Here is a 72089-nt window from a genome sequence, read left to right as displayed (position 1 = left end):
CAGACTGTTGCCCCTGCAACTACTGAAAAGGCTGCTGCCCCTCTTCAGGAACCACACGTTAGTCTGGCCTCTCAACAGATACCCCTCCGTTGTGGTTGCACCTACGGTACGGCCATCTGTATCGCTGAGACACGCAAGCCTCCCCACCAACGGCAAGGTCCATGGTTCATGGGGGGTACAGTTTATTGTTGTATATGAATTTCCTGAGTCTGTTCCCAGCCTCACTTTGATGTTAAGGTTTTTCTCAACTATGTGTTTCAGTAGCATCAGGTGAAAAGGAGTTTTTTAAAACTCAGACTGATTAAGAATCATATGAAGTCTACTATAAGTCTAGCAAGACTCTCTACTTTGTCAGTTTTTCCAGTCAAAAATAGTGTAGCTAAAGGTATTGATTTTGATGATGCTATTTCAAAATTTGCTGCAGATAAAGTTAGAAAGAAGAGATTGAACCTATCACTAAGAAGATCTTTGGTTGTTGGTTCTGCTTCATTAATAATCAGTTCAACTATGTTACTCATAAAAATAAGCTGTACTTGCTTATTTCAGTTCATTAAACTGTTACAAAATAGTTAACATTATATTTTGCCAGCTCAAAACAACTTGTGTAATAAAGTTACTCCTTCTTCCCCAAAAAAATCATTTGATATTTTTGTGGGGTTGGTGGGAGTGAGGATTGAGAAGTTCAAATACTCTACTGGCTGCCAAATTACCGAGCTATGCCAATGATGGAACATAAGATATGAAACTTTAAAGGCAACAGGCAAAATGTAAGATTTTCGTTGTTCAGTTCAAGATTTTCTCAACTGTTCTGTGTGAAGACACTGCAAAAAGAAGGAAACTTAAAAAGATGGGACCTGGATAAACTGAAAGAACCAGAGGTTGTAGAGTGTTTCAGAGAGAGCATTAGGAACGGTTGACAAGAATGGGGGAAAGAAATACAGTAGAAGAAGAATGGGTAGCTTGAGAGGTGAAATAGTGGAGGTAGCAGAGGATCAAGTAGGTAAAAAGACGAGGGCTAGTAGAAATCCTTGGGTAACATAAGAGATATTGAATTTAATTGATGAGAGGGGAAAATATAAAAGTACAGTAAATGAAGCAGGCAAAAAGGAAAGTAGTAGTTGTTATTGTGGTCTTCAGTCCTGAGACTGGTTTGATGCAGCTTTCCATGCTACTCTGTCCGGTGCAAGCTTCTTTATCTCCGAGTACCTTCTGCAACCTACATCCTTCTGAATCTGCTTGGTGTATTCATCTCTTGGTCTCCCTCTACGATTTTTACCCTCCACGCTGCCATCCAATACTAAATTGGTGATCCCTTGATGCCTCAGAAAATGTTCTACCAACCGATCCTCCCTTCTAGTCAAGTTTTGCCACAAACTTCTCTTCTCCCCAATCCTACTCAATACCTCCTCATTAGTTATGTGATCTACCCATCGAATCTTCAACATTCTTCTGTGGCACCACATTTCGAAAGTCTCTATTCTCTTCTTGTCTAAACTATTTATCGTCCAAGTTTCACTTCCATACATGGCTACACTCCATACAGAAACGACTTCCTGACACTCAAATCTATACTCGATGATAAAGAATTTCTCTTCTTCAGAAACGCTTTCCTTGCCATTGCCAGTCTGCATTTTATATCCTCTCTACTTCGACCATCAGTTATTTTGCTCCTCAAATAGCAAAACTCCTTTAAACTTGAAGTGTCTCATTTCCTAATCTAATTCTCTCACCCCCACCCGACTTAATTTGACTACATTCCATTATCGTCGTTTTGCTTTTGTTGATGTTCAACTTATATCCTCCTTTCAAGACACTATCCATTCCGTTCAACTGCTCTTCCAAGTCCTTTGCTGTCTCTGTCAAAATTGCAATGTCATCGGTGAACCTCTAAGTTTTTATTTATTCTCCGTGTATTTTAATACCTACTCCGAATTTTTCTTTTGTTTCCTTTACTGCTTGCTCAATATACAGATTGAATAACATCGGGGACAGGCTACAACCATGTCTCACTCCCTTCCCAACAACTGATTCCCTTTCATGCCCCCCCCCCCCCCAACTCTTACATCTGCCTACTGGTTCCTGCACAAATTGTAAATAACCTTTCACTCCCTGTATTTTACCCCTGCCACCTTCAGAATTTGAAAGAGAGTATTCCAGTCAACATTGTCAAAAGCTTTCTCTAAGTCTACAAATGCTAGGAACGTGGGTTTGCCTTTAGTTACTCTAGCTTCTAAAAACGGAATACAAACGTCTAAAAAATGAGAGAGACAGGAAGTGCAAAATGACTACGCAAGGATGGCTGGAGGATAAATGTGAGGATGTAGAGGAATATATCACTAGGGTTAAGATAGATACTGCCTACAAAAAAATTAAAGAGACCTTTGGAGAAAAGAGAACCACCTTTATGAATATGAAGAGCTCAGATAGAAAACAGTACTAAGCAAAGAAGGGAAAGCAGAAAAGTGGGAGGAGTATATAGAGGGCCTATACAAGGACGATGTACTTGAGGGCAATATCATGGAGAAAGAAGAGGAAGTAGACGAAGATGAAATGGGAGATATGATACTGCATGAAGAGTTTGACAGAGCACTGAAAGGCCTCAGTCGAAACAAGGCTTCAGGAGTAGACCACATTCCACTAGAACTACTGATAGCCTTGGCAGAGCCAGCCATGACAAAACCCTACCATCTGGTGAGCAAGACGTATGAGACAGACGAAATACCCTCAGACTTCAAGAAGAATGTAATAATCCAGTCCCAAGAAAGCAGGTGTTGACAGATGTGAAAATTACCGAACTATTAATTTAATAAGTCATGGCTCCAAAATACTAACATGAATTCTTTACATACAAATGGAAAAACTGGTAGAAGCCGACCTTGGGGAAAATCAGCTTGGATTCCACAGAAATGTTGGAACACGTGAGGCAATATTAACCATACAACTTATTTTAGAAGATATATTAAGGAAAGGCAAACCTACGTTTCTAGTATTTGTAGATGAAGAGAAACCTTTTGACAAGGTTGACTGGAATACTCTCTTTCAAATTCTGAAGGTGGCAGGGGTAAAATACAGGGAGCACAAAGCTATTTACAATTTTTACAGAAACCAGATGGCAGTTATAAGAGTCGAGGGCCATGAAAGGGAAGCTGTGGTTGGGAAGGGAGTGAGACAGGGTTGTAACCTGTCCCCGATGTTATTCAATCCGTATATTGTGCAAGCAGTAAGGGAAACAAAAGAAAAATTCGGGGTAGGTATTAAAATCCACGGAGAAGAAATAAGAACTTAGAGGTTCGCCGATGACATTGTAATTCTGTCAGAGACAGCAAAGGACCTGGAAGAGCAGTTGAATTGAATGGATAGTGTCTTGAAAGGAGGATGAGATGAATGTCAACAAAAGCAAAACGAGGATAATGGAATGTAGTCGGATTAAATCAGGTGATACTGAGGGAATTAGGTTAGGAAATGAGACACTTAAAACTAGTAGATGAGTTTTGCTATTTGGCAAGGAAAATAACTGCATGTAACACAGCTGGTGGCGTTGCTTCCCTTTCTGGAGAAATAGCGACCTACTGTTTTAGAAGTTCTTATTGGAGCCAGTTATTTGTTGTAACCTCTTGCTTCACAGTGTTGTATGCAAATGTCACGATGGGCAACACTGTATCCCAATCTCTCTGTTTGACAGCCATGTACATCACGACTATGGCTACTAGCGCCTTATTAAAGCGTTCTGAGAGACAACTCGTGTCTGGGTAATGTCGCAACCTAAAATTACCTCTGATACTATTCTCTACCAGAAAACATTACCACAGAGATAAATATTCTCTGTTCTTCAAAATGATGTCTTCTGTAAGCAACCTTGCATTTTACAGAGGTTTGGCAGTCGGCACAACATTGGTGGCAGCATAACGAGTGAGGTAGTTAGTGCAGAATCCATGTATCCCATTTGTCGACTTTGCAAATCTCCACAAGAGGTGGACTGCCACTGCTGCAGGAAGAATTAGTACCATATGGCCCAGAAGTAAATGCGACACTTGCTTCTCTCTCTGGCATTCCTTGTAGCGGCTCCAGCAAAGTTCAACGGCTCGACAGATACCTGATCAGCGATACCTCCGTCTTATTCTGTTTGGTGTCTTCACAATTGTGGAGCGTCATGAGGATATCTGAGCCGTAAATGAGCTGGTATGAAGAGCAACTATTCCCACTCCATCGTATCATGGTTCTGCATATACAATTTTACGTTTATTAATTGCAGTTCTCCTTTGGTTGTGTCTTCTCCTTCAGAGCTTTATGGTTTTCTGCAATTCCAGATATTCTCTCTTTCCAGTAGCAAGGTCGTTTCACGCAGCGATGATTCAGATTTCATCCATGCTGCTGTGTTCCTTCACAGGACTACTTTAAAGGCAGCTGGTGTACTTGCGTTTATGTCTCGTTTTGTGTACCACTGTGGCGTTGTGTTCCTGAATCGGCAGTGCCCATCTCACTAGTTGTCATCCAACATAGAGAATGGTGGTCCTTCAGCACAACGAATGATTTGTTAAATAAATATGGCTGGAGTAGTAGTTGGCCCAAAAAACTGCAAGGCACTCCTTCATGGTTGTAGAGTAGTTCCTCTCGGAGTTGAGGAAAAGGAAGGAAGGAAGGAAGGAAGGAAGGAAGGAAGGAAGAAAGAAAGAAAGAAAGAAAGAAAGAAAGAAAGAAAGAAAGAAAGAAAGAAAGGGGTAAAGGTGTGAGAGGAGGACAAGGAGGAGGTGGAGGGGGGAAGAGGAAGGGGAGAGACTCAGTACTCCCAATCGTCATCGTCCCAGTACACACATGAACCAATTGGTGGAAACTGGTTTGCCACGTACTCCCAATCGTCGTCGTCCCAGTACACACATGAACCAATTGGTGGAAACTGGTTTGCCACTTAACGAAAATTCAACATGCTCACAACCAACTCTCTGTATGAATTGTGAGAGCAATGACCCTTTCTGATTCTTGAAGTGTGCCACCCTAATCAAGGAATGCAAGATCCAGGAACTGAAGGTCACAGATCGCTTCTCATATTTTCAAGTTTGGAAAAAAATATGATCTTTTGTATCCAGTCTCAGTGATATATATTTTTGCCCCTACTATGGCCAGGTCATTAGTAGAATATGGCGTATCCTCTCCCTCGACATTGACTTTTGGCAGTTATGCAAATAAACGTGAGTATGGGGGCTACAGGCCCTCTCTTGTCGTGGCACTATCTTTGAGAATTACTCCCCACACCTGGCTGGAGAAACAGCATCCTCCACTGGCTTCTACCAGTCACAGGGCTGCCATGGGAATCCACATATCAGAAACTAGATACTAGTCAGTGATTGAAGATGCCACGGACTACGGTATCTGAGGCTATCTATTCTCTGTCGTTTCTAGACCCACACCAGATAAGCCCTCACAAAATTCTGGATCGCCAAAAGCTGTGGAAGAGAAAAGGAAGAAATTTTAGGAGAAAGCTACCTCAGCGACCCTACAGCTGCTAGATCGTTCCATGCTGTCGTACTGTAAACCAATGTTCTCTGCGTCCCCCCCTCCTCTCTCCCCTCCTTCCATTCGAACTGCAATGGATGTCAGTCATCTGGCAGAACTAAAACTATCTTCCTCTTATTCTGTAATTTGTGTTGTTCTCCAAGAAATACCTTTTCCTGATGACGAATCCCCAAATCTTCAAGGTTGCCGTACTGGCCACGACATAGAAGCTAGAGGGATCTGTACATTGGTTGGAATAGATATCATCGAATGGATTCCTCTCCATAGCCTGTTGGAAACTGTGAGTGAAAATGAGCTCATCAGTCACCATTTGTAGCGATTATTTATCTCCAGCCAGAGACTTAGAGATGACGACCTTAATCTAAAAACTAGCGAAGTTCCCCTCCTCCTTTTCTCCACTTGGGTGTTTCAAAATGTGGTGGTAATTTGGAAATGTATGGTAAGTTCCTATGGGACCAAACAGGCTTACACACTTCTTAATCTAACTTTAACTTACGCTAAGGACAACACACACACACATGCCCAAGAGAGGACTCGAACCTCCAATGCGGGGAGCCCTGTGAACCATAGCTAGGCACCTTAGACTGCGTGGATACGTCGTGTGGCGTTTCAGAATGTACCACACCCTGTGAGGGAGAACTGCTTCGTCTCATAGAAGCCATCTGATTGATCACCTTTTTTAAATCTTGATTTGTGTCTTGTCAATCTGTTCATGGCACCTAAATAGCTATCAATCTTACGATTTCTTCCCCCAGTTTCATGGCTTCGCCACAGAGTTCACTGTACGGCGATTTTTGAACAGTTATCACTTTAAGGTGACACTGTCACTTCCTTTTCACCGCCTTACAAACCAGTAGCAAAGTTGGGATCTCCAGAGAGCTAACTGGCAATTGCATACCTCTGCTCTCACCTTTGTCCACTCTGACATATTGCATCTACAAGATTGTGTGAGACGTCTCCGACGCGACCATTCATGCTGTTGGATCCGCTGTTGCTCTTTCTGCATGTCCACTCTGCTACTGGTTGGGGCATAGTGGACCAAAAACATTGCAACAGTTATTCAGGCTATCATCGAAAGGCCCTGAAACGTCTCAGTTGTGGGTCCTTTGCAGACCACCATCTTTCTTCACTTTTAAGCATCTTTGCTCTAAGACATGCTATCAAGTTAAATGCAGTAAGAAGGAATGCTGGGAGCACTGTCTCTTCCTTGGGAACACACGCATTTTCATCTCAGGTGTGGGCAAATCTCCATAGTCTACTTGGCCAGAAAATATCAGCAACTGATACAGGTCTCTTCCTTCAGGGTGGTTTTGTACTGATGCATCAGTTCTTGCTGAAAACTTTTCAGTGACTTTTACGACCTCATCTTATCTGACTAACCCCCCCCCCCCCCCGCCTCATATCGCGCTGAAGTATGTCAAACGAATGATTATTTCATTGACTGGGAGATACTTAAGGCTGTCGATATGCTACACAATGTCTTCAGGCCCTGATGCAAGTCATAATCAGACGAACCACCGTCTATCCGTTATTCAGATTCTATCTGCTCAAGGTATTCAACTGTATTGGGCTAGCAGGTGTTTTCCCTTCGCAATGGGAAGATAATACCATCGTTCAAATCCTTAAACTAGGCAAAAACTAAATATCCATGTACTGCTAATGACTAATTAGCCTCACCAACAAACATTGCCAACTTCTTGAAAGGATGGTAGCTTGATGATTATGCTGGGTTCTTGAAATGCGGGGGCCTTTTGCCTCCCTACCAGCTGGCTTCTTCTAAATACCAACACCTCACTGCTGTCTTTTTTACATACCACAGGCATACAACACTGCTTGGAGCCATAAAATTTTACTTACCTGCCATGAGTGGGACTTTCAAGGATACTTACCCATTTTTATTCGTCAGTTTTTACCCTATCCATTGTGTCAGTTCTTCGCTCAGTTCCCCACAGGTCCAGGAGTATGACGTCCTACAGGGCTCCATACCGAGTGTTACTCTCTTCCTCATCAATATCAATGGGCTAGTTACCTCCATCAGACCACTGGTAACCCCCACACTATACTTAGACAACTTTTGCATTTGGTATAGCTCCCAATATGTAGCGCTGGCTGAACGACAGCTCCAAGGTGCCATTCAAAGGGCTTTGGCTTCGACCCCTTCCCATAACTTCCAATTCTCAAATGCAAAAACGCGGATCATGCATTTATGTCGTCATACCACGGTCCCTCATGGCTGAGAATTGTGCTTGAGTACCCAGTGCTACGATATTGTCGCACAGTCCCGATTTTTTGGGATTCTCTTTGATAAAAATCTGACATAACTGTGCCATACCCATGAACTAAAGATTAGCTGTTTATTAACTAAAGATTATCTGTTTATTGTATGATGAAAACATTTATTATGAACAACATTTTCGGAGAAATGTGCACAATCACAAATTCATAAAATCCTGTATCTCCAGATCTAGCTCCCTGATCGATTTCATTGCATTATTTAGTGTGTGATGAATGTCAATTATAATTCCTTTGAACACTCGAAGAGGACAGTCAGCAATCATATGGTGGCACAACCGACACAATTTGTAAAGTTACACCATCTTTACTTGTGCATTAGATAACCACATCTCCTTGTCCTCCACTGACGTCTGGGGAGATTGAATCCTTGTATCTGCATGGAAGGGTTATCGGCTAGATATTTTTTGACTACAGATGACTGCTCCCACCGAATTTTTAATGAATGGTTGACACTGGAAAAAGAACCAACGAGGTTGTTTGCTTTGCTCTGTGATGGTATACTTGATTTCAAGTGTTGGTATTCTGCTTGTGCAATATCTCGATGAATGCGTAGCTGAGGATTCTTCTGAATGTTGTTCCAGACCTTCAGGACAGCTTCTGGTCTTCTTAGAGCTGGAGGTAGGATCTATCTGAGACAGGATACGTTGTTTGCATTGGCTGACTGGGATGCACATCTATCTTCTTAGCGAGAGGACTATTGAGCCAAGTCGAACAGCAGTATGTAGCCACAAAGTATGATAGGTTTAAGGCTATGTATCTTAAAACATGTGCATTAGCTCTCCATGAGGTACCAGCAAGGTGTTGAAACATTTTGTCTCTCGTTTTGACATTAGCACCTATATTTGAAATGCGCTGCTTGTAAGTTAGTTCTATTTAGCGTTATTCCTAGATATTTTAGTGCACTGCAGTATGGAAAGACTTGCCTCTGACCCTAGCTTCTACATTTGTACTTTGCCTGTCCGTTGTGTAGATGAAATGCAGATGTAACTTTTCTGAGGATTTGGGTGGATACACTGGCTTTCGAAGAATACGTTCAATACTAACATATCATTGGATAAACTGGTTTCGAGCGTCAGAAAAGGTGGAGCTCTGGGTCACCAAACAAACGTGATCAGCATAAATGAATTTTCTTGAAGATATTTCCTGTAAGTCATGTGTGCCAATTGAAAAGGAGAGGAACCAGAATCGATCCTTGAGGTCAGCCATTTAATTTATACTCTTCTTCTGTCATTGTCAGGATAGCCAGAGAGTATCTATTGATTAGCATGTTGTTAAGTAGGTCTGAAAATTTACAGCATGAGACAACATTCATAAATTTCAAAAGAAATCTCATCGCCAAAGAGTGTCATATGCAGCTGAGAGATCCAAAAAGGCAACTACACTTGCTGATTTCTTCTCATGCTCATTTTTTATGGAAGCAGGAAGAGAGGGTACCTGATGGTTACAGCTTCTTCCTGGTCTGAGTCCTGCTCGCTCAGTAGGGGTGTCTTTGCCAATTCCTTCAAAAATTCTATTGTAGATCAGACTCTCACAGAGTTTGTATGTTATATTAAGAAATGCTACTGTGTAAGTTTTCCTCTTTTGTGGGATCTTTATTTGGTTTCAGTGTGGTTAATACTTCTGTTTCCTTCATTTGAGCCATCTAATATTGGAGTCTGTTTGCTCTGCAAATTCAGTCCAGTTGTTTTTCCTGAGGTTCCATCCCAGTTTAGGACGTGGTCATATAACATTATAGACATCCCCACTTCTATCATAATACATTTGTGTTGACTATTGGGGGGGCGAATCATATCTAACTGAGCGAACACTAAGACTGAATTGTGAAATGTAGATCTGAGATGTATCCTCCACGCCATTAGCTGAGTCAAAAGCAGATAGACCTTTAGGATTATAAATTAATTTCACATGTTCAGTTTCTCAGTTTCTATTTAATTATCAAGTGCTTGACCATTAATGTCGTTCTTTTTGTAGCTTGAGAGATGATGATGATGACTGTTGAAGTCACTAAGAACTAAAGCTGGGTGTTTGAGGTGGTAGGGGACTCTTAGGTCAGTTAGTCTCTGGGGGCTGGTACACGTTCACTACAGAGAAATTTTCAGTTGTTACTCTTGTAGTAAACGTGTCATTTTCAGAGTTTACTGGCAATAGCTGGTAAATTCTGAAAAGTCTTGACGTATCTTGCAAGGCTGTACTTAGAATGTTAATTAGGAGCTGTTAATTTAAAGCCTGAAATTTTCCCTCTGCTCTGTAATTATTCTTTTCATGTTTCTTGGAGCACAATGGCATTGACTGCATACTTCTATGAGAGCCTGGAAAAATATTTACACTTCGCTCGATGTATGCCTTCGATATTAAGTTGAAAAATAAAAAAAAGATGGTCCAATTCTATGAACATGTGGCTCCAGAAAGGAATTTTCGAGTTCTTTTATGTCCTTTGACAGAGAGGTCTTTCCTAACAGTTCGGTCTCATTTTATAATTTATTTTGTAGCACCGCCCATGGATCACATATAGGGTAATTAAAAGCTGTACCTAATGTGTGTTGCTTCACATCCGTAGACTACCAGTTGGAATGCCCCTAGAAGCCCTCTGCTGGGACCACCACCTAACCTCCTTAGAACGTACTCCTCGAATTTTCTCACGACCTCTCTCCCCCCTTCCCTAGTTAGAATTACAACCATAATCTTTCAAGGAACTAAAGTTTCAGTCACTCCTATGGCTTTTTGGCATCTGTTCCTCCCAGTTGTACATTTACACTGATGGCTCTAAGACCATAGATGGAACACGATATGTTTTTACATCTCCTGTTAGTCAGGAACAGCATTTGTTACCAGCAACGTGTAGTGTTTTTATGGAAGAACTGCGAGTCAAGAACAGAGCCCTTTCTTTTATTAATCAGATCTCCCTCGACGGCATTTTTATTTGTAGTGTCTCAATGATGAGTTTCCAAGACTATTAATCGATGTTACTCTTGCCACCCTGAGATATCTGCTATTCATGCCTTTCTTCTGACCTTAATCGTACTGCCTTGTCAGCTGTTTTTCTGTGGGAACTCAAGTACTCATGGGAATGAAAAGTGCGACCGTTTGGCTAGAGAAACGATAACTCATCAAAATTACACTGTGACGATCCCAGGTGCGAATCTGTGGATGCAAATAAGACCTCTCCCCAGTCGAACATGGATAAAAAATTGGTGGGCTACTGCCTCCTCTAAGTCTGCACTATCAAGAGCCTAATGCTGCATGGCACTCCCTCTTTTGTTTGTCCCAGAAGGATTCCACCATCCTATGTCGCCTCTGCATCGATCAGATTAACCCATAGTTTTATGTATATGGGGCAATTAAATGAAACCTAGTCACCAGTGTAAAGTTACGGTACCGATTTTATTAAATAAAAATGTAATTATAAACATTACATATATACAAAAATGTTCGCCAAAACTGTTGGCAAATTTATCCCATTGTGACAACCCGGTCGGTTCCATCGTTGAAGAAGGTAGTAGGCTTGTGTCAGATCCAGACCTGGACCCAGTCACACACTCCGTCGTCCTTTGCGAATCTATGTCCGCGAATAGCTTGTTTTAGAGGTTCATGCACATGAAAGTCACACGGTGAAAGGGTGGGACTGTACAGTGGAGTCCCAGCGTTTACATCGAAACTGGTCAGTTTGAGAAAATAGATGAACAGGAGTCAGATTTTAGCATACAGTCTCCATTTAAACAATGTTTAACAGAAAGTAATCAGAAATTGCCAGTTCATCTTCATCAAAGCAGTTATAATCCCATTAGTATGCAGAATCAGTTATCTTTATTACATCAGAATATTCCGGGACTCAAAAATAAAGTTGATGAACTACTCATTTGTATCGATGAAATGAATTCATCGAACGAAATTGACATAATCTGCCTCTCCGAACATCAAGTGACCACTGGTATAGATATGTTAGACATTTCAGGATTTAAGCTAGCTTCCTACTTCTGCAGAGTAGATATGGATGGAGGAGTTGCCACATTTATTAAAAACTGCCATAAATTCAAGAACATTGACATTAATAAATTCTGTTTAGAGCAGCATCTAGAAGCATGTGCAACAGAAGTAGAGTTCCATAACAGATCCTAAAATAACAGTAACTATTTACCGAGCACCTGCAGGAAATTATAATCTATTCATAAATCTAGAAGCTCTTTTGGGTATTTAACAGTAAGAAACAAAGAAATTTTGATTGCTGGTGACTTTAATACAGATTTTCTAATTGAATCTTCCAGTAAACATTTACTGCAGTTAGTAATGTTGTCTTTCAATCTAACTCACACTGTAAACTTTCCAACTAGGATCACTAAATCCTTAAGGACAGCCATTGATAACATTTTTATAGACATATCAAAGGAACAAAATCATATCATAAAACCTGTAATAAATGGACTATCAGATCATGACATGCAGCTCCTTGTTTTACATGTTAATTCTAAGCAGATTATCAAGACTGCTAAATCTGAGTACAGGAGCATATTCAATCAACCAAAAATTGAGTGTTTTAGAAAACTGCTCAAAGATATGAACTGGAAAGATGTTTATAGTGCTCATGACATGAATGAAAAATATAACACATTCATGAACAATGTCAGTACCATGTTTGAAAACTGTTTTCCTCTAAAAGTTACTCAAATTAAACAGAAGTCTATAATAAAACCATGGATCACACAAGGAATAAAGATTTCCTGTAAGACAAAGGAAAATGTATCTGTCGACCAAGAATAGCTCCAATGCTGATGATTTAGCTAAATACAAGGAATACTATTAAATATTAAAAACGTAATTCAAACATCTAAACAAATACACTACGAGAAGAAGATAGCAATGTCAGGGAACAAAATAAAAACAATATGGGATATAGTGAAAGAGGAGACTGGTAGAACCAGAAAGGAACAGGAGCAAATAGCACTAAGGGTAGATGACACATTAGTAACCGATGGGTATAGTGTGGCAAATCTATTTAACAAGTACTTTATATCTGTTACTGATAGAATGGGATTGTCAGGATCAGTAAATAATGCCCTTGAATATCTGAAAATAGCTTCAGGTACATGAATATGTCACTCACTTCACCAAAAGAAATAACTTCCATAATAAAATCTTTAAAAACAAAGCATTCTAGTGGTTATGATGAAATATCAACAAAGTTAATTAAGGGATGTTCTTGTGAGTTTACTACAATTCTAAGTTACTTGTGAACCAGTCAATTATAATTGGGACATTTCCTGACTGGCTGAAATATGCAAACGTTAAGCCTCTATTCAAGAAAGGGGATAAAGAGATGCCATCAAACTACAGACCGATTTCACTTTTGCCAGCATTCTCAAAAATTTTAGAAAAAGTAATCTACAGGCAGCTTCTCAACCATCTGACCACAAATAACATATTATCAAGAACACAGTTTGGATTTCTTAAGGGTTCTGATATAGAAAAGGCTATTTACACCTACAGTGAAAATGCACTTAATTCATTAAATAACAAGTTACAAGCAGCAGGTATTTTCTGTGATTTGTCAAAGGCATTCGATTGTGTAAACCACAACATCCTTTTACATAAATTAGAATTCTATGGTGTCACGGGCAGTGCTGCAAAATGGTTCAAGTCATACCTTGCTAACAGGAAACAAAGGGTGTCAGTGCAAGGGACTAGTGAATTAAGTCATCGGTCATCATCAGAATGGGATGAAATTACACGTGGTGTCCCACAAGGATCCATCTTAGGGCCATTGCTTTTTCTTGTGTATATTAATGATCTCTCATCAGTTACACTGCCAGAAGCAGAGTTCGTTTTGTTTGCAGATGACACAAGTATTGCAATAAATAGTATGTCGAGTGTAGTTCTAGAAAGATCTGCTAATGATATTTTCATGGATATTAATAAATGGTTTAAAGCCAACTCACTGACATTAAACTTCGAAAAGACTCACTATATGCAATTCAGAACCTGTAAGAGGTTTCCACCCAGTATATGCATAAAGTACAAAGAAGAGCAGATAGAAGAGGTTGACAGTCTTAAATTCCTGGGATTACAAATTGATAATAAATTCAGTTGGGAGGAGCACACCACAGAACTGCAGAAACGCCTTAACAAATCTGTATTTGCAATTCGAGTGTTAGCAGACATAGGCGACATAAAAGTGAAAAAGCTTGCATACTTTGCCTACTTTCATTCTATAAAGTCATATGGTATAATGCTTTTGGGGTAACTCTTCAAGTCAAAAGTTTTCAGAGTCCAAAAGCGTGTAATACGTATTATTTGTGGAGTAAACTCACGGACGTCCTGTAGAAACCTCTTCAAAGAACTGGGTATACTGACTACTGCCTCTCAGTATATTTACTCCTTAATGAAATTTGTCCTAAATTATATATTTCTTTTTCCAACAAACAATACCAGGAACAAAAATGATCTGCACAAGGACTTAAAAGCACTTACTTTAGTTCAACACTGATCTTCAATAATTTGCCAGCAAACATAAATTTAGTTACAAATAGAGATCAGTTTAAAAGGAGCCTGAAATACTTACTAGTGGCCAACTGCTTCTACTCCATTGACGAATTTTTCAATAGAAACAAATGAGGTGTTGCATATATTTATACTATTAGTATTGTTATTTCAGCTTAAAAAAAAGAAAAAAAAGAAAAAAAAGAAAGGTTACTTGTTCCACATCCACGAGGATCTCCTCAACACGGATCTATGGAACGAAAAACTAATCTAATCTAATGCCGCCTTCACCGCATTGATTTTCCGGGAGTTTAAGTCTTGATGCATTATTGTGTGGGCGATGCCCACGCTAATACCCAGCAACCGATGGATGTAGTCCACGGTGATTCTGTGGTTGTCCAAGACTAAGGCATTCACTTGCGCAACCATTTCCAGTGTGACGATATGAAGAGCCTGTCCAGGACGAGCTTCGTCTTCCAGTGACTCACACCCCTCAATGAATCGTTTGCGCCATTCCACAGCACTTTAACGACTCACACTGTACCCGCCGTACATGGCCTTCATCCATTGATACATTTCACGGCCTCCAACTCCGTCCACCACCAAAAATCGAATGACTCCTCGTTGTTCCTGCTTACTCGCCTGCATTTTCGGTAGTGGGAGATAACTTCTGTGACCACCTTCTCTTCGGCGTGAAACCACACTGGCGGTATGCAACATCAAATGGTGCACACCCGTCAGTCTCTCTACCAATAGATGACACTACCATACCCATAGTTACATGGTGCCACCTTATGTGTAAGGCAAAGGCAGACATACTGACGAGGTTTCAAAAATGTTCAAATGTCTGTGAAATCTTATGGGACTTAACTGCTAAGGTCATCAGTCCCTAAGCTTACACACTACTTAACCTAAATTATCCTAAGGACAAACACACACACCCATGCCCAAGGGAGGACTTGAACCTCTGCCAGGACCAGCTGCACAGTCCATGACTGCAGCGCCTTAGACCGGTCAGCTAAACCTGCGTGGCTGACCAGGTTTCATTTGAATGAACCTCATAACAAGTCACTCCCACGTTCTAGTTGCAGAGCCTGATAGATAGTAGCTCACATCCTTTTGGAATGCCCTCTCCTTCTTGCTGTCCATATTAAGTATGGTATTCTGCATTCGTTACCTCTGATATAGGTGGACAACTGATAGAGGCTTAAACTGGTTCTACGTTTTCTCTGTAAAAGTGACTTTTTATTCTCAGATATAATGGTTTAAACTACTTTCATCGTGAGGCCAGGCTGACTGAGGGTGTGGACCCTTGAACCTAGCAGGTATCTTGCACAGGTTCTGGGACAGCATCCATTGTTATATTGCTGATGACATAAGTGATGATGTCATACGCTGTTGCCAGGTTTCCCATCCCCTTCCTCCCACCTCCTCTAACATAGGCCAACGAAATGACAGGAAATTCGAGATTTGGTGGGATATCCAAAAAAAATGGTGGGAAATTCAAAGTAGCCCAGGGTTTTGCTCCACTCCTATGACATCACTGTGGGAGTGGGTTTGTACTAAGTATAAACTGGTGGGAAATCAAAGATACTGGTGGAGATAGGTCACCTAAGCTAAGTGTGGAAGCAAGAGGGTCACTGAGGTTTCCCAGCCTGATGTCACACGCGCTGATTCTCCTAAGTTAAAGTCGAATTCCCCTAAGTTTAGATTTGTCCACTTTTTCTATACTGGGGAAGGACAGGGATGTTTGTCTTTGTTTAAACAAACACCTCACTGGAAAAGGGCCCTCTGTAGCCTGCACCAACCTTGCATGATGTGCTGCTGTCGCCAGCACACCACCACCACTAAAGTTTGCAGTAGCAGAGTATGTGCACATCACTGCCAGAGAGCGGGAGGGGCCGCCTCTGGGCAGCAGGATACTGTAGCACTGGCCACAACTGCTGCTGCTGGCACATATGCAGAGATCAGTGTACTCATCTGGATGACTTCGAAGTGTAGGTGTTCGTATTTAAATACTTTTAAGGAAGTGTAAATGCACCTGTTCTTATAGAAATGACATGTGTAATGAAGATATACCTGCCTGCTGTTAAAAATTAAAGTGTAAATGCACCTAGTCTCATATAAGACATTGGGCTCTTCACCTTTATTAAAAGAAGAATTATTTGTTATAAATTTTCTCCAAATTCCTGTAATATGTATTCCTCAAGTTGGGCCATTTCATAGAAGTTCAATTTCAGGTAATATGATATATTGGGCTGGAGAGGACTGTTGACGTCTCACAAAGTTCACAAGAGTCCCACAGACAGACATGAACCCCACAACCAATACATGTTGAAAAAATGTACTCTAGTATATTATTTCCCACCTTTCAGAAAATTCAATTTAAGTTCCACGAGATCCTGAATGCAGTAGGTACCATGTTCTTAATCTTGTGATCAGTTTACGATAAAATTACACGGAATCACCACATAAACAGAATACAAAATAGCATGCCAGATTTACGACTACATTGAAGAGGTCCTAGAAAACCTCTGTTGTAAACTTGAGATGTGATTAAGGTCTGTGCCTTATGATTTCATTATTGGCGAAGAGAACTGCTTCGTTGGAAAAGTATGGTAGATGACTCTGTAACGTAACACATCGTGTTATGAACCCTCCCAAGAGTACCAAATGCAATGATGAGCACATGGGCGGTTCCACAAGGCCAGAAACGAAGGATGGGTGGAGAGTTACAAATGAATATGAAATCAGGTGACAGATCCAGGACTTTTTGACGAGGAACAAACCGCTGCTGTATCCACAGTTTGCATATCAGTTTTATTTTGAAGTATCTAAGGATTCAACTGCGAATTAAAGCACCCAAATAATTGCAGAAACGAAACAAATCCTGTAATAATAATTCCGCAGGTACATAGGAACCAAGATCTGTAAACAGATCTCGGCGGCCATTATTTTGAGAGGAAATGGCGGCGGCCGTTAAAAGGATTCAAGTTTAAATGGAGCCTCTTCTTTGTCTTGAGGTGTGCATGAACACAGAAGCTCCTGCTGTCCCAATGGCTGAGGCTGTGCCATGTTAGGAAACTTTTGGGGCAAAAAGGAAGTTGCCAGGTCTACGGCCCAGCAGGCCGCAGCTAGCCACTTGACCACACGGCAAGTTAGCACCAGAGCTACTTTTTTCAGCTGTAGACACACTGATGTGGGGTGGCGACCAGTGAACAAAAGCCCTGAGCTTCGAAGCACCAGGGGATTCTGGAACGTCTTGTTGGAATGTCCACTAGCTGCTGTCTCGCCTACGACCACCAATTGTCCCTACATACACTGCACCATGTGACGATAAAGCTTAACGCTTCGTGACTTTGGGCACAGTCTAATAATGATGCTAGGATTCTATCGCCGTTCCTATAGTTTGACGATAGCGAGTATTTCGCGATATTACAGGAGAGCAGCAGTGCCAGCCTTGCAGTAAATTCTGCCAACCCCCATCGCCCCCTTTTGTTGTCGAAACCTATTTATCACGGTTCAGTATTCTCTCTCAGAAGTGTTCTCTGCTAAATTTGTGTACCGGTAACTACAGAGTAATGCAATTTCTATATGTCGTTCTATGAATGTCACTGGAGGCCGCCCTCGATTAAGAGTGTGTTGTTCTGTGCTAATTTTAGAATATAGTGCTAATTTCTAAATCTTATTTTTGTTACCACTTTTACTACCTCCCCAGTATCCAATCTAACTAGTGGCTCCCTGCATGTGGGGTCATAGTCCATGTGTCCCCACAGTCTGATACTGGATAGAACAACAACATGAGATACTGATGGCCTATCAATTTTTATCTCGCTCACTAACTGGGCCAAGCTCTTTTCACTGAGGCCGACTGGGATTATAAATATGAGGCAGTCTGTTTGGATGTAGTGTCCCATCTTGTTTGTTATGCTAATGCTTCCTAGTGCAATATGGAGGTTCTGTGACCTTAGTCAGCAGTGTTTGAAGAACATTTCGGCATCCTCTCGTTGTTTACAGTATTGTAAAGGGGATTGGAAGAATGTTTGGGGAACGTATGGCTTGAAAGAAGATTACGGATATTGAAGTAAAAGATACATGCAGTGGAACCAAATGAAAAAGCTATTCCTTATGTTTCTGGTGTAGACTGCCATAAAAATGGGAAGGAACTGTTAATCAGAACACAGGGAGAAGTTTTAGTCTAATTCACAATTGATTTATTGATCTTAAACAAGGCAAGACAACAAAATTATTAAAGAATCATCACACAAAAAATTAATGTAACAAAAGCCTTACTAAAATGGCATCTATGGTGGACAAAGTGATCTGCTGGCGATCGACACACGACACTAACCAGAACACTAGTCGCTCTATCTCACTTTATACACGTGAATACAGGTTATGGCATCAAACTATGCCACCTCCAAGCATGTTTATTCTACCGTACAAAAAAAAAAGGAGAAATATGGTTCGAAAGCACAGGGTGCTGAGAAATAGATATTATAGACCTACTTCGCAGCAGTGAATACTTTACCATCCTACTGGTCAAGGCACCACACTACGATGGTTTCGGCGACTGAAGTCATGGACGGTGGCAATCTGTTATTAAATGCGCGTTCCCGAAAAATGCAAGTAAGCGGTCTCACGTTCTGTTAATTCAGAATGCAGGTACTTCCCTAAGAGCCACTGAAACCCCGACGGATTCCAGTGTGCAGGTGGACCAGTTTGCTGGTCTGCCAAACCAGTTTGACTCCATGCCATGACTGTGCGTGTCAGAATATGTCAAATGTTTAGGCGGCCGAATCAAGACAAATAAGTACACCCCCACGTCACTCGTTGTGACTGTGTTGATATAAGCAGTACCTCTGATGGTTCAGAAGGTGACTGGAACAGGCTCTAAGTCGCACCCTAGTAAAGGACACAAGTCTCACTGATTAAGTAGATACCTGCATCTCTTTACTAGTGAAGTGCCAGTACAAGAGACTTGTACCAGAGTGTCGATCTCCCTTTCTCTGTTTCCTCGTCAACTCGGTTCCAAAAGCACATTTATCTTTTTGACTTCCCCCCCAATTTCGCATAAGCCAATCACGAGCTGGAGCCCGGAATTCTAAGCTCGGTGAATGCTCTTTGCACTGCAAACCGATTTGACCAATCAGAGACTTAAAGTTAATTGCCAGAAAACGGGAAAAATTCAGCTTCGCGGCCTCTTTCCCACATGTTTGACGTGTTTTGCTAACACAATACAGGGTGGAAGCACAGCCCTCTATAAACAGCTTGTTATCTCCCCTGTTGCGTCCATTTCAAAGTTTGCAAAGAATGGCCATAAACTTGCATTGACAAAAGATGTTTTGATACAGAGTCTGCACGTCTGGACACCAGTTTTCCTGTCCCACGGACATTTGCAGAACGTTTGCATTTCTTTTGCCGGCTTGCTCGCTAACAAGGCATACAATACGCTGTCAGCGACTTTTCGGCGCTAGGCCGTATACCTGGATGTCTGGCGCCAGAGCTAATGTGTTTTGCACAATGCGACCGCGGCACGGGGCCGTCTGGAAATGTCCCTTCATCGTTCTCCAGAAAAACGCGCTTTGGCAACCCACCAACGCCGTGCTTTTACTGCAGTCATTTAAGTCGGCACCCTGTTCATTTGAACGCAGGTAAAGCTTACCGTATTTCGTTCCCTAGAGCATGCAAACAAGACCACAAACTTCTGCCTACCATTTCATCACAATGTATGAAGTCAAATGGTCTTAGATCGTATTCCCTACACCAAATCAGAAGTGAGAGTGCCCTGCAATCTCTCACGCTTTCTGTTTTATCATTGTCTGTGAGGTCTGCATTGTTCCAAAAGTATGGTAGATAGCTCCTAATGAGACGTTACACTATGATCTGTTATTTGTCTTCTTGTTAGGAATGCTTTGTCTAAAAAGTTTTGGGAGTATAGTGGTAATGATAATAAAATTTATGATTGTGCTGGAGAGGTCCTAGAAACATTCTGTTCTCCTTATATAAGCCACAGTCTCCGGGGGCAGTTCCTTCAGTGCTAACATTGTTTTCCACAATAAAGCGTTCTATGAGCACTGATGGTGAAGCTGCCACTGGTAGTAAGCTGAGTCACTTGCGTACTGCTGACGTATATCAGGGATGTAGATGACTTTGATACAGAAGATGTGTGCATACAGTCAGTGTAGTGTGAGTATTGAGTTTATTTGACACCAGAGGTGTTAATGATTATTGTATATTTATTTATCTGTGCAGTAGCTGATAATCATGAAATTATTGATGAATTTTTATGAGTTATGTTTTCTTTATCTCCGTAGCTGCCACTAGTTTATTTGACAGTGGGGTAGCAACTGATGTATCATCAGATAACTGGCAATCAGTTATTGGTGCATCTGTAAATGATGTCATTGAGGATGATGTCACTGTACGACCACCACCACCTCAATCTGAAATTTTTTTTTAGTAAGCCGTGTGTATATGCTATACTTAGCACAACTGATGTACTATGAGGTACAAGGCAATGCGCCATCTTGGATTTCCCACCAATTTATATGTAGGGTAACAGCCCTACTTCCATAGTGGTGTCATGAGAATGGGGTGAAATCTCTGTAGCACAACTGGGTTTTTTTGAATTTCCATTCCTTTTTTGAATTTCCTCTTGCAGTGGACAATTCGCCTTTGTCAGAAGGGAAGGTGGAGGAATCTGGCAACAATTCATGACTTCATCAATGACACCATGGAAATCTGGCAACAATGCACTCTGCCCCAGAGCCATCACAGTATAGCTACTGGGAAAGTATGGCTTACCTCCTCACTGCTCACATCCTGCATGGTTCAATTGTACATAATATAAATTTTGAGCAACTGCACTGCACAAACATTTTGTCTTTTAATGATAATGAACTGCTATGTCCAACAACAGCTGAAAGTGCTTGCTCTGCTAAGATTCTCTAATATAGTAATAACAGCTGAAAATGTATGAACTGTTGAGCCTCTCTGTGACGTTGCATCAGTTGAACTGTTCAGTTTCATCTCGTGTAAAATGTACTATATCCTGTCAACACACAACAACTTTGACAGTAAGGTCCCTCTCGCCTTTACACCTTTTATGCAGGTTGTCGGTTTTGCGATTTCTCTACATAAAACTTTGTATATTGAGAGGCGTTTTGTAACAATTTCTGACGTAAGATAGAGTATTTAACTTTACTGTAACGTAGTGTATTCTTTGCAACAACTGTTAAGTCTCTGTCACTCGGCGACAGCTCTACTATTAAGTTTCATAGTGTGTAAAAATGTCCTAAGTCTCTTCGATATAGGAATAACTGGACTGTGAAGTCATGATCCCTCACACCAGGAACTGTTCTACTAGATATGTGCGTATCCTCTATAGGGACAGCTATTCGTTTAAACTTGAGCTACTGTCCTCCTACATGTTTCTGTCCAAAGGTGATTGTTATCGGTTTCTCCTTAAGATATTTGTCGACTTCCTCTTTATCCAGATTACTGAACATGTAAATCAGGCCCCCAGCTCTCTGCAGACGACCAACTGCACAGCGACAAGGTAAGGGTTTATCTTTTCCTGTGTTTTCCTCGTAGTACATTTCTTGAATTTCGTGCTTGTTTCTCTGTTTAAGATGTTTAAGCTCGCATTTTGTGTAGTCTGTAGTTTTCATTTCGTCTGAAAGCCAGCTACATAGCTCATTAAGGCATCAGCGTCCATTGGAGGCACATCAGGAGGGCAGAAAGTTTCATATCTAGGATCCTGTCTGTTGTTATAGTTTAGTTCAGTTAGTTTTGCTAGAATGGCGTGCTGTGTGCAGACGTAGGAGGAGCTGGCAGCAGTTTGCAAACAGCTGAATGCACTTTTGGCTACAATCAGTTACCTTGGGGCTGTTGCCTTGGGGTGAAGAAGTGGCCGAGAATCTCGGGTGTCGCTTGTTTTTGCCATGGGCACACCTCAGTGTACCCGACACAGTAGATCCACCATCACAGCAGCACGAGTGGCAGGTGTTGATGGGTTCGCGTCGGTCAAGACAGAGGGCCAGTATGGACACTGACCGTCTGGCCTCGCCCATTGACCCTGTGAGAGGACACATGGTCGCTGTTTCAGCAGGGTCCGGGCAGGAACACGGGGAAGGGGTTTATTTGTTATTAGGAGCTCCAACATCAGGCATATTATGGAGTCCCAAGGGCAGGTAGCTCCAGGGCTGGAAAGAAAGCGAATGTGCACTCAGCATGTTTGCTGGTGGGCCTCATCTGAGATGTGGAGACAGCATTGCCTGCAGTTATCGAGCATGCAGAGTGAAGTCGTGTGCAAGTTGTGGCTCACATTGGCACCACTGACACCTGTGGCATGGGTTCTGAGGCATCCTCAGTTCCTACAGGTAACTGGAGGAGATGGTGAAGGCTGGCAGTTTGCAGCATTGTTCCCAGAATTGATCAGGGTCCTTTCGTTTGGAGCCGAGTGGAGGGTCTTGGCCAAACGCTGACCAGTGTTATCGGTTGCAGACTTGTAGGACTCCCCTTGATAGGTCAGGGATGCACTACACAAAAGGAGCAGCTACTGAGATAGAGTAATTGTGGAGTGCATATAAGGACTTTTAGAATAGGCAGTAGTTTCAGGTACTCTGATGAACACTCGCCAGTCGATACGCAGCAAGGGTAATTAGACCGCGTTCAGAGTAAAGACACTTCGGCTGCAAAACTTTATCAGTAAAGTGCCCAAGTATCTGTAACAAAGTTACCAAATTTACTCGAGGAAAATCTCGCGCTCGTACTATCCTTGAGACCGAGAGCTGGCTGAAACCCGAGATGGAAAGCTCTGAGATATTTAGCGAGTCATTCCATGTACAGTCTTAGACATAAAAACTGACCGCCGGCCGGCCGCCACAGTCCGAGTCGTTCACTGAAGGTGGCCAATAAAACTGACCGCCCCTGACAACTCAAAGTCCGGCAATCTGCACAATCTGGCAACACTGTAAGATGCGGAAGTGTTAGGAGGAAGTGTTCTCTACTTCCGAGCTGATATGGGTGGAGTGAGCCCGTGGTCTTGCGGTAATCGTCGTGCATTCTAAACTTAGTCACACGTTCGCGTCCAGCTGTGTTTTTTACCGCGTTTCGGGCGAAAGTTATGAGTCTTATTGAACATCTAAGACAATTCGCTTAACATTCTACCCACCCGCCATAACAAGTATTCCAGAAACAATTCCGCAATACAGCTCGTGGCTGCGTCGCGATCATAACAGCTTACGCTCGAGCGTTTCCTCGCGCTGCAGCGGCTACCGGCCACCGGCCAGACGCCACCCGCCGCCTGAAATCCCGTGCCGCCCATGTGAAGGCGGCGCCACGCTGTCAGTGTATGTATCAATGCATTTTAGAATTTGAAGTTCTAGTTATCATGTTGCAGTTAAGCATTGGATTTTGCATACTTGAAAATCATGAACTACAGTTAAGCATTGTAAAATTGAGTCGCAAGTGGGAAAAGGTGTAACATCTGCAACACAACGTTTACATTTGGAATAACAGAGAGGTGAATGTAGAGGAGGCAGCTAGAAATATTTGAACAGTGTGTGGAGCGAGTGCTTTTGGGAAAAATACGCCAGAAAAAGATATTCTTGTTTCAACAAAGATCGTTCTGGCATGAATGATTTTCCACATAAAGGAAGTCTCGACTACTGATATATGTGACAGATTACCGTTTTACCATCATGTGACACTTGCATTCAACAGGCGAAGCTCAGAAGTCTGGTGTAGGAGTACTGCATGCTCTAATCCGAAACAACAAAAATCAACGGAGTGACTATTATTGATCATCATCAGGTGGCTCATTGAGCATTCCTATGCAGTACTGTTACTGGTGACGTGTTATGATGCCTTCATCGTTAACTTCCTAAGAAGAAATGAAAAGCTGAGCCCCACCAAATGACGTAGACTAGAGCAAAGATTAGTGTGAACATAAAAAATGAAATCAATGCCTCTATGCCTTCGAGAAATCTTAAGTAATGATCTTGGATGGGTTGGTTACTAAAAGTATACTCGTCCACAAAACCCATGTGGACAATTATCTGATAGTCGGTCAAGCTTCGCTTTGTCGCAGGTCTTTAGATACAAGTCCATTTACTTTCAGCCTCCTCCATATAATTCCTGCAGTGCAAGGTAATTGAAAAATCTCATCCACTCGACGCCAACTGAGGAATTGACTGGTGCATATGTTGTTATTTAAACACACAGTAGTTGTCACCCTCACTGTAATCAATGTGTGTGTGTGTGTGTGTGTGTGTGTGTGTGTGTGTGTGTGTGTTAACAACCAACAATAAATATTTCATCAGATATGACTGTAGAGTATGCGATGGGAAGTTACAAACTGAATTTTTTCCCAACCCACGACCTGCATATTACGGTAAGTAAGATGTATTAACTCCATAGTATCGTTACCAGAGACAGTGCGCTCTTGTTGTCGAGGCTCGCGACGAGTGCAGCGATTAGCAGTGCCCAATGCCGCCGCGATTTGTTTATGTTGGCTGAGCGTGGACACTGCAGCAGACACTTTGCCATAAACAGAAAGAAATCGCCTTGGCTCTGACTGCAGTGAGCGGATATCACTTGTTGCGTGCTCTTATAGTAACCAACGTGAGACTCTACTCACAGGTGTCATGGAGTAATTGCAAAGGGTATCATGTCATTAGTCATCGGAATATTAACCAGTGATGAAATGTCCACTCTATTTGAATCCCAAGAAAATAGGAACCTTCTCACAAAGGAATATGAGGTGCTATCAAACTTTATCCAACATACAAATATTAACTGCAGAGTTTTCATGTATGCAGTAGTAGCACACAAGGAAATATTACGTCTTGGAAACGTATATTTCATTTCCTCTTCTCGTATTAACGCCCTTGTTTTAGTATGAAGTGAGACCTGAGAAGCATATCAGTCATTTCCTCTTCTCATATCATAACATTTTCTGTTTAGTATGAAGTATAAAAATAAACAGTTTAAGGTTGTGAAGCATAATATGACACCTGATTCTTATCGTAGGCGCTATCGGAAACGCAAAAAGCAGGGAGATGTCCATTATTTTGTCCAACAGTCTGTCTCCTTCCATGCATTACTACCGCTAGGAGATTTTTATTTAAGGACTTGTGGATATCAAGTTCTTCAGCAGAACAAGCCTTAAGGTATTGTGCTAATTACGGTATGTAAAAAATGCAACAAAGCTGTGTTGCACACGCCCCTTGGGGCAGAATTCATAGTCCAAAACACACTTTTTGGAGCTATCAAATTAAAATATTATGTTCACACTACTCTTTGCTCTAGTCTACGTGCCGGTCGCGGTGGTCTCGCGGTTCTAGGCGCGCAGTCCGGAACCATTCGACTGCTGCGATCGCAGGTTCGAATCCTGCCTCGGGCATGGATGTGTGTGATGTCCTTAGGTTAGTTAGGTTTAAGTAGTTCTAAGTTATAGGGGACTGATGACCACAGCAGTTGAGTCCCATACTGCTCAGAGCCATTTGAACCATTTTTTCTAGTCTACGTCTTTTGGTGGGGCTCAGCTTTTCATTTCTTCTTAGGAAGTTAACGACGAAGGCATCATAACACGTCACCAGTAACAGTACTGCATAGGAATGCTCAATGAGCCACCTGATGATGTTCAATAATAGTCCCTACATTGATTTTTGTTGTTTCGAATTAGAGCATGCAGTACTCCTACACCAGACTTCTGAGCTTCGCCTGTTGAATGCAAGTGTCACATGATGGTAAAACGGTAATCTGTCACATATATCAGTAGTCGAGACTTCCTTTATGTGGAAAATCATTCATGCCAGAACGATCTTTGTTGAAACAAGAATATCTTTTTCTGGCGTATTTTTCCCAAAAGCACTCGCTCCACACACTGTTCAAATATTTCTAGCTGCCTCCTCTACATTCACCTCTCTGTTATTCCAAATGTAAACGTTGTGTTGCAGATGTTACACCTTTTCCCACTTGCGACTCAATTTTACAATGCTTAACTGTAGTTCATGATTTTCAAGTATGCAAAATCCAATGCTTAACTGCAACATGATAACTAGAACTTCAAATTCTAAAATGCATTGATACATACACTGACAGCGTGGCGCCGCCTTCACATGGGCGGCGCCGGATTTCAGGCTGCGGGTAGCGTCTGGCCGGTTGCCGGTAGCCGCTGCAGCGCGAGGAAACGCTCGAGCGTAAGCTGTTATGATCGCGACGCAGCCACGAGCTGTATTGCGGAATTGTTTTTGGAATACTTGTTATTGCGGGTGGGTAGAATGTTAAGCGAATTGTCTTAGATGTTCAATCAGACTCAAAACTTTGGCCCGAAACGCGGTAAAAAAAAAAACACAGCTGGACGCGAACATGTGACTAAGTTTAGAATGCACGACGATTACCGCAAGACCACGGGCTCACTCCACCCATATCAGCTCGGAAGTAGAGAACACTTCCTCCTAACACTTCCGCATCTTACAGTGTTGCCATGGGCTTTCAGTTTTATTGGCCACCTTCAGTGAACGTCTCGGACTTGGTCTCTGTGGCGGCCGGCCGGTGGTCAGTTTTTATGTCTAAGACTGTATATCGAAAAGACAGATTATACGTCTTAGGATGGGGAGCGCTCATTGCATTTGTTAAAAATATTGTCTGTATTAATGTCAAAATGCAGTGTGACAGTGAAATTACCAGGTCGCGTGCAACACGTCTAGGTGAAACCAAGTTAATTGTTGGGTGTTTTTACCGGCCACCTGATTCCGCCGTAACAGTTCTAGAGTCATACGAAGAAATTCCTGTCAGTAGCGCTTTAATACTCAAATAATCTAGTACTAGTTGGAGGCGATTTTAATCTACCGATTATAGACTGGGATGTCTGCGGAATCATTGCATGGGGTACAGGCAAACAGTCGTGCGAAGTACTTTTGAACACTTTTCTGAAAACTATCTTGAGCAGCCAGATCGGCAGCCAACGCACAATAGAAATATCAGACGTTGTAGTACAAATAGACCGGATCTTACCGATAACGTCAGTGAAGAAACGGTGATTACTGATCATGATGTCATTATAGCATCTGTGTTTACGAAAGTTAATAAACCAGTCAAGTTGGGTAGGATAGTGTTTCTCCTAGATAGAGCAAATAAACAGCTGTTAGTTTCTCATTTAGACAGTGAATTGACGTTACTTAGGTCCAGTAAGGTGGACGTAGAAATTATAGACAAAGATAAGCAGATTTTAAATCATGGTATGGATAATTAAGTGCCTAGTAAGTGGATTAAGGATGGAAAAGACCCATTATGGTTTAATAAGGAAATTCGGAAAATTCTGAAGAAGCAGAGGTTGTTGCATTCACGATTCAAAAGAGAATGCGCAAACGACAACAAGTAAAAGTTAGTAGAGATTCGTGCGTCTGTGAAAAGATCTATGCGCGTAGCATGCAACAACTGCCACCGTCATACCTTTGCAAGAGATCTGGCAGAGAACCTGTAAAAATTCTGGTCCTATGTAAAATCGCTAAGCGAGTCTAAGGCTTCCATTCAGTCATTTGTTGGCGAATCTAGTGTCGCAGTCAAAGATAGCAAAACAAAAGCCGAAGTTTTAAACTACGCGTTCAAGGAATCGTTCACACGGGAGAATCGTACAAACATACCTCGTTTGACCATCTAACGGCCACCCGCATGGACGACATAGTAGTAAGCAGCCCTGGCGTAGAGAAGCAACTGAAAGAGTTGGAAACAAATGATTCCCCAGGTCCGAAACGAATGAGCATTGTTTTAGAAAGCATCGCTCGTGCGAAACTTAGCTTGCCCCTTTTGTCAAGTGATATAGTGCGTACTATGGATGAAGCGCAACAAGCAGATTTCATATTTCTAGATTTCCCGAAAGCATTTGACACGGTATCCCATCGCAGTCTGTTAACGAAATTGCGAGCACAAGGTTAACAGAAATGTGTCTCGAAGACTTATTGTCACAGAACCCAGTTTGTTGTCTTCGACGGTGAGTTTATCAAAGACAGGGGTCTCATCAGGAGTGCCCCAGGGAAGTGTGGTAGGACTGCTACTATTCTTTACATACGTAAATGATTTGGCGGACATGGTGGCAACAAGCTGCTGCGATTGTTTGCTGATGGTGCTGTGATGTCAAATTTGAGTGAATGGAGGAGGATACAAGGTGATTTAGACAAAATTGCTAGATGGGTTTATGAATGGCAACCAGCTCTAAATCTAAAATAACGTACGTTAATGCGAATGAGTAGGAAAAACAGACCTATAATCCTGGGTTCGACATTAGTGGTGATAATCCTGGGTTCAACATTAGTGGTGCCCTGCTTGACACAGACATGCCGTTTAAACATGACGATGTAAGGTGATATGAAATGGAACGAGCATGCAAGGACTGCGGTAGGGGAGGCGAATAGACTTCAGTTTACTGGAAAATTTTTAGGAAAGTGTAGTTCGTCTGTATAGGAGACGACATACAGGGAGTTAATGCGACTTGTTCTAGAGCACTGCTCGAGTGTTTGGGATACGTACCAGGTCGGACTAAAGGAAGACATCGAAGCAGTTCAGAGGTGGGCTGCTAGATTTGTTATTGGTAGGTTCGAACAGCGCGCTAGTGTTATGGAGATGCTCTGGGAACTCAAATGAGAATCTCTGCAGTAAAGGCGACGTTCTTTTCGAGGGACACTATTGAGAAAATTTAGAGAACCGGCGTTTGAAGCTAGTTGCAGAACGAGTCTACTGAAACGAACATAAATTGGCGTGGGGACCACGAAGATAAGATACGAGAAATTCATACGGAGGCATATAGACAATCGTTTTTCCCTCACTATCTGCAAGTGGAGCAGGAAAGGAAATGACTAGCAGTGGTACACGATACCACCCTCCACGTGCCGTAGGGTGGCTTTAAGGGTATCTATGTAGATGAAGATGTAGATAAATCATTCTTGTTATCTTTTTGTACTTCAGTGATCATAACTGCATATTTTATTCAACATGTTCGAGGTTTCTGATGAAATGAAACGCAGATTAAAGAGATAGATATTTATCTTTTTTATTTTATTTTTTAAAATTTGGGTTAACTTAGTTGGATATACAAGTAAGTACAAAAATACCCATAATTCAGGTAGTGACACATTTGTATCGAACATACTGCGTACTGAAGCACAACACTAATTGAAATTCGTAGCAAAAAATCGTTCTGCAGTGTTCTTATAGTTAAGTGCTGTAAGTTTATGCCAAATATTTCCGTAAAATCCACACGAGCAAGGGTACTAGCAGAGACGATTATCCACAGTTCACTAGATGGCTGAGCTAACACACGTCAAGTTGAATACTGCAGTTATTTAGGCTGAATTCTGGTAGAACTTGTACAGTTAATAGACTGGTACCACTAATGTCATGTCAATAAATCATGGATTTTCAAAAATTACCTGTGCACACTCAGTCTGATGCCCAACCTTTAACAATACGTTTACTGTCACTTGCATTTATCTTTTACACTGATGTGACAAAGTCAAGGGATACCGACATGCACTTTTATACAGACGACGGTAGAATCGCGTACACTAGGTATAAAGGCGCAGTGCACTGACGGAGCTGTTATTTGTACTCAGGTGGTTCATGTGAATGTTTCCTACGTGGTTAGGGCCGCACGAAGACTGATTGCGGAATGGTAGTTGCAGCTGGACGGTTAAGACATTCCATTTCGGAAATTGTTAGTTCAGTATTCCGAGAACCATAGTGTCAAGAGCGTGCCGAGAGTACCACATTTAGACATTACGCTCACCACGGACAACGCAGTGGCCGACGGTCTCCACTTAACGACCGAGAGCAGCGGCGTTTGCGTAGAGTTGTCACTGCTAACAGACAAGCAACATTGCTTGACATAACCACAGAAATCAATGTGGGACGTACGACGAACGTATCCGTTACGACTGTGCTCTGAAAACTGGCGTTAGTGGGCTCTGACAGCAGACGACCGACGCGAGTGCCTTCGGTAACAGCACGACATCTCCTGCAGCGCCTCTCCTGGGCTCGTAACTATATCGGTTGGACCCTAAACGACAGGACCACCGTGGTCTGGTCGGATGAGTCCAGATTTCAGTTGACAAGAGCTAATGGTAGAGTTCGAGTGTGGCGCAGATCCCACGAAGCCGCAGCCCCACGTTGTCAACTAGGCACTGTTCACGCTGGTGATGGCTTCATAATGGTTTAAGCTGTATTCACATGGAGTGGGCTGGGTCCTCTGATCCGACTAGACCAATCATTGACTGGAAATGGCTCTGTTCAGCTACTTGGAGACCATTTGCAGCCATTCAACGATGGAATTTTTATGGATGACAATGCACCATTATACCAGGCCAACATTTATCGCGATTGGTTTCATGAACGTACGGGAAATTCGAGCGATATGAATTCCATAGAATATTTATGGGACATAATCGAGAGGTCAGTTCGCGCACAAAATCCTTCGCCGGGAACACTTTCGCCATTATGGAAAGCTACAGATGCAGCATGGCTCTATATCTCTGCAGGGGACCTCGAGTTGTTGAGTCCTGCTACGTCGAGCTGCTGCACTAAGCCGGGCCAAAGGAGGTCCGACGCGATATTAGGAGGTATCCCATGACTTGTCACCTCAGTGTCTGTTGCAGAGAATAACAACATTCATAGGTGCACTATGCAGCTCTAGCAGTTCGAAGAATGGTACAGATGTTGGTGATAGTGGAAACTCAAAGTCTGGAAACAGACCTATGTGCTTACGTGATTTCAGGTGCAGCATCAGGAAATGCACTTTAGTGCTGATTCTATTTCAGCTCCTATGTATCAGAAATATCGCGTTTGTGGAGACAATCATTTATGCACTGCAAGTTGGTTTAATATCCAAATATGCACGTAATTCTGTACCAGTGTCAGGCACTGACACCTTTTTATTGTTTATAATATTGCTTGCTGACGCACAAAACTCATCTTAATTCCTAGCGATGAATTATTCTTCGTAAGTGTAGATTCCTGAAAGTGACTCCACTACACGGTATTCTCGGTGTTGCATATTTTGTGTTCTTGGGTTGTACCCCACACATACTGCATGACAATCCAGTAAAACTGCTGTGCAAAGTGGTTAGAATTAAACTTTCGCTGCTTGAGCAGTGTAGACGAAAAACTATTTACCGTATGAGTACCCAAATTTAGAGGAACGTTGTTCAGACTGTGCCCGGCAGGATTTGCGTTGTTATTAGTGTTAGTGTCATGACTTGCCGCTTAAGCGGCGGTACTGGTAGGTGAAACAAGCATCAGTGTTCATTACAGTTGCAGACAGGAAGCAGGGATTTGCTTGCCAAGCTGTTTTATCAAAACAACAATAGTGCTTCTGCTCTTCGCCATTATCGACGCATTGGAGGAATACCGAGACGTGCTCTTTCTGCACTGGGTTTGAACATGATTCAGTAGTTCGGATTAACACTAAAACGGCAGATTTTATGACATTGTGAAAATAGCGGAGAGGGGTCATTCTGACCCCACATAAAACATTTTCATATTTGACTTAAACAAGTATTTTGTTTTAGTGCTTATTAACCCATTCCTTTTTTCTAGTAACCACAATAATTATTTAACACAATAGTTAATAACTAGCTATTTATTTCAACAGCAAAATATTTTACGAATTTATTGTTGCTAATGCTAACAAATTTCCTAAACTGTAGATGTTCATTTATTAACTATTTGTGTAACCTACTAGAGATATTTACTATATTTGGCCCATGTGTTCTACGCATGGCTTTGTATTACATTTCACACAAGTCAGTAGACTCTGCTAGACGCACATAGCACAGGTAATTTCTGTTTTATGCGCACATTTTCCGCTTGCGGTTTTGTGGCACTTTTCACAGTTTTCGCTGTTCTTGTTGCCTTTGTAGAGGTTGATTTGGCACTTCCTCCGCTTTCTATGGCATTTCAGTCCCGTATCTTCTTCCTTTGCCTGATTTTCTTGCTCATTCGGTCCCTTGAGTACCTTCGCTAGCTGAAAAATGAACTACTTCATTTTCTTGTTCGTTACTATGTTGTAATTGACCAGTAAATTTATTTTCGCCATGTCCAAAATGTTGTACAAGACGGACATCGACAATCTGCTACATGCAACCTTTGTAGTATATTTACGGGTCGTTTGATCAACCACGTCCACACCATACTTTGTTGCATTGTAGAATGTTATGAAGTCAAGTTTCTTTTTCGTTCCGTGCTTAGAGCTACTTCAGCATGTAGTGTACTCAGAAGAACGACATTTTTCTTATATTTCCTTGGTATACGGTCATGATGCAGTCTGTCTTGCCACTATGTAAGGTGTCAGGCAAATCCAACACCTTCCATGAAAACACTGACACGATAAGCAAATCCAGTAGTATGTCACATAGCTCCGAATAAATCGTGACATTAAATTAACCAAAGTAATACGAGTAACGAGTGAGAAAATGGAATACCACAGACTAACCCAAGAATGCCTAAATGCATGTCGTACCTTCCCACCGTGAGACCGACGCAGTTCCGAGTGAAAAACGAGAACATAAGCCGAGCGCAGAACCGTGTTAAGCTAGAAGGCCCAGCGATAAGGGACGGACTGGACACCCACGTCGCCAGCTAACCACTAGGGCCACACCACCCGCAGGTCTTAGCGTGAGACTTTTTCGCGTCTCTGTTACGTTGCAAACTTTAAAAACATTGCCCCACCACGAAAAGTATAACGTTTCTCATTGGATAGACAGAATTTTTGTAGGCGGAGCTTAAGGTTAAACATTGAGACTCTGATTGGTCAGATGAAAACACAGCCAGATAGTTTTTTTTAAACCAAATTGCAGTAAGGAGAAGTTAGGAGAGAGTTAGTTCCGAGACGGCGAGCTGGATGGCTGCTGCGCCAGCCGCCGCCCCCCTGACGAACACGGACAAGGTAATGAACGCATGCGATGCCGCATAACAGTGCATAAAGCTTCACTCAGAACTGCAGAAGTCTCATCTGTTACACCCCTTTTTGCGTAATACTAGTGTCGATCGTATATTAAAGCTGACGGTGTTAACATTTGCCACTTGAAGTAAAAATCTGAAACGCGATGATTTCTCTGTTATATAATTACTGATAAGCCACATCAGCCACTGTAATTGACGACAATTTAGATAAGTAATTAAAGATAATTGAGGATCACTGTAGACCATTTTTATGGTTTTCTCATTTGTGAAACTTAATTTAAACCTAGATTATAGATTTTATATGGCATAGGTCATTCTTCGATCCATTGTAGAACTTCGAAACCCACTCAGGGAATATTCGATCACATTTTTGTTGAACGCAGTTGGTTTTTACCATCCTGTGTTAAAACACTTCCTTTTATCAGTAGTACAATTTATAAACAATGTTTTGTGAGTAGAATAAAATTTCCAATAGTAAACTTAACTGATTTTTCGACGTTATTTTACCAGCTAACTAAAAATAGGAAAGCCTTGAACCCCTTCCACTAAATTTAGTTAGTATTAAGATTCTTTTACAGTGAGTGCAGTGGAGCTGACGCTGAAATCATTAAGTATTTGGTTATATCATCGCTAGTCTCACTGAACTCTTCTGAATTCTACCTGTCATGTGCGGTCTGGCGTCTCCTTACCAGCAACAGGTCCTAGTTTCAAACTAATTTATTCCAAAAACACACGCTCAGAGCGTCGTTGCGCGAAAGTGGTAGGGAGACACGATATAGAACAGATACCACCATGAATGTTTAGAACTATGTTGCAGGATGGGGTTGGAGTGTATTTCGGCATTGGGCTCCCTTACTTCATGGGGGATTTCACGGTGGATCTTATTCATTGTACCAAGGAATGAAATTTTCTTTTCTTTGAGTTTGTTAGCAAGTTGAAAAGATGTAAACAAGTTGTCTGTCGCTACATTCTTCTTTGATTTACAAACTGCACTATGAGACGCAAAGCGGCGCAATCTCCAAGTGATTGCTTTTCTTTATGCATGTCCTCTTTGCCGATGTCTGGGACATCATTACATATATTCTTTGTCGTTACTTCGACAGCCAACCAGAATTTGAGACCATGTTTGTGATTTGTTGGACATGAAATGAGTGAACCTGCATCTTGTTTTGCTTGGTAATAGCTGCTTGTCAGTGGTCATATTTTCCCCAGGGTTGTAAGAACGAATATTGTTTTCAGTGAACTTTCCCCAAATTTGAGGTACAAGAGCAAATTTGTTGGCCACCAGGCGTTCAGCTCGGGTTGTCACTTGGCATTATGTCCTTGATAAAAGTAGGCTCCAACATGTGCGTCCAGAGATCATTCATAGACATACCTTTTGTACAAATGACACCTGGAGCATACATGATGACCATCAGTTCCTCCAGTTCCTCAAATGACGCAGGTCAAGCGTTGTGTTTTAGTGCATTTCGAACATTTGATTCTGTGTATTTCTTCATGAGACGTAGCATTGCTTCGTCAAAAATAAGACGAAAGGCACTGGTGACAGAGCCGTCTACTCGTCGGCAAGCGTAAGCAGTACATTGACCGCCGACCTTCTCGCAGAAGAAGATAAATAGGTATCTACCATACGGTTTCATCCCTAGCGACCATCTCTCTAGACGCTACCCACATGTGCCTGCTGTGATGCTTGACCTAGGTCAGCACATGAATCCTCTTCCAGTACTCGCTCCTCGTTGACAATGTCTTCATCTTCACTTGTCTCACGTACTTAATCACCACCATCAATGAAGTTAATTTCCGATTCAATTCTCTAAGAGATAGAATACTTTTTCATCAGAAAGCCCGCACTGATGATACACTTCGAAAACGTGTTTCGCAGACAAAGGCTATTACCTGAACGACACAATGTAAACTGTGGTAGATTGGGATTTACACATGCCAGGTTGCAACAGTGAGCAGGAACTGCTCTGCATGACTGCTGACTGTTGCCGCTTCACGATTGGATAATTTACATATATTTAGATGATGAATTACAGTGGGGTCAAATTGACCTCTTCCACCGTTCTAGAAATATCGGATGAAATGTCGAAGAAAATTAGGAAGAGTCGTATGAATTCACTAAGACGGCAAATAAATTGTATATGACATTGAAGCGTGAAAGCATGACAGGTGTCATTTTGACCGCTTCCAATGTTCTAATGTTGACTGTCTATTTGGGAATTGTTCCTGGGACAGGCCGACCGCCAATTGCGCCACAGATTGTTGGAGAAGTTACTGTTGTCATGGCTGAGAATTCTGGACGCCATACGCGATCTTCAAGCAGTGCACGAGCTGTGTCACGACAGTTGAACATTCCATGGTCCACCGTTATTTGTGGCAGCAGTGGAGCAATCTAGTGTGGTTCCAGGCTGTCGTGGATGCAGATGCTCGTCCCATTGGACAACATTTGCAACCTGGGGCGTAAAGATGGTGTGCAGTTAAATGTTACCTTCTTATGTGGAAATTCAAATGTGGTTTTTCAATGGATTATTCAGTATTTCTTTTCGGCGTGTCCTTAGAAATATTTCCACAAAGTTTTATTGTCTTACAATCATCCGTTTGTCATGGCGGACCTCTCAAGTAACGAAAGTTTATTTATAATCACTCTGAACATATTGATAACAGCTCTTTTCTTGATTTCTCTACGTAACGCTATTCGATACCTCTCCAAATCATAAGTTTGTAGTAAAATTCGCTGCATGTATACACCATACTACACTCCTGGAAATTGAAATAAGAACACCGTGAATTCATTGTCCCAGGAAGGGGAAACTTTATTGACACATTCCTGGGGTCAGATACATCACATGATCACACTGACAGAACCACAGGCACATAGACACAGGCAACAGAGCATGCACAATGTCGGCACTAGTACAGTGTATATCCACCTTTCGCAGCAATGCAGGCTTCTAGTCTCCAATGGAGACGATCGTAGAGATGCTGGATGTAGTCCTGTGGAACGGCTTGCCATGCCATTTCCACCTGGCGCCTCAGTTGGACCAGCGTTCGTGCTGGACGTGCAGACCGCGTGAGACGACGCTTCATCCAGTCCCAAACATGCTCAATGGGGAACAGATCCGGAGATCTTGCTGGCCAGGGTAGTTAACTTACACCTTCTAGAGCACGTTGGGTGGCACGGGATACATGCGGACGTGCATTGTCCTGTTGGAACAGCAAGTTCCCTTGCCGGTCTAGGAATGGTAGAACGATGGGTTCGATGACGGTTTGGATGTACCGTGCACTATTCAGTGTCCCCTCGACGATCACCAGAGGTGTACGGCCAGTGTAGGAGATCGCTCCCCACACCATGATGCCGGGTGTTGGCCCTGTGTGCCTCGGTCGTATGCAGTCCTAATTGTGGCGCTCACCTGCACGGCGCCAAACACGCATACGACCATCATTGGCATCAAGGCAGAAGCGACTCTCATCGCTGAAGACGACACGTCTCTATTCGTCCCTCCATTCACGCCTGTCGCGACACTACTGGAGGCGGGCTGCACGATGTTGGGGCGTGAGCGGAAGACGGCCTAACGGTGTGCGGGACCGTAGCCCAGCTTCATGGAGACGGTTGCGAATGGTCCTCGCCGATACCCCAGGAGCAACAGTGTCCCTAATTTGCTGGGAAGTGGCGGTGCGGTCCCCTACGGCACTGCGTAGGATCCTACGGTCTTGGCGTGCATCCGTGCGTCGCTGCGGCCCGGTCCCAGGTCGACGGGCACGTGCACCTTCCGCCGACCACTGGCGACAACATCTATGTACTGTGGAGACCTCACGCCCCACGTGTTGAGCAATTCGGCAGTACGTCCACCCGGCCTCCCGCATGCCCACTATACGCCCTCGCTCAAAGTCCGTCAACTGCACATACGGTTCACGTCCACGCTGTCGCGGCATGCTACCAGTGTTAAAGACTGCGATGGAGCTCCGTATGCCACGGCAAACTGGCTGACACTGACGGCGGCGGTGCACAAATGCTGCGCAGCTAGCACCATTCGACGGCCAACACCGCGGTTCCTGGTGTGTCCGCTGTGCTGTGCGTGTGATCATTGCTTGTACAGCCCTCTCGCAGTGTCCGGAGCAAGTATGGTGTGTCTGACACACCGGTGTCAATGTGTTCTTTTTTCCATTTCCAGGAGTGTATTAAGAGCATTTGGTTTGTGGTGCCTTGAGTCACTAGTGGTGTCCTCCTTGCTTTATTCTGAAAGCGTGGTTGTGGTTATAGTGGTAACAGCTTCTAGTGTGTTGACGCGCGGAACGTATAGCTTTATCAGTTTATCTTCGTCTAAGAGGATTTTATTGTTGCAAAAATATGGTAGATGACTCGTTTGTGGTGCTAACGTTTCCCCGTGCGATATGAATATACTGTGACGTTAGTCAGCAGCGTTTGGAGAACATTTCAGCATCTTCTTGTTGTGTACGTTAGTGTGAAGGAGGTTGGAATGTTAGAAGAACGTATAGGTTTTTGATTTTATCATCGCCTAAGAGCGCTGCATTGCTCCATAAGAATGATAGATGGCTATTAATGATATGTGAAACAACTGCTCTGTTCTGGGTCATCTTGCTGGGGATGCAAAGGTTTTGGCGTTTTAGTGGTAATGATCATAAGATTGCCTCTCGCCCTTAGCTGTATTGGTATTGTAATATATCCTGACTTATAAAAAGAGGTAAATGTGATGAATAAAAGGGTAAAAAATGTTGCACTTCAATTTCGCTAAACTTGACCAAAAATACGAAGTTCTTTAGGGTTCATACGACGTTCATAGATGTTGGATATATACAAAACTGTTAGAATATATCCATTGAACGTAACAGTACATGTAATTTTAGTCGAATGCCTCATGATAATTACTGTTTGTTTAAAGAAGCGGCTAGCTTCATAAGAGTGTGACAACTACTATTCTCTTCAACAGCAGATTAAATAGAACATGAGCTATCTTATTTTCAGGGTAAATATAGTTTCTGTATGTACGGCTGCTGATAAACTAGGAAACATTTATAAATAGCTGAAAATCGTAAATGAAATCGTGCTACGTTGTTGTATTGACATACTCGGCTGGCTGCGTCCTGGTGTACCTGAAATAATTCAAAATTTTATCTAGATGTGCTTGCACATTTTACTTCTCTTGATTAATGAAGCCAGTTTTTTGCGAACATGTGAGCGCCGTGCCCAGCTTTATGTGAATTTAGAGAATGTTGCATCAACGGCGGCCAACAATTAACGTACATCTGATACACTGGAAATGGCAATAACTCTGAGGATTGTGCTTTACACACATATGAACATTAAATAATATCCGTTATTTTATGTTAACGAACAGTCTTTGTATTCGGTGATAAGAAACAGAATTTATCGGATCGCAGACCTTTCCATATATGTAACAAAATATGAGTGTACAAGTCTGTGTCTAATTCTTTCAAGGACTCCCACCTAAGAAGTTTTTATCATGTCCCGGTCTTTACACAATGTTGACACTGAACGTTGTATTTTCTTTGATTTTGTTGCATCGCAGACACGATTATTATCTTAGTTTATTGGATTTTGTGTTTTTCTCACTTCGTGTCTTTTCACATGCAAGAAAATGTTTATTTTGCACTTCTGGCATTTCCAATCGACAGTATAGTATAGTACACAAGGTCTCTCTCGTGAGATACACCAGTGGAATTTTCTCTGGTGTTTCGGCAGATATTTACAGTTTCGTTCCTGCCGTGTGTAGCTGGGGCTAGAAGACTGCTCATCAAGTTTTCCATGCGACGTTCAAGTGGCGACAGAAAGCGTCAGTTTATTTCCCATTACGGGCAAAACGCTTTTTAAAGAGGAATTTTACGTGCTCATTCAATTAAGCTGTCCCAGATTAGTCTAGTGCAATATTTCTTCTATCGATATGTATTAAAATGGACAGTAAAACACGAAGAACAAGTAGTACCCCAGCAGCGATTGAACAGCGGCTGCTGCGTGGCAGTAGCAGACAATGCGGGTCTCAGCCGTGCTGTCGCTCTTGGAGCACTGGTTATTCATTGTGTTTCACTGTCACTGTTAAACTAGATTGATAAAACTGATACACTAATTTGTGACAGGTCAATCGAATAGGCAGTTAAAAATCCGCTATAAGAATAATTTTGCTCGTAACGGAAAGCAAATTGATGCATTCCATCGACACTCTGCGTCGTGCGAAAAATGTGATGAGCGTTATTTGTCATGGTTGTTACACATTGCAAAAACTAAATTGCAGACATCTGCCGAAAAAATGCACCTGAAAACCCACAGCACAAACTCCCTATACAAGCCACGATTTCCAGAGGCGGTTTATTCAGTTCTTGCATTGTATTTCGGAATGCAGCATTCTGTTACCCCGATGGTGCAGCCGCCGTTGGTGGTAGGCTGTGTCGACTGCCTGCTATTGATGTAGATCGGGGACCTAAATGATTTTGTTATAGAGGATGTGTGCCTGCAGTCAGTTCAGTCTGAGTATTGAGTTTATTTATATCAGAGGTGTTAATGATTATTGTTTATTCATTTATCTGTGCTATAATTGATAATCTTGAAGTTATACATGAATTCTGATCAGTTATGGTTTCATTATCTCCGTAGCTGCCACTGATTTATTCAACAATGGGGTAGCTATTGATGTATCGTGAGATGACTGACAGTCAATTATCGGTGTACCAGTAGATGATATAAGTGAGGATGATGTCTTGATACCACCACCACCACCACCACCACCACCACCACCTCAATGTATTTTTTGTAAAAAAATGTGGATGTATTTGGTACCAGAGGTACGGCCAAACTTTCAGCAAACATTCCTCACACACAAAGAAAGAAAATATGTTAAGTGGACATGTGTCCGGAAACACTTTCCATGTTATTACTTCTCTTCAAATCACATTAATCATGGAATTGAAACACACAGCAACAGAACGTACCAACGGGACTTGAAACGCTTTGTTACAGGAAATGTTCAAAATGTTCATTAGCGAGGATACATGCATCCACCCTCCGTCGCATGGAATCCCTGATGCGCTGATGCAGCCCTGGAGAATGGCGTATTGTATCACAGCCGTCCACAATAAGAGCACGAAGAGTCTCTACATTTGGTACCGGGGTTGCGTAGACAAGACCTTTCAAATGCCCCCATAAATGAAAGTCAAGAGGGTTGAGGTCAGGAGAGCGTGGAGGCCATGGAATTGGTCCGCCTCTACCAATCCATCGGTCACCGAATCTGCTGTTGAGAAGCGTACGAACACTGACTCAAATGTGCAGGAGCTCCATCGTGCATGAACCACATGTGTCGCACTTGTCAAGGCACATGTTCTAGCAGCACAGGCAGAGTATCCCATATGAAATCATGATAACGTGCTCCATTGAGCGTAGATGGAAGAACATGGGGCCCAATCAAGACATCACCAACAATGCCTACGCAAAAGTTCACAGAAAATCTGTGTTGATGACGTGATTGCACAATTGCGTGCGGATTCTCGTCAGCCCACACATGTTGATTGTGAAAATTTAAAATTTGATCACGTTGGTATGAAGACTCATCCATAAAGAGAACATTTGCACTGAAACGAGGATTGACACGTTGTTGGATGAACCATTCGCAGAAGCGTACCCGTGTAGACCAATCAGCTGCTCATAGTGCCTACACACGATGTACATGGTACGGAAACAACTGGTTCTCCCGTAGCACGTGGTCTACGTTACCTTTTACAGCAGCAACTTCTCTGAAGGTGACATTAGGGTTATCGTCAACTGCACGAAGAATTGCCTCGTCCACTGCAGGTGTCCTCGCCGTTCTAGGTCTTCCTCAGTCGGGAGTCATAGGCCGGAATGTTCCGTGCTCTCTAAGACGCCGATGAATTGCTTCGAACGTCTTCCTGTTGGGACACCTTCGTTCTGGAAATCTGTCTCGATACAAACGTACCGAGCCACGGCTATTGCTCCGTGCTAATCCATGCATCAAATGGACATCTGCCAACTCCGCATTTGTAAACATTACACTGACTGCAAAACTACGTTCGTGATGGACACTAACCTGTTGATGCTACGTACTGATCTGCTTGATGCTAGTACTGTAGAGGACTGAGTCGCATGTCAACACAAGCACCGAAGTCAACAATACCTTCCTTCAATTGGGCAAACTGGCGGTGAATCGAGGAAGTACAGTACATACTGACGAAACTAAAATGAGCTCTAACATGGAAATTAAGCGTTTCCAGACACATGTCCACATAACATCTTTTCTTTGTGTGTGAGGAGTGATTCCTGAAAGTTTGGCCATACCTTCTTGTAACACCCTGTATTATAACTTTTTCCGCAAATTTACTGATTATTATGAAGAATTTATCTGCACGTAAGCTCCGTGTATATACACTGAAGGAAAAAAAAAATTCGCAACACCACGAAGGAAATGTGCGGCATAAAAGAAAGTTGATAGGCATCTTTCTACTTCAGAAAGATGATGCCTGTTCTAATTTTGCGCCAGTCGTCTAAGAGTGGCGCTAGTAGCACCACACTGAGGATGGAAATCAGGTTTGCTTTAAATACACGCCGTAACGGCCGTGAGCGTTAGTTATCTTTTGAGATCGGATGTGGTGAGTTGACGTTAGTCAAGAATGCCTTTAAGACAAGGACGCTATTATCAACTCACTCAGTTTGAACAATGTCGTGTAACAGAGCTACGAGGAGCTGGGTATTCCTTCTACAGTACTGCAGAAAGACTTGACAGGAATGTAGCCACAGTACTTCAGGAAGCGGTGGTCACGAGAATGCACGGTCGGAAGGAGGCCGGGCTCTGGACGATCACGTGGCACTACCGAGAGAGAAGACCATCGTATTCGGTATATGGCTCTGGTGATCGTACTGCATTTGCATCAGAAATTTAGGAGCATTTGGCACCACAGTGACACAGCGAACTATTACAAATCGGTTACATCAAGGAGAGCTCCGAGCCAGAGGTCATATAGCGTGCATTCTACTGACCCCAAACTACCGCCATTTGCGAACTGAACTGGCAGTCACCTGAAGAAAGACGCAGATGGTTCAGGGAAAACCTACTTACAAAGTTTCAGTAACTAGTTTTAGATGAGGAATCTTGGAATATACTACAACGTCCCCACGGGGATCGCGAGGACCAAATTAAATAACAGTGCATGCAAAGGCGTATAAACAGTGATTCTTCTTGCACTCCTTACATGAATGGATCGGGAAGAATCCGTAATTAGTACTATAGGAAGTACCCTCTACCATACATTTCATAGTGCTTTGCAGAGTATGGATGTAGATATACCGTGGTTCGACAAAAATGTGGAACCACTATGAGGAATGGAATGCATAAATGCTGTTGCTACCCAAAGCTGCTCGTTCTGCTGTTGTATTTGGCCACGAACGCGGTCTGTGCAAATCCCTCAATGTGTTGCAAGTGTCAGTCTTGGTCAGAACAATGTTCAGTTAGCTTTAAGATTATAATGTCAGAGGTGGGCAAATTTGTTGTTTTTGGTATTTTCTTCTGTCACCAAGGTAGTTGAAGTGGTTGGTAATTCAAGAAGGAACGTATCAATGATTTATACTGCGTAGAAGGAAAGCGGGAAAACATATCCTAAGTCACAACGCGCACCAATGTGTATTGTGAGTGATCGTGAGAGATGATAATTCAAAAGGACTGTGACGAAAAATAAGAGGACTACAGGTGCAACAGTCACTGCAGAACTGAATGTCGCACTCGCAAACCGTGTCAGCAACAAAACGCGGAGGAGGATTTATAAGTAGGGAATTTAAGAGCGATCTGGAATTGCAAAACCAAGCATAGCGATTTAATGGCCGTAACAGGAAAACGTGGTGCCAAAGACATAAAAGCTTGACTGTGGAGCAATGGAAGAAAATCATTTGATCTGATGATTCTTATTTCACACAGTCTCCAACCACTGGGCGAGTTTGTGTTTGGCATACACATGTTCCTAGCAAGCCTAAAATAAAGACAGCTTGCTCCTAAGAGTGAAACATGGTGAGGACTCAGTGATGAATTGGGCAGCCATACTGTGCTATTCCTTGGACCCCACGGTTGCATGCAAGGTCACTTTACTGCCAAGGATTGTGCGATAATTTTGACTGCTCAGATCCATTTCATGGAACTGCATTTGTTCACCAATACTGATGCTATGTTCCAAGAAGAAATGGCTCCTCTCCACACAGCTTATATCGTCCAGTACTGGTTTGCGACCAAGAGATTGAATAGGTGCTCCTCCCTTGGCCACCACCAGGCACAGATCTCCATGTTATTGACTCTTTATGGTCTAATTTGTGAAGAAGCGTGAGTGATCGCTATCCACTTGCATCATAGTTACCTGAATTTGCCATTATTTTGCAAGAAGAAAAGTATAAGATTCCCTCGAAGGCCGTGCAGGACCTGTACTTAGTTCGAGACGACTAGAAGCTGTTTTGAATGACAACGATTTTCGTACACCGTATGTAGATGTAGGTGAAGACTAGTGTTGGAAAATAATCGAGTTACCAAGTTCCTCCTGCATGTGGTTCGTCCTAAGGCCTGCATATTGCATTATGCTTCTACAGAGATGGCTGTGTACTACAACACTGATCAAGTGAACAGGAACAATAGCGAATACGGCATTCACCGCGTTGACACACACACACACACACACACACACACACACACACACACACACACACACACACACACACACACGCATACGCGTACGCTTCCGTACTTCTGTGTAGCAGGATACTCCTTTCCTTAGAGCAAAGCTCAAATCGAGTGAGGTGGCGAAGTGGGAAGACTCGGGAATCACAGAAGGACAGCAGTTCGAGTGTCCGTCAGAACACCCACATTTAGGTTTCTCTCTCATCATTCTCCAGTCCAAGCCAGTCCAGGCCAAGCCAAGCCAGTCCAGGCCAAGCCAAGCCAAGCCAGTCCAGTCCAGGCCAAGCCAGTCCAGTCCAGGCCAAGCCAAGCCAGTCCAGTCCAGGCCAAGCCAAGCCAGTCCAGTCCAGGCCAAGCCAAGCCAGTCCAGTCCAGGCCAAGCCAAGCCAGTCCAGTCCAAGCCAAGCCAAGCCAGTCCAGGCCAAGCCAAGCCAGTCCAGGCCAAGCCAAGCCAGTCCAGGCCAAGCCAAGCCAGTCCAGGCCAAGCCAAGCCAGTCCAGGCCAAGCCAAGCCAGTCCAGGCCAAGCCAAGCCAGTCCAGGCCAAGCCAAGCCAGTCCAGGCCAAGCCAAGCCAGTCCAGGCCAAGCCAAGCCAGTCCAGGCCAAGCCAAGCCAGTCCAGGCCAAGCCAAGCCAGTCCAGGCCAAGCCAAGCCAGTCCAGGCCAAGCCAAGCCAGTCCAGGCCAAGCCAAGCCAGTCCAGGCCAAGCCAAGCCAGTCCAGGCCAAGCCAAGCCAGTCCAGGCCAAGCCAAGCCAGTCCAGGCCAAGCCAAGCCAGTCCAGGCCAAGCCAAGCCAGTCCAGGCCAAGCCAAGCCAGTCCAGGCCAAGCCAAGCCAGTCCAGGCCAAGCCAAGCCAGTCCAGGCCAAGCCAAGCCAGTCCAGGCCAAGCCAGTCCAGGCCAAGCCAGTCCAGGCCAAGCCAGTCCAGGCCAAGCCAGTCCAGGCCAAGCCAGTCCAGGCCAAGCCAGTCCAGGCCAAGCCAGTCCAGGCCAAGCCAGTCCAGGCCAAGCCAGTCCAGGCCAAGCCAGTCCAGGCCAAGCCAGTCCAGGCCAAGCCAGTCCAGGCCAAGCCAGTCCAGGCCAAGCCAGTCCAGGCCAAGCCAGTCCAGGCCAAGCCAGTCCAGGCCAAGCCAGTCCAGGCCAAGCCAGTCCAGGCCAAGCCAGTCCAGGCCAAGCCAGTCCAGGCCAAGCCAGTCCAGGCCAAGCCAGTCCAGGCCAAGCCAGTCCAGGCCAAGCCAGTCCAGGCCAAGCCAGTCCAGGCCAAGCCAGTCCAGGCCAGGCCAAGCCAGTCCAGGCCAGGCCAAGCCAGTCCAGGCCAGGCCAAGCCAGTCCAGGCCAGGCCAAGCCAGTCCAGGCCAGGCCAAGCCAGTCCAGGCCAGGCCAAGCCAGTCCAGGCCAGGCCAAGCCAGTCCAGGCCAGGCCAAGCCAGTCCAGGCCAGGCCAGTCCAGTCCAGGCCAAGCCAGTCCAGTCCAGGCCAAGCCAGTCCAGTCCAGGCCAAGCCAGTCCAGTCCAGGCCAAGCCAGTCCAGTCCAGGCCAAGCCAGTCCAGTCCAGGCCAAGCCAGTCCAGGCCAAGCCAGTCCAGGCCAAGCCAGTCCAGGCCAAGCCAGTCCAGGCCAAGCCAGTCCAGGCCAAGCCAGTCCAGGCCAAGCCAGTCCAGGCCAAGCCAGTCCAGGCCAAGCCAGTCCAGGCCAAGCCAGTCCAGGCCAAGCCAGTCCAGGCCAAGCCAGTCCAGGCCAAGCCAGTCCAGGCCAAGCCAGTCCAGGCCAAGCCAGTCCAGGCCAAGCCAGTCCAGGCCAAGCCAGTCCAGGCCAAGCCAGTCCAGGCCAAGCCAGTCCAGGCCAAGCCAGTCCAGGCCAAGCCAGTCCAGGCCAAGCCAGTCCAGGCCAAGCCAGTCCAGGCCAAGCCAGTCCAGGCCAAGCCAGTCCAGGCCAAGCCAGTCCAGGCCAAGCCAGTCCAGGCCAAGCCAGTCCAGGCCAAGCCAGTCCAGGCCAAGCCAGTCCAGGCCAAGCCAGTCCAGGCCAAGCCAGTCCAGGCCAAGCCTGGAAAACAGCAGGAAACCTAAATGTAGATGTCCTGACATGAGTATGAAGAGCCTTTCTTCAAACGGTGATAGCCTGGTCAACCCACTTCAGCACCTCCCTCGATTTTGGTGATGGTATTTGGTGAATACAGAGGTTGCGTATGCATAGTTTTTAACCTTTTATTTTGTTACGAGTCCTTCCATTGTCAAATATTAGAATCTTGTATTTGTTGACAAGTTCACGTGGGGTGATGATTTTTTTATGTGGCCAACTCTTCCTGTTCGAGTACCTCCCAAAACTGGTTTTTCCAGCAGATCCAACAACAAATAATATACAATATCTGCAGCACATCAGTTGTTCACATTGTATTTGATGTGCAATGTGGAGCAGCCATGGAAACGATGGACTCTCGTTCAGGAAGATTAACGTTTTCTGGGGTTTCTCTACCTCATTTCATGCGAATGATGTGATGGCTCCTAAACCAAGGTCATTCCCAATATCTTTCCCACTGCCCTTTCAAGTGAGATAGTGCCCTTTGTAATAATCGTAATTCAAAGCACCTTTAATTCTATCCTTCATGACCACAGAGCAAGGACAACAGGCTGGCTAAAAATCCAATGACATGTTTAATAACGCCCCAACTTTCTTAGTTTATTTCAGTTGCTAGTCTTGGCTGAAAATGGTAGCCTTTAGATGCATGTAGAGAGTTAGTTATTTATATAACTCAGGTACCGATGTATTTCAAGCTACTTTCTAAGAATTTCGTGTCCTCAATTCAAACACTGCATAATATTTCCCGAAGAGCTCACATTTCTAACATATAAGATTTTAGTGAAACATGTTATTCTATTTTATGTCCACAGTTCAAATATAAAATGACAGTATTTTTACTAATAATAGTAACAAAATGTTATTTTATGCAAAATAAAGGAAAAGGTCATTAATGAATCCATCTAGTCCCTGAACACTTCAGAAGCTTCTTTTCCAAGACGTACTTTAAAATAAATTGGAACAGTCCATTTCTAAATTCCAGCACTAATCAGGCATCATGTGCATATCCGATCTTCGTTGCTACCGGCCGTCCATAGTTTTCATGCGCTGATAAAAACTTTCATCTTGTTCCTCACTGGCGTCTCTTACATTTTAAGGAAAAAGGTGCAAATGATAAAAGGTGCACCGTAACTCATGATACGCCCAAGGTATTTCAAATATTAAACATTTCGTTTACCAGTTCAACATACTTTCAACTTTTCGCTTGCCCAGAAATTGTCGCAACTACAACAAATGAAGTCGAGACCTCTCAATCAGCCTTATTTGTAGATCATCAAAAACACCTGCTTTCACTTTTTCCGTTCTCAACTCAGAAATTTTTTCCTGTATATGCAAGGCGTGATTTGTTCTTATCAAAAGCCCTTACAAACTCCTTGAAATGGCCTAGCTTGGTGTGCAGTGGAGGAAATGTCATTTTCTCTCGTTCAACTAAGATGTCGTTAATGGCATTCCTTCACCCAGCGTCCATGTTTTCTCTCTGAGGCCTTCTCCTCTAACCAGTGGTATGCTTAGTCTTTGTTGTTCCAGTGGCACATGAAGCACAGATACTTGGTGTGGCAAGTTTGATAAACAAGGAGTAAGTTCGCCATTTATAACTCACTGAGTGAGCAGCTGGTATTCACGTGTATTTGTTACCATTGAGTATTAGTACACATATCAAATGTCCGTTTGAGCTGCCTACAGATAGAAGCAAATCATCTGGGAAACATTCAGACACGTTTTCTCAGGTAACCTCTAATTTCGTGACAAAAAACGAGATTATTTTCTTGAGAGTATAACAAATCAAGATGTAAGGGTTTCTGTGTCAACAAGACGCTATGACCACATCATGGCTCAACCGAAAGATACGATACCACATCTATTTGGGTAACTTTTATTCCCATTTTGATCGTAAAGTACCGGATTTATGACTTTTACGTAAGTACGCAATACTTTGAAGTATTTACGAAATAATATTCATTTCCAAATTTACCTTTCTTTGTGACTTAAAACATGAAAACTTAAAATTACGAGAATTGGTCATCCTACAGATTTCACTTAGCGTCTATATTTAAAAAGAATGGGTAACTTTAATGGTTTTTATTAGATCTCATTCCGTTTATACAACTTGTGAATGACATGTTATCACCAAAATTCCAAATATCATTTTGAACTACTGAAATTCGTAATTTATTATTCACCAGACAATAGTCTTCAGTCTATTCAGAAACCGTAACTAACTTCAACAGAAACATTTTCGCTTGACGTAATAATTTAATATTGCAATATGTTCTTAATTTTTTCATGAATATATGAAATTTATTTTGTAACTAGTTTGGTTCTTGGATTTTTGTAACCATAAAAAGATCAATTTCTTTATTAAATTCCCTTTCTTCGTAAAACTGGATATCAGTATAATAACTACTTTGACAAAGGAAATTCTAGAACGTTCTGGACAACAATTCTATGTTATACAGAACTGGATACGTGCCAACCAGTCACAATCAGTTAATTACCTTTTAAGCAGTTGTATATGACACGTCACGTGTGAGATTTCTTATTAGTAAATCAGGAGCTCCTTCTGACAGCTTGAGATCCTTGGTGGGGTCATTAATTCATCTCAGTTGAATCTTTTAGCAGCTGATGCAGTACCCTCATAATCATTGTCATCTTCATTACTATCAGAGGGACAACACTGGTCCTCACAAATAAAAGTCATCAGAGTCGTTTCTGGGTTCTTTGATAACCACCTGTACGCCAAATTTGAAACTGTTGTTTTTGTTGCCGAACTCTTTGCAAAGTCAATAATAAGTCTTCTGTTGTCTTTCAACCTTTTTCTCAACCTGTGCAGCAAAACACATCAGAATGATTCACCCAACTTCTGCTTTAACGTATTTTATTTCTGTTCAAAAACACAAATACAAAAATTTGCAACACAGTATGTTTCCTAGCACAATTATCATGTGAGGCCATCCTCACTCTACCCTGCGCGGCGAGATCTCACAAACTAACATTCAACTCCATCTGGTGGATATTCAAGGAACTAATAACAAAGCAGACTAACAGTAGGGCAAACATACAGGAACCAATCCACGTACATGTCATTTATACCTGGGCCGCTGAAACATTGCACTTGACGTTTGCGTATGAAGTTGGCAGCGTAACAGAGTAACAAGTGAAGAACGATAGGCGCTAGGCGTTCAGCGTGGGGCGTCAGCCAATCACAGCGCAGTGAGCACTGCTGTTACTCACGTGCTGTGACGTCAAAGTTCCCGCGTTGCCGGCTTTGTTTAGTGAATGTGTATACAACGTGAGTTGTGTGTTGTTTACCGCGTGTTTTCGTTGTACTGTGTGCTATATCGTTGTGACTTTTGTTACGTTGTGAGTTTACGTACTTGGAAAATGCCACCGAAAAGACTTCGTTCACCTAGTGACAATCCTTTGCGTCGAGGGGTGCCGCTAAACAGCCAGGCACTGGAATTGCTACGCAGAACTCGTGAGTTTTACGAGCAGGAGAAAAACTACGTAAGCATTCATGGACAGCCATCAATTCCTGCCGACAAAGTGGTGGAACTTACGTCGAAAACTCTTGGTATTAGTGCAAGAACGGTAGTAAGGGAGTATTACTACAAAACTTGGAAGATACTGAAGTGAGCCGTAATGATTCTGAGCTGTCTGGATCAAATAATACATTTTTATCAACCGCGGGAAAGAAGAAAAAGCGGCATAGTCCTATGACAGATTTAGATTCTTTCCAGACTGATGCAGTTCGTAGGCATGTTTATGCTTACTACAGCAGAAAAGAGTATCCGACTGTAGCTAAGTTATTAATCTCTTTAAAAGAAAGTGAACTCTTCAGGGGTGGTAAAACATCACTAAAAATTGTGCTAAAAAATATGGGTTTCCATTACAAAACGCTAGACGGACGCAAAGTACTGTTAGAGAGGGCACATATTGTTACCGCTCGTGGCATTTTCTTGCACAAAATTGTGGGCAGAGACATTCATTCCATAATTTGGCTAGACGAAACGTGGGTTAATGCCGGGGAAGCTGTCAGTAAATGTTGGACGGATAACACACCCAGCAGTAGCGGCCATCAGCCGACGGGAAGAGGAGCTAGATTAATTGTGGTCCATGCAGGCTCCTGCAGTGGTTTTGTCCCTGACGCACTTTCAGTTTTTAGATCAAAAAGACTGATGATTACCATGAAGATATGGATCACGCACGATTTGTTGAGTGTTTCAGGAACCTTTTAAAACAATTTCCTGTCCCTACAACAATTGTAATGGACAATGCTCCATATCATTCGGTGATACAGAACAAAGCCCCAACTACAAATGATCGGAAAGAAATTATGCTGCAGTGGTTACAGGCTCGAAATATTGCAGCGGATATGGGTATGACAAAGGTTCTGTTATATTCTCTTGTTAAAGAAAATAAGCCTACGACACCTACATACGTAGTAGACGAAATTGCCAAGGAGCAGGGTCATACTGTAATAAGGCTGCCACCATATCACTGCCATTTCAACCCTATTGAGTTAGTATGGAGTGACGTAAAAATGTATGTAAGGAACAACAACAAGTCCTTTACAATAACAGAGGTGGAAAAGCTGTTGCGTGAAGCTCTTGTGACTGTGGATGCAGCCTCATGGAGAAAAAAAGTAGAGCACGTCGAGAAGCTTATACGAGCAGCACAGACAATAGAAGGCATTATCGGTGGCCATGAACAATTAATGATTTGTCTTGCCGATGACGACGATGAAGACGGTTTTAGCGATGAATCGGACAACAGTGACGATGGCGAGCTGGATGGAATTGCGCCATTATCGCTGTAAATTGGTGAGTGAAAAAATTCTAATATTGGTTATTTATTGCAATCTCGGTTATTATTTATTTTGTAAACTACGTACATTATTGGTTTTAAAGTACCAGTCGTCAGATGCTTGTTTTTTGTATCTCTTTGCTCCGTTAACGAAAGGGTGAGCATTGTTATGCTTTTACATGCATTATTATACGGTTGTTTACTTCCTGTCATTGTAGTACAACTAAAAACGAGTTTTTATGTACATTGTAATTGCTCAATCGCTTGCATTTACGAGACGGGACGGAAAACTGTATCGTCTGCTGTGTGTATAGGGGCTGCTGTTGCAACATCGCTATTACAGTATAGCCAACGTAACTAGACAAAAAGCGAACTGTCAAGTGCAATGTTTCGCCGGCGGGGGTATAGAATCGCACAAAACTGACTTACAGTTGCATATTTCGTGTAGAAGTGTATGTTAAACGATATTGATCCAAAAAATTAGAGGAACAGAGGAAAACTGATTTCGTATTTAGATTCAGCGCCCCAACTATAACTAAAATCAATTCTAAAACCCTAAATACAAAAAAAACTTTCGTGTTGACCTGTGTAATTACTATATTTCTTAAATTCTCTAAGTATTTTAAAAAGACTAACGTTGTGGTATGCTGATGAACAATTATTAATGTTAGTAATACATGAACAAGGCGCCAATGTAGATTTGCCGTCTTCAGTCTGATGAGTTAAATGAACAATAATTTATTTTTTCTTAAGATACTAGATACATTGTCATTGAACGAAGACTAGTTTCATTGTTTAGTTTACGTCTATGGTGGCCACACTGTGCAAAAACAGAATGATAGGGTTTTTAACGATCCTTATTTTTATCATGTTCTTTTAACGTATATTACTTTCGTTTTCTAATTAACATCCGTGTAAAATCAGAACGCCTAACCTCACAAATGAGAAAACAACTGCACTGCAGATGACATGATGTGCTGTAATGTGAATTTATGGGAAACCCATTACACACATGCAAACATTGTTTTGGAACAGAAATCAGAATCCATCAGTGGTTATCGTTGAAGATATCCTGGTAGAACATTGTAAGGACGATCGGAAATACACTGCTCTCCATTTAAACGAATCATCAGGAAAGATAGAAAAGAATTACGTTTTACTTATAGTGCCCGTACAGTGTCGTAGGAAGGGTGTGTGATGAAGTCTCTTGGTGACTTGGAAGTTTACAGGCTCCGAAAGTTACATGGTACAGTCACATTAATTGATCAAAGTCTGATGTCAGCATGCAATGATCACTCACAGACGATAGCTGACAGCACTAGCAGTGGAGTGTATATAAAGCGTGTTGTGGAGATGTGAAAAACAGTGGAGTCATTATTGTAATGCAGGAAAGAAATTATTTATATGACGTCCAACAAGGGCTTGATCATTGGCTTTCGGTCAGCGGTGATAGCATTTCTGAAACAGCTAAGTTTGTGAACTGTTCACGAGTCATTATTGTTATGGTTTAGGCCTATCGTGCAATGAAAAATGGCGCTATCCAAAACTGGCAGTTCCTTATGGGCCATAGATGACAGAGGTGAATGACGACTGTGGAGAAGTATGGGCGAGTAGAGGTGCAATCGTTAAGCAACTGACCACCCAGAGGACCCAAGTGGCTAACAACGTTTTATGTTCCATCAGACGGATGGCTGTTGGTATGTATGGCATGAAACGTCTCGAAGGAAACACTCTGCAACCAGGAGGGAGCCTAATGATCTCGGGAAGTGTTCCTGGCTTTCCTGGGTACGCTCATGATTCTGGAGGCACAATGGATCAACTCAAGTATTTGTATCCATCTGTCCTTCGCGACCATATCCACCTCTACATGCAGTTTGTTTTTGCATGACAATGGCATCTACAAGCAGGATGAAGGAACGCCCGCTAAATCACGCAGAGCTAACTGGTAATCAGGATTGGTGAAAGGGCCAAGGGAGTTGCGGTCGATTTCATTTCACAATTGTAATTTATTATCATTTAGTACACAATTACACTTTTGAAAGAATTAAATTTGCTTTGCGGCTGAAGGCCTCCAAACAGATGCTTTAGAATAAGTTCAACTTGGAAAAGACGTGACACACAGTTAAATTTACGAATAAGATAAACCGTATACATATATTAGATCAGCATGCGGAGCGTCTGAAGGCCGCCGAATTAAATATTCAAAATTCCAAATATACTATGATGTTCACTGAGGGCAGAAAGCCACAGTGTTTTAAGATGCTAACAGAGCTGATGGCCCTCATGGTGTACAGAAAGGGATTAACAAACGCAATAAGATGGCTGAAGGTCGCAAAATTAAATTCTGCAAATTATATATATATATATATATATATATATATATATATATATATATATATATATATATATATATATATATGTTGCAAAAATCGGTAAAACAATATATTAAGTTTACAAGTTTCCTTTTGCAACACCAACGGCGGAAGGATCACAACAACTTGTAAAATCTTTGAGGAAATTACAATAACTTTTCAAGAGCAGAAGGCAATAATGTTTGGACTTGACAAACTCTGACAACACGTTTCCAGGGCTGAAGGCCTTGCCCAATTGAAAATATAAAATACAGTAAAGCCCCAAAACACTTTTTTAAAATAAATTACAACAATATTAACACTGCCAAAGAATAATTAAGGGAACAGCACTCAGGAGCCTACAGGGGATCGGTCTGACCTTCACTTAAGCGAGACAGGCGGTGAGCCCAATTACACTAGATTCGTCCGAACTCAACCAAGGGACAGCCACGGACCGACCGACTAACCGCTTGCTTGCCACGACAGAGTACACGAGAATTCAAGGCCCCAAAAAAGCTACCAGTATCACTATCCCCGAACAAACGCGTATGTTAACTGAGTTGCGGAAACTACACACCTTGTTGGGTAGCAACAAGCGGGGAGGTAAAGATATTGCCTAAAATTACGTTAGCAGCCAGGGCAGGTAACCAGGACACTAATGGCCACAAGGCAGAAAATTCCGCAGGTGCACTTAACTACGGATAAATTAATTTAATCAATTCCACCTGACGGCGGCTATCTCGAACGCTTCACTCGTTGTTTCTCACTGGCAAACCTCCACAACAGCAACGCCGGAACCAACAACGTAATGCTCAAAACCACTTAACCCTACACGTCCTGGGACGAAAAGCGACGATGCTCTTACCGATCGGACAGTTCCAGACAGACTCCTACACTGCGCAGAGACCGCCAGCGGCCCAGTCGACTACGCCGCACGGAGATGTCCTCGGACCAACCAACCAACAATCCACCAAATATCAGGCCCGGCTTAAGTGATGCATGGCGGCTACGGTCAGGCGGGCGATGTCCACGAAGGGCTCACTGCTGCTGCAAGCTGGAGACTGGCTGGCCCAGGTTGCGCTACAGACGCGTTCCAACTCCCTGGCAGGGTCCAACTCACGACGACCCGAATTGCCCGTGAACTCTCCTCCTCGCACGTTCTGACTCACCCCACGACAGATGAGAACCGGGAAGTCATAGCAGTCGAACAGAGATCGTATCAGAAGGGATATATCGACACGCACTACTAGCGCCGATGACCGTCAGGCTAAACAGCAACTCAGTAACACCAGTAATTTAAATCAACGTAGTGAGGTGGAAATACGTTAAAACAGGGTGTAAAATACCAAATGGTGGGACGGCAAGCCATACACGGCACATACAAGCAGGATGAAGCAACGTATCACACAGCTTGCAGTGTATGTGCGTGGTCTGAAGACCACCAGTATGAGTGTACAGTACTCCCCTGGGCATGAAATTCATACGATTATTGGTAAACTAAATCGAGAATCTGTGAGACCAATTCCATCAGTTGCTCCTGTGATGGATCCTCAATCGTAAAACTGACCATGACACTGGAGTCAGCATGACTCTATATCCCTCCTGGTACCCTCCAGAAAAACGCTGACACTCTCCCACATCTTGTGCTGCTGCAAAAGGTGGTCATTCCGACTCTTGTCAGGTGGTGACATTAATACAGCAGGACTAAGCAGTACACAGAGGTGCCATTTCTGGCAACAACGATAGTTCTATTCCGGCTGGGCATCAAGCTTGAATGACACATACGGGTCCATCACTCCAAGCTGCTTCAGTTACATGCCAGTCATAGTAGCTGGCAAGTGAGGGCATGACAGTCTCTCAGAAACCCATGACCAAATGTTTTCAATGGGCGAGAGATCTGGAGAACGTGCTGGCCAGAACTGTAGTCTTATACCCTCTGTATAAAGACCGGTCTGGACAGCGCAGTTACCATGTGGTCTTACGTCATCTTGCTGAAAGATAACATAATGGAGCCTCAAGGTAAAGCACTGTCACCGGCCATAACGCAACGGCATTGTAGCGGCTACTGCCCATGAAAACAGAGGTGGTCATGATCTGTACCCAATGGCACTCAATAGCATCATGAGAGGTGTTGGGACACGTATGACGACAATGGGAATGTTGCAAACCATGGTGCTATACGCAGAAAAGAAGACATGGTGCCACTCCTGCATCCACTGTTGTCACCACGCGTCCCTCTGCTGCTGCATCAAGGGAAGCAGCAGCAATGGTCACCACACTGGTAGTCCAGCGTGCTCGAGACGCCATCACACTCTCTGTATGCATACGTGTACTGTAGGAAAAAAAAAGAAAGAAAACTGGCGTTGGCGTCTGGCGCCACGCTGGATCCTTCATGATCCTTGGTGTCATAGCCCAGTTGCACTGCTGTTCATGATTGCTACTACTGACGCTGAGGTCCAGTGAGGGAGACAGCATCACAACGCCAGTCGCCTGTCCAAGAGGCATGGTTCGAGCCCTAAGCTCAGCCCCCTCCACCACTGAGGAGTGAAGAACAGCGGGGCCGCCGAACCGTTTGTCTTTTCGCCAGAACTATAATATAATATTCCATTTCTCGATGTTACTTTTTTAGAGGGGGTGTGTTTACGGCGGGAAGATGGGCAGAACTAAAAGTAAACGAGATGGGGAAGAGTTGGACATGCCAAATGTTTGGCTACAGTACCAAAATACTGTGACTACATAGTAACAATCGTACTTTGAACCAAACATGTATACATCGCTGATCATGAAAATTTCAACACCAAGAAGGCAGCTCGACATGTACAACTTGCGCCGCTATAGGGGGTGGTATGTGTGTGGTGATGGCATAGTTGGTGGAGAACCAGTGAAAATACTGAGGACATGATTCTTCAGTTTCTCCCCGCGTATTTGTTGCTCGAACAGTCCACGGGTATACTGCTGGTTCATAGTGTCCAACGGGCACAATATTTCGGCGAGCATCCTGAGTACAATTTAACAATATAACTTCATTTCATCCTCAATTCTACATGAAGTAGGGACGCGTCTCCCCATGACAGTGCAGGTGGCGTCAGCTTCTAGGAAGATGCGCAATGATGCTGCGTCAGGAACTAGGCCCAGCAGTGAAGACTAGGCCATGGCCAGATGCCTCAGAACGCCAGGAATTTACAAGATACCGTGTGGATGATGGCAGTTCTATGTCGGCCAAACTGTTCGCACTATTGAACAGCGCCACATAGAACATGAAAGGTTTTGCCGTTTGTGCTATCGCGAAGAGTCAGCAGTAGCAGAACATGCTCTGGAAAACGGACATCGAATTGCATTCGATAAGAAGTCTATTACTAATCGAACTAATGGATTCTGGGATAGCGTGATAAACGAAGCCATAGAGATTAGAATTTCTGACAACACCTTCAATAGAGACGGTGGATTGCAGCTGAGTACAGCGTGAGATCCAGTGTTGAGGGAGTTGAAGCGGGCCCGGCAGTAGCGCGGTCAAAACATCATATGGAACGGGAACGAGCACCAGTGACGTCACGAGCGACGGCGCAGCTATATAAGCGGGGCAATGACAACCACACGACAGTCATCCAATTGACAATGGCACAGGAGATCTCGTGGGCAGTAAACCACTTGACGTGGCTTGAAACCCAAGAATGTTTTATTAACAATATACAACATTGCCAGCCGTTTAGTTTCCATAGGTATGACTTGTTCCAAGTAACCTGAATTTTACCTTGTACTTTAACAGAAAACAGAAACTGCGAGTTCTCCAAGAAGCACATTGGATTCGCTCTGATAATCTCTGCGTCCACTGTAGTTTCGTACCCATTTCATCTGCTTCAATGTTTCTGTCACTTCTTCCGCCTCTTACAGCATTATCTTTTGAGCAAAATGTAATGCTTGATTCACACTCGCTGTCTGACTCACCTTGGAGTACACACTCTACAGCGTGTTTGTTAGAGCTACAAAATCACTCGCCACCTGACAACAGTGACCTACTACGAACCAGCCATCTAGCTAGAAGTGTGTTCCCCTGCCGTAATATAGTATTTATCCCATGAACTTTTATTTCCCTGTAAAAATAAATGTTAACAAGTATACCGCGATATTTGTGTATTCTATGCTACTCGTTCAAATGGTTCTGAGCATTATGGAACTTAACATCTGAGGTCATCAGTCCCCTAGAACTTAGAAGTACTTTAAACCTAACTAACCTAAGGACATAACACACACCCATGCCCGAGGCAGGATTCGAACCTGCGACCGTAGCAGTACCGCGGTTCCAGACTGAAGCGCCTAGAACCGCTCGGCAACTCAGGCCGGCAGCTACTCGTTGAGTGAAATGTTAATTCGATAAACCTGTCGCAAGCTTATATGGTGTCTCCTTCTGGTACACATTGGTTTCAGCCCAAATGCTCCGGTGTAAAAAGGCCAGCCTACTGTTCTGCTAGATACCCGCCTCAAAAACCACTCATAAAAGTTTTCACTGAAATAAAAAAAAAAGAGGACAACGACGGCATAGCAGCTGTAGATTGCTTCAAGACATTTCTGAAGCTATTTAATCACCCCACGGTGAAGAGCATAGTGTGCTTCCGAAAGTTTCTGGACACAATATTAACCGTACCAAGTGTCATGTTAGATGACGTATGAGAGATTACACACACGTGTGAAAAGTGTGTCGTCAATACAGATCTCGTGTTTCCTGGCATAATGTGTCCACGGAGAGAACTGATACGTCCGAATGAGACACGGTTGCAGAGACCCCATTTTCTTCGATTACTGTCATAGAGAAGCAAGAGAGATTCATTGTAAGAACCCTAAGAAACTGTCATTAATCTAAGAAAGAAGTTACTTGCTAAACATTCGTTATCGACCCCTAAGTATTGCTCATGACATCTGGGACCCTTACATGATAATACTAATACAGACGACAAAAACGATCGAAAGAAGGCCGGCGCGCTTTGTCACGGCTTCGTGTAGCAGGCGCGAGATCGCTATTGAGACGCTATCAGAATCAAGTAACAGACGCTACAAGAGGGGCATGGTGCATCACAGAGAGGTGTACTGTTAAAATTGCCGCCAGAGCGTATTTGCCACGGAGAATAAGGCAACATATTACTTCCTTTCACAATCATGTAGCGCACCCACAACGAGAACATGTGCGAAAGTAGTGCTCATGCCGAAATTTACTGACAGTACTACTGTTTCGGAATGGAACAGTAAAGTTTTAAAATCATGGTGATACGAAAAGTATCCTCAGACACCCACCGTAATGTCGTTCATGCAGTATACAGGACATTAGAAAAAAGTATTCCATGAGAGGTAGTATAAAAGCCAAAAAAGGACAAAAATTTCCAGTAAACAGGGTCCCTAAAATGCAAACCTTAAGATTTTTGAATAGGGTTGCCAGATTGTACTCGAGGCATGCCCGGGGACCAACCAATGGGCAACGGACACTTGGGTAATTGGGGACAGAATTCGTTTAACAGATTTTTGAATATTCCAGTCACAATTTTTGGTGACAATTAGCTTATTCTACTGCTAACGCTGCCATTATAACTAACCGTACCCATACCAAAACAAATAAAAAAATGGTAAAAAATTTCTGTTATAAATACGTAACTTATTATTCATATTCTTCGAGGTTCTCGCTCCGCTCAGGGGCGCCTTGTTTTTAAGAACCACACCGTAGAAATCTTCACATGTCACTTTCAAATTAATATGAACACAAATCTCGTCTTGCACTGTTCCAATGGATATTTCTTTTCTAGCATCTGACCATAAAGAACGCATTACACCATGGCCCGTAACGTGGGACGTGTGCGCCAGCCGCGCGTGGGTCTAAGACTGGCGTGTCTCTGCTTCAATCGGTCCTTCTCTGAAGTACCCTTCGCTATTTGTTAGCGATATGATGGATGCTCATAAATGTGACTACTCGCCCAAGAAGAAGCAGCCTATCAATCTATCCTGAAAAGCCTTTACAAATGAATGGGGATGGCAGAACAGGGGGGTGAGAGTTTTCAGCATCTATTGCCGAGTTGTGTAATTGACATGCACAGCAAATTTGTTATGAAACGACATTACAACGGCATGCAGAAGAACTTAAAGACTTATTTGATAACGGTAAACAAAGAATTTCAACGTCTGACACAGAGGGTTCATTGTTCTGTACAGCAAGAAAAAACTTTCGTGCTAAATTTATAGGCATGAGCACGTGAAGAAATTGATTTGAATTTCTAAAGTGCACACATTATTCCACTATCCTTAGCGACAGTTTTCGATGAAACTGAGCGAAGAGTATGGAGAGTTTATATATTTCTTCAAAGTATGTTGGTTAAGTTATGGAGCATGCCTGATACGATATTTCGATTCAGAGCATGCTTTACTGAATTTTTGAAGGAAAAATGTGTGTAGGCGAGATAATCAGAACATCCGGAATGGATTGCAGACCTCGCATTTTAAGTATAACTGACTAAACACTGTCCAAAGTAAAACACTGCAAGGTGAGAGAGAAGATATTTCGGGTCTGATGCCGTTGCATTTAAAAGCAAAATCGCATTGTAGAAGGAACAAATTCTGATAAAAAAACACGGTCCAGTTCCCTAAGTTCAAGGGCACTGAAGAAAACGCGAGGTTTGATGAATTCATTGTGACTTTGAAAGAATTTCAAGGATAGTTTTCTAAGGGTTTTTGAAGAAACTGCCGTTCTAACACTTGTTTTCGAAAAAAAAAAAAATGGTTCAAATGGCTGAGCACTATGGGATATAACTTCTGAGGTCATCCGTCCCTAGAACTTAGAACTGCTTAAACCTAACTAACCTAAGGACATCACACACATCAGTGCCCCAGGCAGGATTCGAACCAGCGACCGTAGCAATCTTGCGGTTCCAGACTGTAGCGCCTAGAACCGCTCCGCCGCAGTGGCCGGCGACTATTTTCGAGACCGGTTTGCTGTTTGAGATGAAAGTGCGTCTGTGCCTGTACAGATGTGACTGACTGATCTGCTGTGTAATTGCAGCTTTAAACACTAATCGTTTTATGTTAAAACTGTTCAGGACGTCTATATTATTTTCCTAAGGATGTGTGTGTGTGTAAGGCGCTTTTTCGGTTTCGAAACTAAATATGTGACTATTACCTCGCAACCTGAGTGCGAAAATCGGTGAAGTTGTCTGTCTGTCTGTACGCCGAGAGTTTGTACCATATGAAAACTACTACTTCAGCATTGCAAGAATAATTAGATAATACTGAAAATATTTCGTTTGTGATCTCTATTGTTGAGAAATATGAAACCAAATCGTATCTGCACGACTGCCTTACCCACTCACAGTGTGGCACGGCAGTGCGGGAAATGATGAGTTCTACTGAGGACTATCCCATGCGGTTTATTGCACGCTACGCGAGCCCAATTCTTGGCCAGGTTTGCACTGAACACTTTCATCGTGTACGTTACTGTCAGGAATTGCGAGAACATGGTGCGTTATTTTGAAGGGATCTGGTGCACCAGCATTTTCGGAAGACTCACTACACCATTACAACATTTATTGTCTATCCTATCATGATGTGACACTTAAAATTTCAAATAAAAAACTGAAAATACAGTTCGCTTCCATCGATACTAATTTTTAAATTCTTTCTCACTTCATCCAAGTCAATAAATGAATCCTTGACATAAATCTAGCATCGACATTATTTTATACACATTTTCATTCCCACTAAATTTTTCCATTTGTTGTGATTGTTTAATGATCCGTCATGAACTGTGCACTCCTTTGTAAGGTGTTCTAAAGACTTCATATTGGTAAAACTCATTCTCCTTAGGCCGGAAGCTGTGGCCGGCAAATTTTTTACTAACACCTAGCTTTTAATTCGGCCGCATCTTACTTTCGTTGCTACAGACGAGTCTCCGAAAACATGTTGGTATAACTTATGACCACAATCTTGACAATTGTAAGAATCGTGGTGTAAGTCAAAGTTAATTCAATTCCAGTGATTTTGTTGTTTTCCGGAGAAAACTTTTGGCAAGAATTTAAGTGGAAAAAAAAATTGTGTGAAATCTTATGGGACTTACCTGGTAAGGTCATCAGTCCCTAACCTTACACACTACTTAACCTTAATCATCCTAAGGACAAACACACACACACACACACACACACACACACACACACACACGCACACACACACACACACACACGAGGGAGGACTCGAACCTCCGCCGGGATCAGCCACACAGTCCATGGCTGCAGCGCCCAACACCGCGCGGCCGATCCCGCGCGGCATTTAAGTAGAGAATAAGTTTCCTTTTGTGTGATATTCGCTTTGTGTCTTTCTGATGATAAATGTTTATTCATGGCCTTCACGGCGTCATATTTAACAGCAAATGAGATGCCGCATACACTCGTAACTACCAAATTTTGTTGTGAATTATGAAAGCTAATCTGTTCACGTACGATCCTACTGTTGCAACAATTGCCAGTATACTGATAACTGACCACAAACGAACGAACACAAAAAGTAGACATTGCCAGTTGACATGTTCCTGGGACTTATCAATGTTCCTTCAATAACGTGCTAGCCGAATAATAATAACGCAAGAATGAAAATTTGTCATAATAAGAATAGAATCGTAGCGTTCTGATACAGTAAGCAAAAAATATTCGAAGAAATTAAATCAAACCCATTAAAGTGTAAAGTGACAATTGAACCTGTAGACTAAGTCACTGTCCCCGAAAACCAGGAAAATTAATTCCAAGTCCGGATACTCCAGGTAGCACACAGTGGGCCAACTCGCTTCAGAACCCGGACAGAATAGAAATAGACAGAAGGTGCGCGTTCCGGATTTAGTCACGCGAAATCTTGTGCAGACGGTACAGGTGCACACTCCTCCAATGCTACCGTAATATTCCAGCAAAAAGTCGAGTTGTTATGTGCCGTCGCAGCTGCTGGTAAACAGTGAATCGGAGAACGCATATTTGCTCGTGTTTGGTGTATGGTCGTTTTTGTATAGTTTGGCGCTGCCACAGGGAGACAGTTATTGTGGAGTAATGCACAATATTCTGCAGTAATGCACAATATTGTGGAAATTGTTATGCAATAAGGCAAAATAATATTTTAACTAACCATCAGGTAAGTAGTTGCTTAAATACTAATCAATATACACTCCTGGAAATTGAAATAAGAACACCGTGAATTCATTGTCCCAGGAAGGGGAAACTACACTCCTGGAAATGGAAAAAAGAACACATTGACATCGGTGTGTCAGACCCACCATACTTGCTCCGGACACTGCGAGAGGGCTGTACAAGCAATGATCACACGCACGGCACAGCGGACACACCAGGAACCGCGGTGTTGGCCGTCGAATGGCGCTAGCTGCGCAGCATTTGTGCACCGCCGCCGTCAGTGTCAGCCAGTCTGCCGTGGCATACGGCGCTCCATCGCAGTCTTTAACACTGGTAGCATGCCGCGACAGCGTGGACGTGAACCGTATATGCAGTTCACGGACTTTGAGCGAGGGTGTATAGTGGGCATGCGGGAGGCCGGGTGGACGTACCGCCGAATTGCTCAACACGTGGGGCGTGAGGTCTCCTCAGTACATCGATGTTGTCGCCAGTGGTCGGCGGAAGGTGCACGTGCCCGTCGACCTGGGACCGGACCGCAGCGACGCAAGGGATACACGCCAAGACCGTAGGATCCTACGCAGTGCCGTAGGGGACCGCACCGCCACTTCCCAGAAAATTAGGGACACTGTTGCTCCTGGGGTATCGGCGAGGACCATTCGCAACCGTCTCCATGAAGCTAGGCTACGGTCCCGCACACCGTTAGGCCGTCTTCCGCTCACGGCCCAACATCGTGTAGCCCGCCTCCAGTGGTGTCGCGACAGGCGTGAATGGAGGGACGAATGGAGACGTGTCGTCTTCAGCGATGAGAGTCGCTTCTGCCATGGTGCCAATGATGGTCGTATGCGTGTTTGGCGCCGTGCACGTGAGCGCCACAATCAGGACTGCATACGACCGAGGCACACAGGGCCAACACCCGGCATCATGGTGTGGGGAGCGATCTCTTACACTGGCCGTACACCTCTGGTGATCGTCGAGGGGACACTGAATAGTGCACGGTACATCCAAACCGTCATCGAACCCATCGTTCTACCATTACTAGACCGGCAAGGGAACTTGCTGTTCCAGCAGGACAATGCACGTCCGCATGTATCCCGTGCCACCCAACGTGCTCTAAAAGGTGTAAGTCAACTACCCTGGCCAGCAAGATCTCCGGATCTGTCCCCCATTGAGCATGTTAGGGACTGGATAAAGCGTCGTCTCACGCGGTCTGCACGTCCAGCACGAACGCTGGTCCAACTGAGGCGCCAGGTGGAAATGGCATGGCAAGCCGTTCCACAGGACTACATCCAGCATCTCTACGATCGTCTCCATGGGAGAATAGCAGCCTGCATTGCTGCGAAAGGTGGATATACACTGTACTAGTGCCGACATTGTGCATGCTCTGTTGCCTGTGTCTATGTGCGTGTGGTTCTGTCAGTGTGATCATGTGATGTATCTGACCCCAGGAATGTGTCAATAAAGTTTCCCCTTCCTGGGACAATGAATTCACGGTGTTCTTTTTTCCATTTCCAGGAGTGTATATTGACACATTCCTGGGGTCAGATACATCACATGATCACACTGACAGAACCACACGCACATAGACACAGGCAACAGAGCATGCACAATGTCGGCAGTAGTACAGTGTATATCCACCTTTCGCAGCAATGCAGGCTGCTATTCTCCCATGGAGACGATCGTAGAGATGCTGGATGTAGTCCTGTGGAACGGCTTGCCATGCCATTTCCACCTGGCGCCTCAGTTGGACCAGCGTTCGTGCTGGACGTGCAGACCGCGTGAGACGACGCTTTATCCAGTCCCAAACATGCTCAATGGGGGACAGATCCGCAGATCTTGCTGGCCAGGGTAGTTGACTTACACCTTCTAGAGCACGTTGGGTGGCACGGGATACATGCGGACGTGCGTTGTCCTGTTGGAACAGCAAGTTCCCTTGCCGGTCTAGGAATGGTAGAACGATGGCTTCGATGACGGTTTGGATGTACCGTGCACTATTCAGTGTCCCCTCGACGATCACCAGAGGTGTACGGCCAGTGTAGGAGATCGCTCCCCACACCATGATGCCGGGTGTTGGCCCTGTGTGCCTCGGTCGTATGCAGTCCTGATTGTGGCGCTCACCTGCACGGCACCAAACACGCATACGACCATCATTGGCACCAAGGCAGAATCGACTCATCGCTGAAGACGACACGTCTCCATTCGTCCCTCCATTCACGCCTGTCACGGCACCACTGGAGGCGGGCTGCACGATGTTGGGGCGTGAGTGGAAGACGGCCTAACGGTGTGCGGGACCGTAGCCCAGCTTCATCGAGACGGTTGCGAATGGTCCTCGCCGATACCCCAGGAGCAACAGTGTCCCTAATTTGCTGGGAAGTGGTGGTGCGGTCCACTATGGCACTGCGTAGGATCCTACGGTCTTGGCGTGCATCCGTGCGTCGCTGCGGTCCGGTCCCAGGTCGACGGGCACATGCACCTTCCGCCGACCACTGGCGACAACATCGATGTACTGTGGAGACCTCACGCCCCACGTGTTTAGCAGTTCGGCGGTACGTGCACCCGGCCTCCCGCATGCCCACTATACGCCCTCGCTCAAAGTCCGTCAACTGCACATACGGTTCAAGTCCACGCTGTCGCGGCATGCTACCAGTGTTAAAGACTGCGATGGAGCTCCGTATGCCACGGCAAACTGGCTGACACTGACGGCGGCGGTGCACAAATGCTGCGCAGCTAGCGCCATTCGACGGCCAACACCGCGGTTCCTGGTGTGACCGCTGTGCTGTGCGTGTGATCATTGCTTGTACAGCCCTCTCGCAGTGTCCGGAGCAAGTATGGTGGGTCTGACACACCGGTGTCAATGTGTTCTTTTTTCCATTTCCAGGAGTGTACTTTGTATTATGGATAATTCTGCAATTAACATTTTGAATGATTTGTTTTTCAGTATCTACTTCCCATTCAAAAACCTGCACATATATACAAATATTTGACTTTGTGCAAGATGTATAGCGTCAGATACTGATAGTAAAGTTGCGGTTGTGTGTCTCAAGTCGTAGACACACAGTTACAAATGAGTGCTGCAAACGAAAAGCAATTGCGATTAATCTTGTCGAAATTGTAGACGAGGTGAAAAGAGGCTCAAAGGAACGCGCCTATTTTGATGCTGCCAATGAACAGTGGTTGGATGGATGAATTACTTTTTTTGGCGGTACTGTCTGCATTAATACTTTCGTTCATTTTAACACTTCGTTCTTTATATTAATGTGATATATCAATTTTGCATAATAGAGTGACGTGGCCACAGAACAGCAGCTCAGACAACACTGAAAGGAAGTCGTCTGGTCGGAATCGTTCCCCATCTGACGACGCTACGGGCAAGCACCAATACAGGAAGGCGTAGCAAGAAGCACAGAAAGCAGTGACGCAAGAGATATCTGCCAACTTAGATCTCAATATTATTATCTCGGATAAAATGACTAAGTGTGTTCTTCAATTTCTTTGTACCTTTGGATTTACGTCTAATTTTGGCCAATCAGGTCCATTTCATTGAACATCATTCGTTCACCAATACGCTGTGTTCGAAGAAGACATGCCTACTGTTCACACAGCGCACATCACCCAGGACTGGTTTGTGACCGAGAGAATGAATTGCCGCTCCTCTCTTGGCCACAAAAGTCAGAATTCTCCATATTATTGTCTCTTTATATCTAATTTGGAAAGAAGCGTTCGTGATCGCTATCCACTTCCACCATCGTTACCTAAACTTGCCACTATTTTGGAAGAAGAATAGTGTAAGATTCCCTTGAAAGCCATGCAGGACCTGTAATTAGACATTCCGAGATGCCTAGAAGCTGTTTTAAATGCCAACGATTTTCGTAAACAGTAGTAGCCGTCGTAAGGCATCGTGTTTTTGGTTTTTCTATGTTTTTGGCCACTCCCTGTAGATGTAGGTGCAGACCAGTGTCAGAAAATGATCAAGTCACGAAGTTACTCATACGTGTGGTTCGTCCTACAGCCTCCAAACTGCATGGAGCTTCTACAAAGATCGTTGTGTACTAAAACAGTGATCAAGCGGAAAGGAACTGCAGTAAATCCGGCACTTGGCTATCCGCCACACATAAACACTGTAGTCTTTCGCGTTACAAAGCATTGTACCACTACGTTTCCCCAACTGTTGCTCCACGTAGCCTTGCACCGAACGTAAGGAATCACAGAAGGACAGCGGTTCGAGTCTGTCAGAACATTCACATTTATGTTTATTTCTCATAATTCCCCAGTCTAAGCTTATGCTTGGAAACCTAAATGTCGATGGCCTGATAGGACTATGAAACGCTGTTCTCCGAACTGTGACTACTGGGTCATCCAACATCGTCACCTCCCTCCGTTTTTGTGATGAGATTTGGTGATTGTAGTGAATGCCGTCTGTGTAGTTTTTTAACGTTTTATTTTATCACAAGACCTTCGCATTGTCAAATATTATAATCTCGTACCTGTTGACCGGTTCATGTTAGGTAACTATTTTTGATGTGGTCAACTAATGTTGGAGTACTTCCCAAAATTGGTTCCTTCATCAGATTCCAACAACAAACGATACCCGCAGCACATCAGTAGTCAACATTGTATTTGATGTGCACTGTGGAGCAGCAATGGGAATACTGGACTCTCATTCATGAAGATTAGCAACTCTTGGGGTTTCCCTAACTCATTTCATGTGAATGATGTGATGGCTCCTTAGACATGGTTACTGATAATTCCTTTTTCCCCACCGTCCTTTCAAATGAGCTACTGCACCTTTTTAATAATTCTGGTTCAAGGCATATTAAACTCTAACCTTCATTATCACATAGCAATGATAACGAGCTTGCTAAAAATCCAAGGACATGTTTAATAACGCTCCCGCTTTCTTAGAATAATTGCATTACCTACTCTTGACTGAAAACGGTAGCCTTTAGATTCGCGTAGAAGATTATTTATTTACGTAACACAGGTACTGAGGTATTTCAAGCTATTTTCTAAGAATTTCATGGCCTGAATTCCAACATGCCATTAATATTTACAGAGGAGCTCAAATTTCTTAAATTCAAGATTTTAGTGAAATATATCTTATACTGTTTTAAGTGCATAGTTCAAATATAAAATGACAGTTATACTAGTATATTATAGAAATATTAATTTATGCAAAATAAAAAAGGCATTGATGAAACCGTCTAGCCCCTGAACATTTCAGAAGCTTTTTTTCCATAACATATTTGAATGTATTTTGGAGCAGTCTGTTTCGAAATTCCAGCAGTAATCAGACATGTGCATGTTCGATCTTCCATGTTACAGGTCCTCCATAGGTTTTATCTGCTGATGTAAACTTTCATTTTGTTCCTTACTGGCGTCTCTTAAATTTTCAGAAAAAAGGTTTGAGTGGTAAATAGCGCACCTGAGCTCATGTTGCACCCAAGGAATTTGAAATATTATGTATCTCGCTTACCAGTTCAACATAGTTTCAACTTCTCGTTTGCCCAGAAAATGTCCGACAACTGCAAGAAATGAAGCGAGACCTTTCATTCAGACTAATTGTCGATTTCCGAGAGATCCTTAATGAGTTGCCTTGTTTGTGGATCGTCATATTGTTCTGTTTTAACTCTTTCCATACTCAACTTAGAGTGTTTTTGCCATTCTCTAACCCAATGGTCAGATTTGTCTCTGTACTTCCATAGGCACAAGAAGCAAGGATATTTGGTGTGACCACTTTGATAAGCAAGGAATAAATGAACCATTTATAAGTCACTGAGTGAGCGGCTGGTATTCAACTGAATTCTTACCATTGAGTATTAGCACACATTGCAAAGTTCTCTTTGAGCCGTCAATAGAAAGGAGCAAATCATCAGAAAAACCTGCAGGAAGACCCATTTACTCAGATACACTAATTTCGTGACGAAACACGAGATTGTCTTCTTGGGAGTACAACAAATCAAGATGAAAGGGTTAAGACGGCATCCTGGATCACCGAAAGATACGATTCCACATTCATTTGGGTGACATTTATTCAGATTTAGACCGTAAAGTACGGGATTTACAGCTTTTTCATATGTGGTACTTTGAAATATTTTCCAAATAATATTCTTTTCCAGATTTACAATTATATCTCGAGTTAAAACATGAAAACTTGAAAACTTGAAATTACGTATATTAGTAATCCTACAGATGACACGTTGCGAAAGTCTATATTTAAAAAGAATTGGTAACTTTACACGTTTCTATTAGATTTTGTTTCATTTATACAATTTCTCGCGAAAGGCAGCATAAGCATATACAAATTCCAAGTCTCATATGAGCCATAGAAATTCGTAATTTATTATTCATCATACAATAGCATTCAGACTATTCAAATACCGTGAAAGTTTCACGTGTAAAAGAACTACTTTAATGTAAAACATGGTTTTCGTGATGGGACTGAGCTTTTGTCGTCTTGTTGATTGATAATTGTCACATTAAGGAAAACCTTGTATTGTATTTTGCTATGGGTGACAAACTACTTGAGAAATAAATAAAAAATAAATATTAAGAAATATCTTCACTGCCTAGTAAGGAAGCTGAAGGCCTATTCATACCCAAATTAAACGATGATACCGCTTCTCAATGAAACAACGTGAGTACTCATTTTTATTCTACAAACTGTCTGATTAGATCTTGAATGAGTATTTCACACGAAGTTCCACTGCAATAAAACAGCAGAAAAGAACTTTAGCTAAAAAGGTGCATAAGATTTCCAAATAACTGTACTGTTATGTAGTTACAGTAGATGCTGATTTTAATTGGAATGTCTCATCGTGATATATTGTCTCATCTGGACCATTTAATGAGGGAGACAGGTAGCAGACCATTTTGTCTTCTGTGGTAAAAGGTAATTTTGGTTCCATGTTCCAACACATTTTTGTAGTTCAACTAAGAAGCCAGTAATTCAGAAGCTCCTTTTGACAGCTTGAGATCTCTGGCGAGCTCATTAATTCATCCTAGTTGAAACTACACTCCTGGAAATTGAAATAAGAACACGGTGAATTCATTGTCCCAGGAAGGGGAAACTTTATTGACACATTTCTGGGGTCAGATACATCACATGATCACACTGACAGAACCACACGCACATAGACACAGGCAACAGAGCATGCACAATGTCGGCACTAGTACAGTGTATATCCACCTTTCGCAGCAATGCAGGCTGCTATTCTCCCATGGAGACGATCGTAGAGATGCTGGATGTAGTCCTGTGGAACGGCTTGCCATGCCATTTCCAACTGGCGACTCAGTTGGACCAGCGTTCGTGCTGGACGTGCAGACCGCGTGAGACGACGCTTCATCCAGTCCCAAACATGTTCAATGGGGGACAGATCCGGAGATCTTGCTGGCCAGGGTAGTTGACTTACACCTTCTAGAGCACGTTGGGTGGCACGGGATACATGCGGACGTGCATTGTCCTGTTAGGACAGCAAGTTCCCTTGCCGGTCTAGGAATGGTAGAACGATAGGTTCGATGACGGTTTGGATGTACCGTGCACTATTCAGTGTCCCCTCGACGATCACCAGAGGTGTACGGCCAGTGTAGGAGATCGCTCCCCACACCATGATGCCGGGTGTTGGCCCTGTGTGCCTAGGTCGTATGCGGTCCTGATTGTGGCGCTCACCTGCAAAGCGCGAAACACACATACGACCATCATTGGCACCAAGGCAGAAGCGACTCTCATTGCTGAAGACGACACGTCTCCATTCGTCCCTCCATTCACGCCTGTCGCGACACCACTGGAGGCGGGCTGCACGATGTTTGGGCGTGAGCGGAAGACGGCCTAACGGTGTGCGGGACCGTAGCCCAGCTTCATGGAGACGGTTGCGAATGGTCCTCGCCGATACCCCAGGAGCAACAGTGTCCCTAATTTGCTGGGAAGTGGCGGTGCGGTCCCCTACTGCACTGCGTAGGATCCTACGGTCTTGGCGTGCATCTGTGCGTCGCTGCGGCCCGGTCCCAGGTCGACGGGCACGTGCACCTTCCGCCGACCACTGGCGACAACATCGATGTACTGTGGAGACCTCACGCCCCACGTGTTGAGCAATTCGGCAGTACGTCCACCCGGCCTCCCGCATGCCCACTATACGCCCTCGCTCAAAGTCCGTCAACTGCACATACGGTTCACGTCCACGCTGTCGCGGCATGCTACCAGTGTTAAAGACTGCGATGGAGCTCCGTATGCCACGGCAAACTGGCTGACACTGACGGCGGCGGTGCACAAATGCTGCGCAGCTAGCGCCATTCGACGGCCAACACCCCGGTTCCTGGTGTCCGCTGTGCCGTGCGTGTGATCATTGCTTGTACAGCCCTCTCGCAGTGTCCGGAGCAAGTATGGTGGGTCTGACACACCGGTGTCAATGTGTTCTTTTTTCCATTTCCAGGATTGTATTAGGGACTGATGCCATAGCCTCATGATCACTGTCATCTGCATTAGTATCAGAGATAACACTAGTCCTCACATAAAAACTCATTGGAAATGTTTCTTGGTTCCCTCCCAACCAACTGAACGCCAAATTTGACACTGTCATGTTTTGTGCCAAACTCTTTACAAAATCAATAATAAATCTTCTGTTTTCTTTCAACATGTATGCTCAACATAAGTAGCAAAACACGTAAGGATAATATACACAGTTTCTACTTTAACGAATTTTATTTCTATTCAACAACTCAAATACAAAAATCTACAACTCATTTTTCCTAACACAGTTAACATAGAAGCCTTCCTCGCTTTACCCTGCACGGCGAGAGCTCACAAACAACCAACTCCATCTGGTGGATATTCCTGGAACTAATCACAAAGCAGACTGGCAGCAGGATAAACATACAGGAACCAATCCTCATACAAACGATTTAGAATCGTACAAAACGGAGTTACAATTGCAAATTTTGTATATAAGTGCGTGTTAAACAGCACTGAACTAAAAAAGTGGAGCGGATAGATGAAAACTGATTTCAAATTTAGATTCAGTATCCCAACTACAGCTGAAATCGGTTCTAAAATCCTAGACACAAAAAAGTATTTCTTGTTGGCTTGTGTAATTACTACATTTCTTGATTCCTCTAAGTATTTTAAAAAAAGACTTACGTTGCAGTACGCTGATCAACAATTTATAATGTTAGTAATTCGTGTACAAGGCGCCAATATAGATTTGACTACATTATGATGAGTTGAATGAACAATAATTTATTTCTACTTCAGATACTAGATTTGCTTTGCGTAAAAGCATCGTTTAAGTATCCAGCCTGTCAGATTAACGTTATCTGTGGTTCCCTTGAATCGCTTCAGGCAACTGCCAGAACCATTCTTCAGATGACGTGCAGCTGAATTCCTTCCCCATTCCTCTCACTGGGAAATATTCTGTATGTAATAATGCCAGTGTCGATGGGGATTTTAATCCCAATGTTCCTTGTTTTTCTTCTAACATCGTCATTGAACGAAGATTAGTTTCATTGTTTAGTTAACGTCTATGGTGGCTAAGCTGTGCAAAAACAGAATGATGGGGTTTTGAACATTACTCCAACCTTTCTATCATGTTCTTTTAATGGATATTAGTTTCATTTACAAATCAACATCCGTGCAAAACCAGAAAGCCCCACTTCACAAATAAGAAAACAACTACACTGCACATTATGCGCTGAAATGTGAATTAATGGGAAACCCAGTACTAGACTGAGATTTGCAACTCTTGTAAGATATGGACTTAACATTCAAACACTGTTTCGGAACAGAAATCAGAATCCATCAGTGG

General features: G+C 43.3%; 1 protein-coding gene across 1 annotated transcript; it reads left to right on the top strand.

Annotated features, from left to right (window-relative positions):
* The first annotated feature begins 16093 nt into the window (after nt 1-16093).
* On the top strand, nt 16094-45997 carry LOC126298149 (uncharacterized). The gene is made up of 4 exons (XM_049989462.1): nt 16094-16274; nt 39953-40018; nt 44153-45372; nt 45428-45997. The coding sequence occupies exons 1-4, from the start codon at nt 16094-16096 to the stop codon at nt 45995-45997; spliced, it is 2037 nt and encodes a 678-aa protein (XP_049845419.1).
* Nucleotides 45998-72089: the final 26092 nt, after the last annotated feature.

This window comes from Schistocerca gregaria, chromosome X (assembly GCF_023897955.1).
Source record: "Schistocerca gregaria isolate iqSchGreg1 chromosome X, iqSchGreg1.2, whole genome shotgun sequence".
In the NCBI taxonomy this organism is placed as follows: domain Eukaryota; kingdom Metazoa; phylum Arthropoda; class Insecta; order Orthoptera; family Acrididae; genus Schistocerca; species Schistocerca gregaria.
The sequence above is the reverse complement of the archived record's forward strand: the minus strand, read 5'-3'. Positions and strand labels throughout refer to the sequence as shown.

Coding starts and splice junctions, on each gene's coding strand:
- LOC126298149 (XM_049989462.1), top strand. CDS start 16,094: ATGTGCTGCTGTCGCCAGCACACCACCACCACTAAAGTTTGCAGTAGC. Junction 40,019..44,152: donor ACCACCACCACCACCTCAAT/GTATTTTTTGTA, acceptor ATCATTCTCCAG/TCCAAGCCAGTCCAGGCCAA. Junction 45,373..45,427: donor GCCAAGCCAGTCCAGGCCAG/GCCAGTCCAGTC, acceptor AGTCCAGTCCAG/GCCAAGCCAGTCCAGTCCAG.